This window comes from Pezoporus flaviventris, unplaced genomic scaffold (assembly GCF_033815535.1).
Source record: "Pezoporus flaviventris isolate CSIRO_AGI_PZ_B2104156 unplaced genomic scaffold, CSIRO_AGI_Pfla_v1 ptg000015l, whole genome shotgun sequence".
Classification (NCBI taxonomy): Eukaryota; Metazoa; Chordata; class Aves; order Psittaciformes; family Psittacidae; genus Pezoporus; species Pezoporus flaviventris.
Genome location: NW_026892563.1, coordinates 3,854,414 through 3,926,502, shown reverse-complemented (window position 1 = coordinate 3,926,502; position 72,089 = coordinate 3,854,414). Strand labels below are relative to the sequence as shown.

Sequence of the window (72,089 nt, the reverse complement as noted above, 5' to 3'; positions counted from 1 at the left end):
AAACGTTGCTTAAATTACTGTAAATCCTCATTTGATTAACTGCTGTGCTACAGGTACATACTTTTCTGTAATTGAACCCCAAAATGTTAGAATTTTTGCCTTCTGAAATCAGTTGTTTATAGGTGATACCTGTTTTTTAGTGGAAGTAAAATTAGACCATTATCCCCAGTAATGAATAGGAGGCACTAGGGAAAGTGCTGCCTTGCATGTTTCCATGTTCGGTCAGGTTGTGTAAGTATTTTTTTAGGAGAATAGTTGCCTACAAGGTTGTAGGAGAAACATCTTACGAATAATAAGCTCTTAAGTATATGGCAAGAGAAGAACAAAAGGAGATGAGTACAATCTGAAGGGGCAATAAAGGGGAGAGGTTTACGTCAGCACTACAAGCTGAACTACAAGTAAATGCAAAAGGACTAAAGTGAATGCTTACATCACCTCAAAGTGTCAAAATGTGTTTAGGGGGTCATATGTTTATTGACGGACTGAACACAGGGTCTTCTTTTCTTACAGTTTTGACCTGAAAAACAGCGTTTCTTGTCTCATTTTCCCAAATAGAGATGTATTGATACTGAGCAACTCATAGGATAGATTTTTAAAATGTAATATCTGTCATTAATAACAAGTATACCCTCTTTATTTTCAGTATATACTCTTAGGCTGAGTCATGCCAATATGCTACTTAAAGATAACTTCAGTGGAATCATCTTGTTCAACCAAGTTGAGACAAACACTGTTTAATGAAGAGCGAACAAGGACAAGAAAGAAGAAATACCTCTGTATTAACAGGGCATTTTAAATGGGATCTGGGGAAGCTGCTGACATAGGTTGTGGTCTCAGTAAAGAGGTCAAAATGACTGTGTAGTAGTGAGGTTTCTGATGTTCATTGTTTCACTTGAATCAGTCATAAGCTGATTCACTGCACCTAAGGCAAAAGCAGATATAGTGAAGTTAAGGACTATGAACAGCCCAAAATGTAACAGTTAAAAAAATGTATCTGGTTTGGAGCAGCACCTCTAATAGTCTTTTGGCTAATCATAAGGAAAAACCCCAACTTTCCCCTTTCTTTCATTTTTAAAAGTGTAAGTATACATAGAATTTTTATTAAAATTCAATAACTGTGGTATCACCTTTCCTTTATCAGCCAGGTTAATAAGAATCTGTGCATATTGAGGAACAATAACACTCTCGTCTGGTCAAAACCAAATTTTACATCTTCTGGGAGGAAGTAATCCTTATGTAAATATGCTGTTTGTACTGTCATTGGGAGTTTGCCGGTGTACTGAAGAAGCAAGTTTCCTAACTGATTGTCTGGAAGCAATTAATGCTTCCAGAATTATTAGTCATGCAAACACTAGTGTAAGGATCCTAATATATTGTAACCACAATGCTCCCAATTCAGATTCAGTGGCAAAACAATACTGTAAATTAGTATAAAGGATTCTTCTCTCAAAACAAAAATCATTTGTGTTGGTAGAAGAGTCGCTATATGTAACTCTAACCCAGGTACTGTTACTGCCACAGTATTGTCCAGGTGAGGTATCTTTTCACAGCCTGGCTCACAAAGATATGGCAGTTGTAGGTCATAGTAGACATAATAGTCATTACAGTTCATTAAAAAAATACCTAATAAAGAGCTGAGCTCCTTCCTGTTGAATCACAGAAGCATAAAATGGTTTGGGTTGGAAGAGACCTTAAAGATCATCTAGTTCCAACTCCCCTGCCATCTATTAGACTAGGTTGCTCAAAGTCCCGTCCAACCTGTCGTTGAACACTGCCAGGGATGGGGCAGAGATAGCTTCGCTGGGCAACCTGTGCCAGTGCCTCACCACCCTCACAGGGAAGAATCTTTTCCTTATACCTAATCTAAATCTCCTCTCTCTTTCCAAATGTGGGACAATGGCACTTGCAGTCTTCTGTGCAGAGGGAGGTAGTAAAGAGGAACCAAGAAGTGGTAAGAGCTTCTGGAAGTAGCTCCTGTATCAGCTTAAAACTGTCATTCTAGGAGGATCTTTAGGACTTTCACAGCCATTAAGGCAGAAAATGCCATCTTGTAACCCCTTCACACAGTTACTTGTGAAACAGTTTGATGGAACTAATAAACATCTGCTAGTCATTTAGACTGTAATGAGCAGCTCCAACCATGGGCATTAAGAATCATGTTCTCATGCATAATGGATGTTTGTCCTGCTGACCTTCTGTGGCTCACTACACAGAAAGAGGCTATGTCCAAAAGAAAGACTTCTGCCCATCTCCTTTCTCCATATTTGCATGCATTGGTTCAGCTTAGATGTGGTTGCAACTCAATTCATGTAATCAGTATGACTTACTTCAGTGTGCCTATTTAGATAAACAAAACATAGCTACAGAGTAGGAATTGCAGCAACGAATGAAAAAAACCATCTTATATGAATGTTGGACATTGCTAAGAAATTAGGTCTGAAGACCTGATGACCTTGACTTCTGCTCCTAACAGACTTTTTTTGGATCATGTTGGGTAATGAAACTCTCTATGTCTCTACTCCGATCTGCTAATGGGAATAAACTTCACTTTATCCTCCTGCTGTCTTATTTATTCAGATTATAAACTCTGGAAACAAAAGACTGCCACCTAAAATAATGAGTGTGTTCAGAACCCAGCTTGTAGGTGGAGCCTCTAAGCCTTGGCAGCCACAGTCATAAAGGGATTTAAATGACTGTGCCCACTGATTTCAATGGGAAGTATACCTGTGGGTCTTTGTCCCAGATAATATGAATACATAGGAGGTATCAGAATAAAATTGCAAAACTGTTTAAAGGATCGTGTTAGAAAGAAAAAAGAGATGGCAGAAAGAAAGACAGCAAAATCTCCTGAAAGGATAAAGAATTTAAAATAACAATATGCAAGTTTTTAAGATATGTACATTAAAGATCAAAGAGATCATGTAGTAATTTATATTAAAGGTTAAAAAGCTAGTAAAATGATTTCATTCATTTCTTGGCCTCTTTCTTTAGTGATGAAGAGCATGAGGATCTGTATTACTCTAGGATAAGAACATGATCTTCCAGCATATAAAGGGGGCTTACAGGAGGGCTGGAGTGAGGGACCTTTTACAAGGGGATGTAGGAATAGGAGAAAGGATAATGGCTTTAAATTGAAAGAGGTTAGATTTAGATTATATATAATGAAGAAAATATTTGCTACAAAGATGACAAAGTACTAGAACAGGTGGCCCAGAGAAGGCTGTCCCATCCCTGGCAGTGTTCAAGGCCAGGTTTGACAGGGCTTTGAGCAACCTGGTCCAGTGGAAGGTGTCCCTGCCCATGGCAGGAGGATTGGAACTAGATGATCTTTAAGGTCTCTTCCAACCCAAAACATCCTATGATTCTGTGCTCTAGGTCGTGGAATACAAGTGGAGCATTGGTATGAGGAGGCTTTCTCCTGCTGCTATGCTAGTTTTGGAGTGAAACCTAAGCCCAGATCATCATGTGCAGCAATTAAGATCTTGCCAAGTGGATTGATTATGTAGAAAATCTCAGGCTTCAAATTTGAGCTTGATGCTGAAAAGAATGGTGAAAAAGATAGCAGAGAATGTGGAATTTCTCTTTTAAAGGTTTGTGTCATTGATGTGACTGAACCAGCAATGGGCAGATCTACTCTGATAAAACAAAATTCCTCATAGCTAGAGAGGATCAGGCTGATCTTGCCCTGTATACTTTTCAGTGTCTGTGGCATCCATATTGCTCTGAATGGGGAAATAGGAGAGAGCAAGCACAACGGAAATACATTGCCACCTACTGTTCTCCTGTCTCACTGAATTGAGGAGGAGAGAATCAAATCTTTGACTACTTGTTTCTCATGCTTTGCTTTCATTCTGCTCCTCACTTGCTTCTAGGTAAGTGTTGTGGAGAAGGAAACAGCTGGAGGGAGCCTAGGTGCATGGTCTTCATCTCTTCTGCTACTACAGCACTATTCACAGTTCATTGCTGCAGCTGAAACCCAGTTCATGCCCAGAAAGGAAGGAGAGGAGCTGTTTCACTTCCTTGGGTATAGACTCCAGTTAAGTATAGACCAACATGTGAGGCCTTTTGAATGTGAAGATGATCATGTTATTTCTTGTGGGCTTTGGTCCCTAGTGCTCTGGGGAGGACAGGGAGACAATTTAACTTGTGTGTGATACTTTGACAGAGTTTAAATCAGAAACCTCAGGAGAGATGTACAGCTATTTTGCTGTCAACCAAGATTCTGCAAATTGATTTCTGTCCCTGTTTGATTCTTTCTAGCTGGATATTAGCTGTTTTTACTTACTGCCACTGACCTCACCTTTTGGCTAAAGGGTATTACTTTAAAAGGATTTCCTGACGATGAGAAGGCATAAATTTAACTTCAAACACTGTCAGAGAAAACTAGGAATACAGATCTCATCATCTTCCATGAGAATTTATATTTCAGTTTAAATCCTACAAGTCCCTCTCCTTTCATCACTGCAAGGCTAAATCTGAATTTTTGTTTGAAGAAAGCTGCCTGTGTTTTCAAAACCAGTGTAAAACCAGACAAAGAAACAGCTGTTGTGCTGTAGTAGTATTGGAAGCAAAAAGCTGTTCTCTCACTTCATTTAACACTGCTGATCAGCAAAGAGGGATTCTGATTACTATTTGAATTTATATCTCCCAAGAAATGTATTTAAATCAATGTTTTATTAAATGGTATTGAATGAAAAAAGAACCCCAAACCCAAACCAACAAGGGATTTTTGGGTTGTTCAACCATTCAGGGCTGGAAATCCTATTGAATCACTTCTGAAGTCAAACTGAAGGATTGTAGAAGCAAACCCTACACAGAAAGCAAGCAAAGCAGCTCATTTCTCAGGTGGCAATTCAGCACTGAATAATAGCATTATGTTAAAAATACAAGTAGTAAATTTGCCACTGTACTATCTTCAGGATCTACTTTCCATGATTATGGCAGATATCTATGTAGGTCTCTTTCTGAACTATTGGGAACTTATTGCTGTGCTGTACTGGTGTAGTGTGGCGAAGCTATGACTGACATGCATGGGATCTCTTGCTTAATTACTTTCATAAAGTATGGTAGAAAATGTCACATTTGCAGATAAAAGGTGAACATTCCTACCCATACAGGCAGAACCGGTTTTCTTCCTCCACATAAATATCACAGTTCCTTGGGAAACTGTCCTTTATTGATGTAACTGAAAATAGCCTTCCTAAACCTTTCAGTCAGAATGGTCTGATGTCAGATATATAAAAGTTATGGTGCCTTAATTATAATCTTTATTTAGTTTTTGGATGTATGAATTCAAATATGTCCTTTGCAAATCCTAGCAATTTTGGTGTAATCGGGAAAGATTACATGCAATTTCATTGTCACTGAAACTAACATGCACAAGCCTATGAAGCACAGACAAGACAGCATTCTGTTCTGTAGGAATAATAACCCACTGTCTGAAATTGATGTAAGATTCCTGTGATATGTTGGCCTGTCCAGTGGTGCCTCAGACAACATCAGTTTATCACATGCGACAGAGGTTCAAAATCTTCCTCACTTCATTTCATTCCATTTCTGATTGTATCAGATAAGGTTTTTGTAGCAGCAGGTCTACAGGGGTAGCTTCTGTGAGAAGGTGCTAGAAGCTTCTCTCATGCCAGCTGGCTTCAAGGCTTTGCTGGCCATTGCTGGCCAAGGTGAAGCACATCTGTGGTAGTTGTAGCACCTCTGTGAGAGCATATTTAAGAAGGGGAAAATGTTACTGCACAGGAGTAATTGCAGCCAGAGAGGGGAGTGAGAATATGTAAGAAACAACTCTGCACACACCCAGGTCAGTGCAGAAGAAGGGCAGGGGGTGCTGCAGGCTCTAGAGCAGAGATTCCTCTGCAGACCATGGTGCAGACCATGGTGAGGTAGGTTGTCCCCATGTGGCCCATGACAGTCCAGGATGGAGCAGACATCCACCTACAGACTGGGGAGGACCCCATGATGGGACATGGGGATGCCCAGAGGAGGCTGTGACCCTGTGGGAAGCCTGCGCCAGAGGAGGCTCCTAATAGGACCTGTGGTCCCATGGAGAGGAGCCTGCACTGAGGCAGGTTTGCTGCAGGACTTGTGACCTTGGGGGTGACCCACACTGGAGCAGTCTGTTCCTGAAAGACTGTGCCCCAAAGTGCCAAAGGAGATGACAACAGATTTTTCATTCCAAAATATTGTAACCTATACTTTTGTGTCTTCTGGTTTGCTCTGGCATTCTGCATAATTTTCTTGGGCACAAATCTTTCAAATGTCATTATGTACTTTTTTTGTGTGTGTGTGTGTGCAATGTTATGTGCAAAAATGTCTGAAAGTGATGCTGAAAATAGATATTGCAAGGGAATGATGCTGGAGTTCTTTTCCACCTGAGTAGAAGCACTTATTTGGTGAGACAAATGTAAGAATGGGACAGTCCAGTTTTGGTGTGGTAATAGGACTGAAATGTGATTCTTTCTCAATACAAATGAGCTACTAGTTGAAGAATGCAAGACAAAACGACTTCACTTCCCCATAGCTCAGACTTGCCATTCTCCAGAAATCTTTTAAGACCAATTTGGTAGAGAGGGTGTTTCTTTTAGTGACTTCAAAGCAAGTGCTATTGGATTCCTTTAAAGCCGTCAGTGGGTGGGTCTGCCTCACTGGATCACTCTACATGGTGAATACTGCACCAATACCAGTTCAGTGCTTCGCAGCCTATTCACATGCAAAGTGTAACTTTTAGTGCTGTTTAATTCCCCCAGTCAATAAAGGAACTTCTCCAGGTCTGTCCAAGTATATGCTTGTATGAAATACTTCAGTGGTTATAACTGTGTGGGAAAACTGACATTACTGTCCCTGTAAATCTAAACGAACTTATTTTCTAAACGTTTCATGCTGACATCGAATATGTGTATATTTTGGAAGACATTTTGGTGCAAATTCACAAATTTATTTGATGTAGACTCAAATCCACTTGAAAAGTTGATGGTGCTTATAGAAAAAATTGTCATCTTCACTAATTTTAAGTAAGTTCCTTATTTTCCTTTAAAATGTTCAAAAGGTGCTATCAACTGAACTCTTAACAGTTTTTACCTTTATTAAATTCTGTAAGAATATGTAAAAGGGGGATTTATTCAAACTACTTCCAATGAGTCTCTAGTTTATGATAAAACCTAGAATCATATAATTTGAGCTTCATCTACATTCTAAATGCTGTGAGCAATTGCTTTCCCATATTGCAAAACCTGCTGTCAAGACTGAAGAGGCTGCAGCAAAGAACCGTATAAGTGCTTAGGACTGTGAGAATATGAGTTATGAAGACAGATTACACAGACCTAGCTACAGGCCATAGTATATTAGACAGCACAGATAAATTGAGGCTAAGAGGGCATCTCGCAGTGGGATGAAATATACTGAAGGAATACTATAGATTGATACCTCTCTGTTGTTTAAGACTAGTTGCTTCAAAAATGTGAGGTCACACATACCATAAAGTTGACAAGTACACTTGGAAACTAGTAGACAGGCCATTGAAGTGGAAGATTTGTGTTCAAATAAGGGGAGACTATGTAGCAAACTACGCATCAGAATTAAATAAAAATTGTTTCAATAGGAATTTGGATTAAACAAACTGAAAAAGAGAAAGAAAAACATGGTTTCAGGTGAAGAAAGGTGAAAGCAACAGAACAAAAAATACCTAAACAGAACCCCTCTTTTATGAAAATATATTTACTTTCCCACTAATAGAGATCTCCCTTTCACCTTGCTTTGCAGTACTTGTACAGTTTCTGTTTAATTGTTTAATCAATTTAGATGTGTTTTCTGCTGTTAAAGCTTAGGGCTCTTGTAAATTATGTAGCACAACTCAAAAGGATTGTGGGTTACAAATTAAGTATTTTTATTTTTAATTTACTAGTATGCAGTAGTAGCATGTACAAACATCTTAGACACAAATTAAACTGTACCCTTTATCTGTCTACTAAGGTTAGGTTAGGTATCTGCAAGTAGAAGACTTCATCTTCCCCATTTGGTGTGTTAGAGAATTTAAAATTATAGTAATTTGTAGAAAAAGCTGATTCTATTATGTTGCAATATTTTTTTCTATATCCCACTGACACTGTTAAAATGAGCATTGAATCTTAACCTCCTGCTGTACCAATTTCTGTGTGGTTTCAAAAAGTTTCATCTCATCAGTAGTAGTCCTGGTGCTGAGCTAAAAGGCAGCTGCTTCTTACCAATACAGTGCAATTTCCTTTCTTGAAAGGTGTACAGCAATAGGAATGGCTTATGCTGTTTCTGTAACCACACTCTGCATTAGCAGGGTAAGAAATACCCCTGGTGTTATGTCTTACATGGTTCTTACCTCCTAGCATGGAAGCTGGGAGGTGCCAGCAAGAGGTGTACTTCAGTTTCTCCACTCCTAGTGTGGTAGGTTATAATGCATTAGCCAGTAGCTGGATGCCCACCCAGCTGCTCACTCACTCCGTCTGCTCAACAGGAGAAAGGGAGAAAATGAGCTGAAAACACTCATGGGTGGACCTAAAGACAGAGATTGCTTTCCAGTTACTATCATGGCCAAAACAGACTTGACCTGAGGAAAATTAATTTGATTTACTGGCAATTACAATAGATTAGGGTAGTGAGAAACAAATACAAAACTGAAAACACAACCTACTCCCTCCCCACCCTTTTCCAGGCTCAGTTTCATTTCTTTGTTCTCAATTTCTCCACCTCTTTTCCCTCCCCACCCTGAATAGTGCAGGAGGCTGGGGAACAGGGGTTACAGTCAATCTATGGCATTGGTATCTGCAGGGCTGTATGCCTCACTAGTTTTCCTGACTTGTCACACTGCTATGCAGCATTTTTCCCTTTCTTAAGCATTTTTTTCCCAGAGATGCTACCATCTGCAGGGCTCATCTGTGCCCTGCAGTGGGTCCATTGGAGCCATCTGGGACCTGCCACATCCAACATGGGACAGCCCCAATCATTTCTCACATACGCCACCCTTGCCAGCGCTGGGGGATCTGCACTCAGTACCCTGAGATATGTTAGATATATTAGTTTTTCCATAGTATCACTGAAAGAAAAGAATGGCCCATCTGTTTCCAGTCTGATGTAATCCAAAGGTTCAACAGCATTTCCATCTCCTGGATGTACTACCTGATAATGTACATGCAGTTGTGTTCCCACTGCCTTCATTTTTGTTGAGCAATCTTCAAATGTATTTTTGACAATTTCAACTTCTTTTATGCAGTCTATTTTCTGAGACAGTCCTTTACTTCCTTTAGGATTCAACCATAGTTGAAATTTGGATGTAAATTAACCTAAAAATAAATCCTTTTCTCTGTCAAAACAGTCTTTTAAAAAGTTAAATGATTCTTAAAGACTTTAGTTTTGAATACTCATTAAAGAAAACATTGCTTCTACTTTTCTCATTTCATTAGAGAGGTGACCCTCGTCGATCTGGCTTTTTTTAAAAAAATTAGTTGCTTAAGCACTGCCAGATATCTAATTAAGTTCCCCATTATTATAAATATTCTATCCTCAGATGGCTTCTTATATTAGTAAATAGTTCTCACAAGGTCATTGGTTCCACCTGGCACATAAACTTTTCCCCGTTTTTTGAAGCAGTAATAACAGGAAATGGAAGTATTACACTGCGCTCTTGCACTTTAATTGAAAATATAAAATCTATTTAAGTACCTTGAATAAAGCCATAGTGATCACACTGAACATGTGATCATCTGAACAGTATGATTGCACTGGAGAATAGTTCTGCTGACTGTTTACCTAAGACACATTGTTACAGCTGTCCCAAAATACGCCCATAAAGGAAAATATGTTTCCCACCTTTAAGAATGCAAACCTCAAGATACACTACCAAAAAAGTAGAATCTTTCATACTGATGTTATAAAGTCAAAGTTTGCCACTGGTCTTGTAATGCAACCTTCTTATCCTATCATATTCCATTAAGATGCTGTACCTGTGTTTTTCCAAGAAGCATTTCATTTCTTTTGGCTAAGCTTGGAGTGCAAAGCACAGCAGCTGTGCGCCAAAGATAGTAGAATTACAGGTTTGTGTTTTGCAAATATGGAAAAAGAAGTTCAGCCAAAGATATTTCTTTCCGTTACTTTAGAACTTGCTACTCTAGTAACAGGAGCAGCCACCCAGTTTCTATTCTGGGTTTTTTTTTTTTTTCTTTTCCCTAGGATATGTAAATACTGAACCAAATAGAGAGACTCTCTCTACATGCCCAGCATTCTCCTCATTTGTATATCCTCTAATATGAATATCAGTTCCATTGTTCATCTCTTGGTACTATATTAATACTTGCATTTCCACTTACATTTGCAACACCTTCATCTCAATGGCCAATCGTGTCTGAAGAGTAGCCTTTTTCCTGCCAAAAGTTGTAAATGAAGCAATCTCTGCTCCAGAAAAGTAATTGTCTTTTTTTTTTTTTTTCTGTTTCTACAAGTTTATTCTCTTTTGCTTGTATATAGGATGTGATTTGAGACCAAAAAAGAATATATAAGGATGATAGAGCTAGAAACAAATCATTAAAGCATTCGAGCAAATATGAAAAATATAGCTTGGGGAGTACCTCTTTTGAACTATCATCAAGCTTTTTAACAGGGGAGAGGGAGTGAGAAATGCTGAAAGTTTGTTTAGGAAAAATACTGCAAAGACAGCTTTCCAAATTATTCTTGTGTGACTGTGACAAATGGTAAGCTTTTTACTCTATTGCAATATGGAAATTTGCAATTGCATCAACATAGCATCTAGGGAAAATTACGTACCATGTCATCCATACGTGTCCACTATCAGTTCCTTGGATGGGTTGATATTTAGAGTTTTAAATATCGTCTGAATTTTCAAAGAAGGCATGACTCAAGCGTATAGGTTATGTATGAAACAGAATTCTCAAACTGTTGTTTTCTCAAATGTGTACATTTAGTATAAAAGGAAGGAGCCAAAATTCTCCAGCTTGGCTGCCTAAGAACATGCTGTGATTTCCAAAACTGTCTAATTTCAGCCTAGCTTTTTATGGTTCCCACTGAGTCTGAAGGTTTCTCTTCACTGCACTGGGATTTCTCTTCACTTTCCACCAGTGCTTTTCAAATTTGAATGTATTTTGTGTGAGGATGGAGAAAGAGAGAACTGGTGAATCCACAAGCGGCATTGCCTCCTACATGTAGAGAGTGAACTTTTTTGAGAGCTGGATGCCTCTGTGGCATTGAAAGGAAGGACTGAGCCTCATCAGGGATACTGTTGTGCCAGGAGAGCTGGGTAGTACCCCCTCCTTGGCCACACTAATGCGGGTGAAGATGAGGAGGATCTGTCTGAGTGCTGCAGCTCAGATAACCTCCTGCTCCCTATCTGGGATGTGAAGGCTCCTTCAATTCTATAAAACACCAGCTTTCTCCGTTCCAGATATTTATTTACACTCAAGCACATTGTACTGTCTCTGTGCTCTTTAGAAGACTCTGTCAGGAGAGAAAAGTACTCCAGACCTTCCCAGTAATTGAGAGCTAGTGAGTGTCTATGGCTTGACTAGCATTTTGACGTGCTTAATGGCCAAGAAGAGAACTTGTGGTAATGGGTCCCAAGCTAGGCATACATTTTTCAGCTGAGTACAGTCTGTGGAATGAAATCAAGCCTCTGTGTGAAAACTGATGATTTTTCCCTGAAGTGACAAACTTAAATGGAATACATCTGAGCAATGATGAGAGCTGTGACTGAAAATGTTGCTCAGTACCCTAAAATATAGGTCTTCTATGCAACAGATGACATGCCGCATGTGTTGTTTTCCCTATGAATTATGTAGTTACATGTATATTGAAGCTCTTCCTATAGCCTCTTCTGTAATTCTTGACTTTCTTCCAGTCAAGAGCCCAAGTCTCATTTGAGTCAGAATAACTTGTTTAAATGGAAAAAAGACTACATTTGTTTTGAATATGAACATAATTTTGGTTGTTCCCTGGTAAAATATTGTGGTTAAAAAACCCCAAAACAACAAACCAACCACAACCAGCAAAGCACCTACATTACAGTTTCCTTTGCAAAGCCTAAGGAGCCCCTGGCTGGAAGGCAGAATTTAGGATCCTGGTTTATAAATTGCTATGGCTAAGACAATAATACTTCATCCTCTGCTATCACATAACAGAGACAAATCAGATAACGCTGCTAAAAATCTCCTTTCTGCAGCTTAAAATGAGCGAAAAGCAGAAATTGGAATCCCAAAATCATTCTTAGTGGCAATATAAACTAGACAAGAACCTCCTACTAAGGTGAATATAATTGCATTTTGATTTCAAATGCTCCTAAATTTGCCGTTCCTAGAAAAATTAAACAATAGGTTTCACCTAAAGCTATTTTTAGGTCTACAGGTGTATTTTGGTGATGGTAGCGACTGCTGATACATCAAAGGTAATTTTTGATGGAGAGATACTGGGGGAGAGCACCAAGTTGTATATATTATCACATTTGATGATGAGCAGCTGTAAGCAGAAACTAACATAAATTAGATGTGTATCACATTTTTCTGCACCCTGGGGAAGTGCAGAACAAAGTCATGCAGTGATTACACTTCCACCAGCATGCCATTAACAACTCCAGATGGCAGCACTTTAACTGCAAACATTTCCAGGTGTAATGAGAAGGCTAAAAATAACTAAATAGCAAGGCATGACCCAGTGACAGTCTAATTTGTGAAAGAAATGAAGAGGCAACAGGACTGTTTAGGCGTGTGAGAGAAATGGCTTAAGCCATGAACAAATTCATGTAAATATAATCTTTTCTTAAGGAAGGGCATGTGCTCAATCTGTCTTTCTACGTAATTGATAATGAAGATGGAAAGTGTGTGCTCATTCATGTGCTAGCTTATATGTATAACCTTGTAGGAAACCACTAAGTACCTCTCAAAAGAAGATAACTTTATTCATTTAAGACATGCTGTCAACCTGATAGAAAAACAAAGGAATTTTTGTGTGTACCTTTCAGCAGTCTTGTTCTCTGGTTGATTGGTTATTTATTTTAAGGAAAGATACTGGAATTTCAATATATGCATGAAGAAGCAAGGATATTATCCTTGTTTTGCTTAGTGCCCACATAGTGCCTTTGGAATAATTATTATTCATTTAAGACTGAATTTTACAAGATTATTTTATCTACTCTGTCATTTAAGTGCCAATAATACTGTACCTGTGAGCATGAAGTGGATAGACTGCTGTTGGTTTTACATAAAAGAAGTGTTTTCCTGTCACATACATTTTATATCATGTTCAGAAAAGTTACCAAGGTCTAGAACAGAGGTGAGGGTGCAGAGTGCTTCCAGTGCAGAACTGAATGATATATGTAAAACTCTTTCAGTGAGAAACTGTTACCATTTATATGAAGTTTGGGTAAATCAAGCAGAAGTAACTGCTTCCCAGCTGTCCTTCACCAGTGGATGTGGCTGTATGGTGAAGAGCCCCTTTTGAGGAAGAAGTAGTATCTTGAAAACAGTCCTATTTTCTCTAATAGTCTGTAAGTTTCCAGTCTATTTTCTCACTTACGTAAACCTGTACAGACTCAGATGGACAGATTTCTTTTTACTGCAGCTGATAAAACTTGAAACTTGGGTGTCTTTAAATTGTCAGTGGTGACTTGAGTAGTATATTTCAGTTCAGAGCTGTTTGTTGTCTACAAGGAACATACTTGCACATTATAATGGAAATAATCTTGAATGTCTCTGGGAACAAACACAGGGAGAAGTTATCATTATTGCAGGAACACTGAAGGTGTTTCAGATGAGTCTGGTGAAACTACAGCTAGCTCCTGAACCGTGTATTGTCAGTTGCCCCCAGTATTTTCCCAAAAGCTGTGCTGCAGTCCTGTGTCTTGTGAATTTTTCCTTCATCATTTTGCTTACATTGCTTCTTGCTGTTGCTCTCGTCCCTTCCTCTAGCACATGTCCTAGAAGGAGGGTCACTCCTCTTCCCTTTCTAGGACTAGGACTAGACCTAAAGGATGTAATTTCCCTCCCCAGGCTGAAGGGATCAGTTCCCCCTGTTGCCTTCCTACCACCCTTGTCACCCCTTGAACTAGATGACAGGAAGGACAGCATGTTTATGATAAAATTACCAATATGTCTCATGGTCAGCATCTCCATGTTGGCTGAGAGAAGGAAGAGAAACGTGTCTATAAACAACCTGAGGTGTGTGAGATTAACTTTAGGGGACAATGGGGAACAGTCATTGTAAAACATTCAAAAGATGAGTTTAGCAGTTTACTTTCCTTGTTCATCTCTAGATCACAGGTTTCAAAATAGGCAGGCAGAAGGCATGTCATTCATGTTACCACCACTCCAAAAAGAATGAAAAAAAATCTCATTAAAAAGGTGGGTTTCTGTCCTGAACACTGGCATGGTAGGAAAGTGTCTTTTTCTGCTGGTAAAAACACCTTACACAAAAAAATCCAGTCTTGCAAGGCCTATATACATCCTCTGCCTGGGGCATGAGGATGTCATGAACTCTCTCTCATTTCTGCACAAAATTAGTAAAACCTTGCTAAATTATGCAAAGTTTTGGGCTTATGAGTCTTATGGTTCAGACTCAAAAGATAAATCAGGCAAACGCCAACACTTTGGCTGCTTATCCGAATTAGCCCTCATACCTTCTGAAATTTGTTCATGGCTCATTTTCCCAAGGAAGAAAGAGAAGTTAATGAGAAACTTACTTATATTAATCTCACTTGAAGCTTGACATATTTGGATAGTCAATATAATTTTAAAGATGCAATGGTTCAAGCACGCTGTTGTGATAGGCAAATATTTGTATATAATCATATCATTAGATTAAGGAGTTTATTATTCTAGTATGTTCTGCCTTTTGTGATGTAATAATTTTTTTAATATCCCAAAGCAAAATCAAAAACTATTAATTTTAAAGGTTCATTCTAGGAATGAATGTTCCAGTACCAGAAAACATCATTTGAGATTTATTTGTTGTAAATAACTTGTATCTTTACTGGATATTGAATATCTTCATCTCTGCAGAGATATTTCTATTTGGAGTTCCAGCCATGCCTGCCTTCCCTTTCAAAGTCACAAGCCTAAATATAGGAAGATGTTTACCATTTTCCATTTAGAAATTAGTATTCCAGTCCCTCTGCAATGCATATAAAATGCTCGTTATGCTGGAATTTCACTAAAGTAGAAACAATTGTACCAAGGGAAAAATTTCACTGAATCAGGTTTGAAGTGCATGCCACAGGGATAGGGGTGTCATCTTCTTTTCTTAGACACAGTCACTCTTCTTATATCAACACCAATTATGAGAAAAGGTTCAAAGCTTGCCTGAGAGTTTGTTCATATTCAAGCCTGCTGAGAAAAACCTGTTCCTTTCTCTCAGCAGACTTTCTTTTCACACTAGAACTCTCTTTCTTTTTCGAATCTATGTAAAATATACAGATATTATCTCTTTTTGGCCAAGGGCTTGGCAAAGACACAAGTTCTGATTAGTTCTGAATGTATTTTTGAGGTATCCCTCTGAAAATAGCTTTCTGTGTCTTTTCAATTAGGCTGTAGACTCTGGAGATTGTGCACTGCCATGCAAAATTTTGGATGGGTAACAAGTAGTTACTTGTGCACTTAATGTGCATAAGAATCCAGGGAAAAGCTCTTACATGAGATAACTTATCTCTAGAAAACATGGGAGTGGATTAAAAATTTGCTCTGAGTATCTGAGTAAGAACTAACATTGCTGGGACTACCTTAACCTCTAATCTCCCATCCTCACTGATAAAAGTGTTTAGGAGTACGTCTGCATTTAGGGCTGCTTTGATTCAGGTCACTTAAATTTACGGATTATAATGCGCAGCAGGTTACATTGAAGAGAAATAAGTCAAATTGTCAACACAGGCATGTATTTTCTGGCTGTACAATGGTAATCTGTTTCTGCAGGAAACCAAGTTTGTTTCTGTCACAGCACGAGTAGTCTCAATCAGTAGATTTGTTTCTTGATGACTTCAGTTAATCTCAGATGCTTTTTTTGTGCTACTTCACCTTGAGTTCAGCCTTTTAGGAAATTCCCAATAACCTTCTGGGATAAGGGCTAGCCCACATTAATTAACAGCTGCCTAATTTTGTGCATTGCTGTGAAACTGTGTGTCTGGGAACCTTCCTGGGAACCTCAGAAGGAGAGAAGCCTGTGAAAAACTATTGTGGTGCACTACTATGTTATAGTTGGGCGAAAGTATATGAAAAGTAGGGCACTTGAGTGTGGAAAACTTTTTTGTTTTTGCAAAATTCACTCAGACCTTTAGCAATCAGAAAAGGTTCTTAAAATAGTCATTTGTTTTGTTTCTAATTCGGTAGTTCTAATATAAAATGAGTGTAACTGTCCTGGGTTCAGCCTTAAACCACCACAGTAACAAACCAAACCAAACTGAAAAAGTGCTGTCCTCCTCCACTTCTGAATTCTGTACTGGTATCAATCTACATTATTCTACAGCTCTAGTGTTTGGCAGAATTACAAGGTGACACACCTATCTGCAAAATATGCCCACAGCTTTATAGCTTTTATATATATATATATATATATATAAAATATAGTATATTTTAGGAAAAAAAAAACACCCCACCCAATAAAACCCAAACAAAACCCCAAACCAAACCAACAAACCAACAACCAAACCCTGAATGCTCTGAATTTCCATTAGGTTTACAAGAAAAACATATTAGTTACTAGGGGGTTGAGAGGAAGAGTGAATTGAATGCAGTTCAGCTGTCTTCAAAAGAAGTTGGATAGACTGAACTTTTAACAGCAGAATACAAATTTCATTGAGGAATGGGAGAATATCTTCCCCCTTTTGTGTTGCTTGTAAATTCTCTTACTGCACATAGGGAAACACTGACTCCCTTGCTTGACACTATTACTGCATTAGATTTCATACTTACTAAAATGATTTCAAAGGACACAACGATAGGGGCTATGTTCAAGGTCCAGTAGAAGTCTGGCTGAAAAAATAAATGCAAAATTAACATTAAAGTTCCTTAAGACATCAGTGTTTTTTTGATTTTTTTCCTATTTTCTTCTTACTCCTTCTAAGACAGGAAACTCACTGGTTTCTTCAGAATCTGGCAGTTGGATAAATTTCTATCTTGTGATAGAGCCAACATGGCTCTCTCTGTAGATCCACTGCTGTTGCATCATGCCACTGCGGTGGACATTGTAATAACCTGCAGCAGAACTTAAGTCTGCAGCAATTCAATACCTTCACACTTCACAGGGAAACCAAGTTAAAAAGTAAACTTTGCAAACCTGAAGAAGCCAAGCCAGAGCCAGAACTGAACCTGTGCCAGAGAGCATGTACTACAGATGAGTGTTACCTGGCAATGAAGTTTGGATTTTGTAAAGGACTATGTGTGTGAAAGCTTGAAAATCTTGAGTTTAGACTTGCATGTAGGAAGGACAAAGTGTTTTCTTTCAAGCTCACAGAGCTTGAGGAGAGGTACAAGATGGATAAAAGAGACCCTCTGGATCAGAAGAGTAACAATTCAGACAGATTAGGGTCCAAAATACAGAAGTAATTTTGAAAAGCTCAACAAATCAGAAGATAATTGTCCCTAAAGGAACATGGTTCGTTATAATGCTAAAAGTCCCACCCCCTGAGATAAAAGACCCTAAACTCATCAAACATGCATAGTGAAATACACATACTGTGTCTTTAAACAGAAGCAAGAGACTGTGAGAGCCAATGACTATAGATACAGACTGTTACATGTACAAAAACACTGATTTTCACTATTTGAAATGGATAAAGTGGCTAGCTGGCAGACTGAAGGTATGCTAGCTTTGTGGAGTCACCACCTAGCACCCATCTCTGCACAGACATGAAATAAATATTTTGATTGTGTGTTAATTGTCTCTCTGCACACCAGGTGAAGAACCCTGATGTTGGGACAACATAGGGACCCATCCCTGGCAGTGTTCAAGGCCAGGTTGGATGGGGCTTTGAGCAACTGGTCTAGTGAAAGATGTCCCTGCCTGTGGGAGAGGAGTTGAACTAGATGAGCTTCAAAAGTCCCTTCCAAACAAACCATTCTGTGATTCTCTGGTTCTATGATTTTGGTTAGGGAGCTGGGCTTTGCTGCTGTGGTGCCAGGAAAAGGATATTCCTGGAGGTCTTAGGGGTGCTGCTCTTAAAGTCTCCTCTGCCTTTCTGCCCGCCCTTCCCCAGCACTAGCTGCTTTCCTATGCATGACTTCCTCATATTCAACAGCCAGCCCATAAGGCCGTGTGTTTTGCTGGCTGTAGCAATCTGCTGCCTCAGATACATTACACACTAGAAGCATTTTCCTCATGACTGAAGCTGGCCCTGTCATCAGCACAGTAGTTAGAAAGGAAGTCTGTGCAAAAGAGAAAACATTAAATCAGCCTTACTCAATACCTTACTCTTCAAAACAGCCCAAATGTTCACCAACAAATCTTATTTGGAGATACAGTTTCGCGTCAGTGAGCATCAAAGCAGCAAAAGCTCAACTGTGGAGAAAGCCAGATTATACTTTACTATCTAATCCTTGGCCTAAAGCTACATAAATAATCTCCTATGCTGTTGGGCCCTGGGGGCACCACCATGTTTGCCTGTCCCTGCCCAACCTTGTTGAGGCTCCCCGTCCGCTGCCTATATCTCAGGACCCCACATCAGCCCCCGGGGCCATCAGCTCCTGTTGTGGGAATGTGGGGAGGGACGTGGCGGGGAGCTGGTCTACAGCTACCCACAGCCCTGCCTGGTCATCAGCCCTGACAAGCCAGGCCCACGTGGGTTCACATCCCAGCCCAGCCTCAGCCCATTCCTGTCCCTGTCCTCAGAGAGGTGCCAGATGCTGAGGGCTGGGGCTGCCCTGATGCCCTCTGCTGCTCTGCTCCTGGCTGGGACAGGCACTGGCTAACAGCCCTGTGCCCCCAGCATAGAATCACAGAATGGTTGTGTTGGAAAGGACCTTAAGATCATCCAGTTCCAACCCCCCTGCCATGCGCAGGCACACCTCACACTAAACCATGTCACCCAAGGCCTCGTCCAACCTGGCCTTGAACACCGCCAGGGATGGAGCATTCACAACTTCCTTGGGCAACCCATTCCAGTGCCTCACCACCCTTACAGTAAAGAACTTCTTCCTTATACCTAACCTGAGCTTCCCCTGTTTAAGTTTAAACCCATTACCCCTTGTCCTATCACTACAGTCCCTAATGAAGAGTTCCTCTCCAGCATCCTTGTAGGCCCCTTTCAGATACTGGAAGGGAGCCACCTGCGGAGCCCCCAGTGTCCTGGCCTAGAGGGAGCCCCCGGTACCCATGTTTCCTGGGTTCAGCCTGGGGGAGAGGTGATGGCAGGTGTCTGCAAACAGGCAAAGACTGCAGTTGTCCTAGCTGATACACATTCAGGAAACTTATGGTGCTTCTGACCCACCAGGCTTCTGCTGCTGGACCTGGATGGTGCCCATGTCATCTTTTCTTGAAAATGCTGGGAGTTGTTTTTCAGCACAAATGCAAGCAATATAGAAACTAAGGCCAGTGCTCTTCCTCCATGTGTCCAGTGGTTGCTTTTTCATTCCTTACATATTTACTTCCACTGGGTTTTGGTTTCAGCCTGATGTTCCTCCCTTTAAACTGCTATGTTGCTTAGGGATTTCAGTATCAGTTTATCATTGTTTTGTCTGAATAAATCCATCTGAGAGCCACCACCTGTCAGGACATCTCCAAGGCAGGACTTCTCTTTCTAGGGTGGTCATTAAAGACGCCAAGATTTCTCTGTCAGGTTCTGCCTTGCATTTCTGGTGATCTGGCCATTGAGAAAAAACAAAAGAGGAACTTGCCCATTATATCTGCTAAGCAGTGCATCTCTCTGTTGAGATGTTTCTAGGGGTGTGTTTGTTTTGTCACAGTTTGTGCCTTCACAGAGCGATGGCGCAAATGGATGGTGCTTAAGGGTAACCAGACTGGATTGGAATGGAGTTACTGAGCTATAAAAAGCAGTAAAATGACATTGATTAAATTAACCTGAGGTGGGCTCTGTGCTGATGATGCAGTGCCAGCTTCAGCTTCCAAGGTAGCCTAAATGTAGCTGCATGGCACTGCAATGTGGCATGTATGCTTGGTTGTAGACACTACCAGAAGGAGTGGCCTGTGAAGGCAGTGACCCACAGCCCTGCAGGGAGGTGGTCAGTGGCAGTGGGTCTTCAAGAGTCTGCAGTACCTGCAGCATCAGATCCGTTGAAAGTGCATGGGGTTTCCCAGGTTAAGAAATACTACAGTCAGCACTAGTAGCAGCAGAAAGTGTATTTTCAGCTTTTGTATTACTATGGTTGTATGACCGTTGTGATCATTGAAGTTTATGATGAGATTTACAACTTCTCACAGTGTGACCTGAGGTACTGAGAATGGGAAATGCATGGTTTCTAGGTGTCAGAGAAGAGGTGTTAACCAAGCTGTATGCTTGGCAATATTTTACATCAGTGAGAAGAGAGATAAAATAAAAACAAAAAGAAAAAAAAAGCTGTCCATAGAATTCAAGAATCACAGAATGGTTTGGGTTGGAAAGGACCTTAAGATCATCTAGTTCCAACCCCCTGATATGATAATTGTTTATTTTAGTGGATGACATGTTATGAAAAGTTATACCAGCAATTGGTGGCTTACATAATTCAAGGTGCTTGTAAAACTTACAGGAAATCCTTGCTTTGAAACTATAACTGGTCACATTCCCTATTCAGAATATTTTGTGTGATAAATTTTGGCATTTTCTTCTAACATGTTATCTCCAATTATAATTTTTTCATCATTCAATGAGGACCATATTAATGTCTGCGCAGAATTATATTTATGATTATAAACAATGTAATATTATTGTTTTTATATATGATAAACATATATATATGTTTATATATGGTGTTCCTCTGGCTTTAGAACGAGCTAGTTGATGAAACGTATACAGTTCCCGTTTGCTCTGAAACGTCATTTCACTGGTACTTTTAAGGCCCTTCTTGTGTGCACGTGCCTTGAAATCACCTTGAGTAATTCAAATTCTGGCAGAGAACAGCCTCTGCATCAACGATAATTCACAGCTTTTCCAAGCTCTTAAGGACTGCAGGGCTATAGATAAGTAAATTCAATAAAGTGAAACTCTCAGCACTGCCTCCTTTAAGTAATGGAATCACCACTCAACTTCCCAAGTTTGACACTTCTAGTTTTTCAGGACTTTGTTGAATTATATTCCCCAATTCTGGAGGAAAAATCTCATAAGAGACAACCTGTGTCTCCTGACCACTTACTGACCCGAAGGGGATGTGAGTCAGGTCTGACCAGTGCCTGGCAGCAGGAAGACTCGAAGGAAAATTTTAGGAAGGATAGGAGCTGAGGAACAATAACAACGCCAAAAGAGCAGAAGCTCCTGCAAAATGCAGATTTAAATGCATAAATGTAGTTGATCTTATCTGTGGCTACCTAGCCTCATTCCTGTACAATAGCAAAAGGCCGAGATGGCAAAATAATCTTGAAATCAGAATTGTAGGTAGGAAGGGGAGCAGATGAAGTCTGTGAGAAAGAAAGGTGTGGTGTCCGGTGGGTAGCCTTAAGTGTAGGTTGTAAGTATTATAAAATTTCCTTCAAAATATAAAAAAAAAAAAAAAAAAATTATGTGTTGACACTGATTGATTTACTCCTGAGGCTTCTTGGGTTTACTTTGTGACCACTCCCCTGCTGCTTACACACACAGCCTGAAGGTTTGCTTTTGGTATTTTACCTCATGGTCATCTTTAAAAGATGCTCCATCAAAACAAGGTTTCATTATTTTCAGAAGTTTATGAAGCAAAGAATTGGAATAGTTTGGAACAGACAAAATATTCTATCACTCGGTTCAGTTATAAACCTGGAATATGTAAAATAATAATAGGGCATTGACCTTTACCACTTGAAAGAGCATCTACTATGCAAATCGGATTTTCTACCGGAGACAAAATTTTAAAACCAAATAAATATACCTCTGAGACCTCCTTGGGCAAATTCAAATAACCTCCTAGAATATAATTGTAGATGAAGCCACTGAACAGCAATCAATTGAAGATAATCACTGGCCATCTTAAAATTGCATCATTTATAGCAATCATTTGAGGAAATGTCAGCAAATAACTTTGCAGTTTCATTCTCATATATGTGTAAGTAAATGTTTTGCTACTGTTTATTTGCAGTTGCTGTTTGAAAGAATTTCTGCAGCTTCATATCAATTTGTTTGCTGTTGGAGTTTAAGAGGATCCCAAATGGGAGCAATTTATATCCAGCTAAAGTAAATTTTGTATTTCCTCAATGGTAAAAAGATTGAAAATCAATGAATTTAAATAGTTGTCAATATGCTTATTGATCTGAAGGTACCTTCCTTAGAGAGAAGCTTCATATGCACAATCATGTAATTTTAGATATACATATGTATGTTTGTATATAGTATTTTAGGGATATAACATTCATATTTGTTTAATGTTTTGTCCTATCTTGGTGAGATTTGATCTTAAATTTGGTTTTGATTCTGGTGTGATATAGCCAAGAATACATGGCTGGATACAGCAGAGTGGGGATATCTGAACAGCTTGGGTGTTGATCACATGAAGCTTGCTCGTGAGTAGGGGGGGATTTCTTTTCCCTCAAGCCTATTTTAAGGGACGGGTGCCCCACCACAGTTGAATTATAGTTCATGACATGGTGCCAGCTGGTCCTCTGTCTTAGCCCCTAGGAGATTACAGGAAGGTTATTGAGCTCCCATGCTGTGCAAAGTGTGCTGCTGTTTTGCACTCTGCCTCCCTGCAGCACTTCAGGGTATAACTGCATGTCCCTTGAACTCCTCCTCACAAGTGTTGATGGTTCATCGTATGTGTTGATTTTGCTTGGAGCCAAACTGAGACTGGCATCCAGATTTAACATGTTTTAGGTGACTCACTCTTTCAGAGAAGCAACTGTAGGGTATTCAGAAATACACAAAAATGGCAAGCCAATGACAAATGTTGTGGTGGTGACAACAGTTGCTAAATATGGTGCAGCACCTGGCAGGTGAATAGAGGTGGTGAGCCGATAACACTAAAATACTGGGGCATCTTCCCTCAACTCCTGGCATTGCTGGAAAAAAAAGATGTGTTTCTAGAACTTTATAGATAAATAATTACCCTGTTGCATTTGGGACATGATTCTGAATATGTATGTTGCTGTTGTTGCTTAAAGTATTTCAATCTTGATCTTAATTTTGATCTTGGGATCAGTCATATCCTTAAAGGTGAAGTATTCTTTTGTTTGAAGGCACTCTGAACTTCAGTAGAAATATACCAGCCACTGAAGTGGCCTTTCAGTGCATAAATTGCTGAAAGAAAAGGCCTTTGACATTTCTTTACGGTGTGAACTAGTGTGACCAACCTATCTGCATGCCACTTCTGTCATCTTTGCTAGGCTTCTGTTATTGAGAAGAATGGGACTAAAAGAGAGCACTGACCTTCCTCAGACAGATTAACAGGAGAACAAAGCTGAAATGCTTTATTTTTTTTCATTGTTAAGGTTCTGCTCTCCTAAGAGACCATCTGCTTAGGGGTTGATGGTATCTGTTAATGATACGCCCTGTGAATATTTCTGGCTTGGTACATGAGAAGATATTAAACCTTTCACTCTGCCAGGGACACCAGGTTAAGCAGGCTCCACTGGAATAAATCAGGAGACACGTAGCCTCTTTGCTATGCTTAGTGAGTAGCCCCAAGCTCCTACAAGTATCTTTCCCCCAAAATCTCTGGTTTATTGTGGATTTTCCTTTACTTGCAACATCTGTGTTTCAGACATGCTAAGTAGTCCCTTCCTGACAGATAAGGGTCTTGTTTTGGGAATGATGTATTGCAATAGAGGCTCCAACTGGGAGCCAGGGCAAACAATTTAAGCCTTGTTTTACACAGAATTTAAATAACAAAGATAGTGTTGTATAAGATTTGGTATCCAGGTAAGTACGCAGAGAGAAGAGTGGACAAGTTTTCCAATATAATCAGAAGGCTTCTGTGATGTGAGGGCTCTTGAAACAGTGATTTTATCTCCTTCAGTCCTGTCCTTCTCCTCCTTTCTCCCATAGCTGCTTTTCACAAGCCTTGAGCCAGGGGATACCCAGGAAAGCTGTTTCAAATAACCCACATGAAGCATTCATTTATAAACTGAAGCCTGAGTTTGTCAGTGTACAAAAATATAACTGGGTTAAAAAGCAGTTCAAGAGATTCATGGGAAGAAGGTGCCTGACAACCTATTAAACATGATGATGTACATGTAACCTTCTGTACTGATGGTCACCAAAACTGCCAGAAGTGAGGAAGGCACATGAGAGGGAAGCATGATTGTGTGCCTTCTCTGTCCTTAGACTCCCACCCAATATCTGCTAATGACTGTCCTCAGAAACAAGACATTGGTTTGGAAGTTCCTACTGATGCAAGCCAGAATGTGTAAGTTTTGTGGCAGTCTTCAGCAGAGGGCTCAGGAATGCAAGCAGCACTGAAAGTAAATAGTCCTTTCTCCCTTAGAAACTGTCTGTCTTTGAGGTTTGTGGGAAAAATGTTGGCTTTCCTTTGCTGTATTATTCCTATTTTGTAGATAGTATCTTACATCTTGGGTACTTGTCCTGGTGCTTTCCTGGATACAGATGGAATTTTTCATTGATATAGTGCCCACTGCATGACACAAAGGACTGAAGTTAATCTAAAGTAGGTAGCAAGAATATCTATTCAAGATTCTTATATTTCAGGGCTTGGTATTTAAGAGAGTAATAACAGCATATGTGTTGAGACTTACTGGTAAAGAGAAAATAATTTGGTGTAAACCTGTTTGGAAAGAAAGAATTGTATTGGAATTTTCATCTAATATGAACATAAACCTCAATGATTTACTAAACTATATACCTGCATATTTCTATAGATTTCTAAGACAGAACCTTGTACAGACTGTGTGAAATACTAGTACTATAACTGGGTTGAATCACTTGGTTTTACACTCTTTTCGTTTCTCAGTTCTTATTGCATAGCATCATCTCTTGAAATGGTGGCTTAAACAAAAGACAGACTTTTAAGCAAAGAGGGCTTTTCCCCCACACCCACACTAATACCTAAAAATACTCTTAAAATTATTCAGGAGTGAAGTTTTTTATACTGAAGCTCCTCAGATACATTGTGTTTTGCTGTTAGAGGAATAAGTCAGTTTTTCATATGCTCTTAAAACATTCAGTTTGTGAATATTGCTTTCATTTCTGCATTTGTGGAGTATTGTAAAAGCTGCCTGCTTGTGATTTGATCAATATAACTTGTCTTTAATGCTATGCTTTGTGGAGGCAGTATGTTTGATCATAAAAGCTGAAAGGCATACCCTATACAATATGTGAAAAGTCAAAAAATATAATAGGTAAATTCCTGCTAATTAAGTAGGTCATGACTGACCAAGAATCAGACGTGGTAATCTGTGATGGTACCATGAAAAATGCATTGTAATTAGGTACCACAGCTTGAACGTGAATCATCGATATTCAACAGATGTATGCCTCTTTGTTGGTTCCAAGTCTCAAACAGATTTTCACTGAAATGGAAAATCAAGTAATAACAGAAGAAAAAAAGGGGTAGGGGGAGAAATTGATACAGTGCTCCAATATTTCATTATTTAAGAAATAAATATTATTCATTATTCAAATCTTCTTTTACGAAAGACTAAAATGCTGGCATATACTTAATTTTAGAAAAGAATGTTTGACACGGAAAGATTTTTCCTGCAAAACTGCCTGTCTTTTTGTCTCTTCTGTATGGCAGAATTTATGGAATTATCTGAATGTATATGAAACTAATTCACCTCCAACCCACATACCTCCTGATGCTGCAGAAAACATGTCAAGAGTTACATATCTACTCTTCAGGGACTAGTGCTTGCAATAATGATCAGGAGCATTTTATGGGTACAATAAAATATGTCCGTATGTCCCATAGCTACTTCTGTGTTTCTTATCATTGTTGTAAAGCTGTGAAATTCCACAAAGGGGTAATATTGGGAATTCTATGAGCACCCATTTGTTCAAATGTTCATTTCAGTTGAAGCAATTCCTATCTCAAAAGTTTTCTTTCCCAGTCGTGATGTACAGGTTGGCACTAATAGTATATGTACAGTGTGCACTGTTGTACATCTAAATTAGCAGGTGGTGATCATCCTGCAGAGGTAGACAGAGAATGCACAAGACCCAACATCCACACTAACACCTTCTTAGAGGTACACTTCCAGATACTGAATGAATGCCCCTAAGCAGATGGAGCATACTCAGTGCATCCCAGTTGAGTTTCATCCCAAATGAAGGCAGTCTGTGAGCTCTGAGATTGCCCTGTAGTGAAAAGCAAAATGAAGTAAAGAGGAATGCTCAGGAGAGTCTCTTCAAAAGTGCACTCCTGACCCCAGCTAAAATACTAGCGGAGATGCATCTGCTGAAGCTGGGATTTTCAAACTGAAGAGAAGTAGTCACCCCAAGAGCTGTATTCAGACACCTTCTCAACAGTGATAGACTGCTGCATCGTTATTTGCTTGAGCTAGAACAGAAGGTCTGTAGTTTGAATTCTACAGCAGAATTCAAGGTTTTGGTTAAAATGCTTTTAGGTCTTTATATACCACTGAAGTGTAAGACCCAGTACAGTTTCATTAAACAAAATCTCTTCAGCTTCCAGTCCTATCCTGGAATTTTTAATAGTAAAGCTAGCTATCCTACCCTGCATTAGAGGTTTGAAGTGCTGGAGATAATGCTGCTCAAACCTAGAATTAATATGTTTTCTGAACATTTTTCCAGTCCAGGCATGGTGCTTGGAGAGGGCTTGCATTTCTCTTACTGTACGATTTTGCATAAGGTCAGGTGAGGTATATGCTCTGCTTGCAGGCTTTCACTGAAGTTAGAACCCTGGTTCTCTCATGTCCCTCAAGTTGAAAAGCTCATTTTCATTTCATTTCATTACTATAGCTCTCTAGCCTCCTGCTGGCTCAAGCCTTTCCTCTTCCAGTAAGAAATGTCATATGCACACAGTCATTTTACACATATCCTAGTTCAGACTTCATTATAATATATTATTAGTTATATTAAGCCTCTCATACGTAAGTCTTGAGCAGCTTATCTATCACTATGGTGTCAGAGTGAGCAGCTGGGAAAGTGTGTCAGTAATTTATCTCATCTGATTAATATCAAATATTAAAATTAGCTCAATTCATTCTTGCACTCACATTGTTTCATTAGCAACATATATTTCCTACCTCTTTCCTTAGTGAAATATTCTTGCTGCTACCTACTTTAATCAGAGAAATGAGTAACTAATCACTTATCTGTGCATTGTAATAGAAATTAGTAAAATGATCAGAGTTTGGGAGTTGCTGTTACACATGCGTTTAAATGATGCATAGTATTATAATAATGCTGATAGAAATCAGACATTCCCAGGCAAAAAAATACCAATTTGTGGTTAATCTGAATAAACTAAATGACAGCTATTGCATCATGGCTGTGTCATAAACTTTTATGAGTATTTTATTTTTAAGCCCTAAATCTTTCATAAGTGGCACAATTTTAAACACATGCTTGATTTTAAAACAATTTTAGATTCGGATTCTTTTTAGTATTATGGGCTTTTGTGCATGTAATTTTATTTTGAAACAGATTCTTGCTCAAAGGGGATCCCGGCTTCACAGCACTACAGGCTGACGTCTTTTCTGCATGGAATACCTGATTGTTTCAGTATTAAATTCTGAGTTCAGCAATCATAAAAGTCCATAGAAGGTCAATCTGAAAAAATAATATTATTTTAACTTTGATAGGACTTAGTTGTGTGTCTTTTATGTGGAACATTATTTTGAGATTGGTAGATCTTCAGAACAAGTTCTCATTTTGGCTCTGTACAATACCTGCACATACAATATGAAAGGCAGTCTATAGGGACTTCCTGTTTCTCAGCAGGGGTGTCTCAGCAATGTATGAGCAAAAAGCTTCAATATTCTAGATGCCCTACCTCGTAGGTGATGCATTTCACTCCTTTCACCTCTACAGTGCACTTGGGGAAAGAGCCTCTCCTGAACTGGTTCAGTGGGCTTCATCCTTAAGGTTTTGATGCACATCTGCTCCACTGCTGGGAAGCAGCTTCTGGAGGAAACTTCTTGCCTCTTGGCAGTATGATCAGGCCTCATTGCACCCCGCAAGATAGCTCTTTTTTCAGAAGTTGGTGAATTTTGTATCTCTTCCTAAACTATGCAGTTAAAAGATAAAACAGCTGTACCAATGAAAGCCTGTCAATATAAGTCTTATTTGTATTTTTCCTTTTCCTAACAAGTCTTGGCTAGTTCCAGAATTGCTTCTGGTTGGTGAGTAAGAGGGAAGGGGCAAAGAGCCCTGCTACAGATTTTCTTTCCCTGAGTTACGTAACATTTTCCTCTTCCCTCTCTGAGGCAGTGATCACTTACTCCTGAATGCAACAACTATAAATGGTGGCTTTAATGTGAATCCCATAGATCTGGAAAAAAATAATCCAGTAATATGTCTGAGACCAGGGAGACAGGTATTTCCCAGGTGATTAAACATATTCTTTACATGAAGGTCCTTTTTCATATCATTCCTTAATTTCCCTTTTAGTTTTCAGCAGACCTGAATTAAAATAAGATGACTCTACCTACATCTTCCATCACGGGTGTCTGTCAGCTTCTGTTGGCTGTCTTGGTAGGTACGCTATATTTTAATAATTGAGTTGGTGATACACCCCAAATAATTTGCTTGGTAAAAATACTGAATATGCTACTGAGATTCAGCTGAAGAGATCTAAGCACACTTAGAGGCTGTCCACAGTAAAGGTGAAATTCTAAGTACACAGTATAGAAACTTAGCCGTTTGTATCATTTGCAATTAACTTTTGTAAACTGTTACATGTCTGGGTGTGAATAATAGCACTGCAAATATTTGCATGTTTCCTTTTACATGATTGGCAAAACGTAGCCTGGGAAGCACACATCCGACTTTGTTTCAGGTAGTTTTGTGGAGGAACCTCCTTTGTACTCTGAACAAAAATACCCCTGTGGAAAGAAAAGAGGGAGGGACCAGGTGGGCCTTGGGAGATGAACACTTAGCTCTCATCATAACAGCACATGGCCTGGGCATTTCACTGAGGTCCCTTTGAAAGACTGAACTATGGAATTAGATCAGAAAAAGCTTTACTTGATGGTATAATTCACTTCCCTGCCATGCAGGAGAGAAGGTGCAATGTTGTATCTCAATCAGCATTAGCTGTGTGCCGCAGGATCAGAGTCCCAGTCACAAGGCAGGCAGTAGCATCCCATTCTATGAGGTTTTGGACAGGCATAAATGAAGAATCTGATGGCTCTTCCACAGCTGATGACTTAGGCTATAGAGCTATTTCTTGCTTTGCTTTTCTTTTCTCAGGGAAACACTACATCATGTATTATGTAAACATCAAGGATACTGTCTTGCCTGTGCTGTTTAGTAAATTGCTTAGTTCTTCTTGGTAGAATATAGATGTCAACATGAATATTGAAAATGTCCAAGGATGTCACAAGACCTTGTACAGAGGGGAGAGATGGCATGCTATTAATGATCCTTTCTTCCACAAGCAAATTCCAGTCATGTTATATGAAGGTGGGACAGAAATAAAAAATGGCCCTTCATTAAAAGCAGCCCTGTCTGCTGTACCTCTGGAATAGTAGACTTATTTAAATAACATCATGAATTTTTGGGGAAAGAAGAACCTGGAAATGCAGTTATTATTTCTACTGTAGTGTGGAAAGGGCTTTGCTGCTGTGAATAATATCAGCCATGTTGATGGGTAGACCTAAATTAAAAGCGAAAGAGTTGTTCATTCATAGCAAAAATCCATCTTAATGTGAAGATAAGGGAGTCTGAGGATTTTTTTATTTCTATTTTTGCTTTCAGGCCTACTATATATTATTCAAGGACTTTTTAAAGTTGGAAAACTTGGTAAAAAGATCACAAATAATCAAAGTTTTAAATTATTTCTTTGAATTCATTTTTGAATTCTCCTCTTCTACTAGGCAATTACAAACTCAGTGGGGGATTTTTCTTGGTGCAAAGTGATGCCTAAAAGAACATAGTGATTTTTTCCTTAACTTTCTTTTTGCATATACTGATCAACAGTTATCAAAGTGTTCCTTTGCTGTAACATCTGGGCTCCTTATGTATTCAGAATTAGGAAATATCCTTGGCATTTGAGATACCAAATGCTAGCCATTGACAGCTTATTTGAAAGGGCAGGGCTTGGTGGTGAGCGTGGATCAGTGGAACAAAGTGGTGTTCTGAGCTACTCAGTTTGCTGTGGATGATTTCATGGCTTCAGGGACTCCTGTGGTAGTGTTCAGTGCTCTTCTGTGCCTCACATATGGTTCACTGAAGTACTACATCTTTGGAATCCCTTCCTGTCCACAGGAATGGACCATGAGTTCTCTTTTATATATGTAAATGAATATGTGTGTGTTCAGTGCTCCTGATAGTTTTAGTTTGCTTTCACTGGTGTCCTTTACTGAGGAGGGGAATGTGAATTTTGAACCTATTTTGAACTTTATGTGTTGTTAACTTACTCAAGAAGCTGGACCATTTAAAATCTTTTGGTTTTCATTGTTATGGGTCCTTGAAGCCAGAAGTCTTCGCACCAGCATGTTGAGAATGTCAGAAGGAATCTGTCCTTTAGTCCTTCCCCTGGATGAATAGCTATGCTGTTCAGGAAAATGCAATCTGAAATCTGTCTAGAGAAATGAAAAAGTAAACAAGTAGGAGCTTTATTTTTAAAGAGGAATGGCACTTGGAACTCTTAAGGACCTGCAACAAGAAACAGAAATAAGGTTAATATTATAAAGTGGTAAGATTTGCCTCAGCATTCAACTAAAAAAAAAAAACAAAACAAATTGATAATAAATGTAATCCTAACACATCAAGAAGAACAAATACTCTGGGCTTAGTTGTAGCTGGGTTGTGTTCAGGAGTAGCCTCTAAACTTTGAACTAGAATGTCATTTATCAATACCAAGCTCGTGCAAATAAGATCATGTTTTTCTCTTAAGAAAAATTACCTAGTGCCTTATGGCTGTGAGGTACATGTATTTAGTCTTCCCATCTAACTATTTTAGGTAGAACAAGGCCAGTATTTCTAATGGGCAGAAACATTTCATGACAGCTTCTTAATCTATATGATATAATTTCAGACAATTAGAGAGCTGGTCAAAGGAAAAAGATTGATATTATGATGGTTTTTTTGAAGGTTATACAACTATTTTTGCCCCATACTGGGACAAAGTCACAGCCTTATAATTCTGTTATGTGAAAATGTTTGAATCAAAATGTCAGTTTTCAAACTGAGAAGGGAAGTGTTTTGATTTCATTTTCTCTTACTTGCTTTCCTTCTGAAATTGGCATGAACCCTCTTTTAAATGTCATTGAAATGAAAGCTTCTTTGCAAACCATATTAGACTTCACAAAATATAGTCTTATTTTAATCTACATGGCTATTTGTCTGTTAAGTAAAACCAGTAAATTCTCTAATCACTCTTTACAGTTTCTGATTTGTGACTAGGTTTTGGTCTTTTCTTCCTGAAGTTTCAAAACCCAAGTCCTCCATACTTTGGGAGCAACACAAACACACAATGAAATCATAGTCTCATTGCAGTCAGTGACAAAGCTATGCTTCATTGGATCACAAATTTCAGCAGTAGTGGTATCATAAAGGACATTAAATCTTCGGTCCATTGTTTGTACTTGATTAATGTCCTGAACTCATCCTGCAGATTATTTTACCTTACCTTCTTTTATAGTATCGCAGCTCAATAAGACCTTCTTTATTTTTTAGTAATAAACTTCTTCCCAGTGTGCCAAGCTGAAACTTCCTGCTTTTTAAACTACCTCTGGGAAGAACCTCTATGTAAGTTAAAAACTTGATTTATCGCTCCTTGCAGTATCATTACTGGAAGAGGAACTTTTTCAGGTACTGTGCCTATGACTGAGGTGGAAAAGAGTGAGCATGACAAGTAACAGGCATGAGCATGACAACAAAACTCATGATCTGGAGCAATTCAGTAGCATATAAAAGCAAGAAAAGAATAATACCTGTGTGTCAGCTCTGCCTTGCACCTCTGGCTTTGTCCTTTCTAGTTCCACTGATTTCAGAAAGTACTCCTCTGAGCATGTGGAGGGGTTACTCAATTGTTTCAAACTGAAGATATGGGAAACCATTTTAATTATGAAGACATGTAATTTTAATGCTGTTTCTTTTGCTTATATATTTCTGCTTGGTTATTGTTTTCCTAGCTTCAAATAATACCTTTAATTGGATGAAATTGTTACTCTGGCCAGGTGTACATGTGACATATTTTTATGTGTCAGTGGTACGCTGAAGATACATAGAAAAGCACCCAAGGTTGGGCAAATTTTCCTAGCTAGACTGTTTTCAGTAGGCTTCAGATTTTTGTCATAGAAGACTGAGAAACATTTTGCATATGTTCCTGTCCTTCCATCAGAAGTATTGTTTTAAAGGACAGGCATTGTCTTCCCAATAATTTCTTCACTCTGTTGCTCTTTACCTGCATGCTATGGCCCTCCATTGACTGTACTAAAAAATAGTCAACCTCTTTTCCTAATATCTACCTCAAAATACTCAGAGAAACTACTGTTTTTTGTTTTTTTTTGCAGCAAAATTCTTCTTTTAACATGCAAGGATTAAGCTTTGTAAAGTTAAATCAGATTTTTTTATTGATATTCATTATTTTAAGATTAATAATTAACAATATTATTAATATTGATATTAACTATAAGATGCATTATTAATAAATATTGGCATATTTATTGTGACTGTGGATATTGTCATGCCGCTGATGAGCACGTATAATACATTTGAATCAGACCACCCCCTTTGCAACACTCAGAGAAAAGAGGCCAGTGTCTGAAAACCAGGGTTACCCACCCAGCAGCACCACAGTTTATAAAGTGTGTCCAGCCTGCAGTGGTGGGCAGCAAGCATATTATGCTGAGGCTGTGTGTGTGACCTGCTTTTCATTATAAGCAGCAGCAGTACTTTAAAGCTACCTCAGATTTGCTCATGATACAGCCCCAAAACTAATGACTGTAAAGTAGTCGTACCCCTAGTGACATTCTGGTCAGAAAGGTGTAAAAATATGTGAGGAACTGCAATCCTAATACCTACACAATGTAGGTTAGTAAACTCCAGGTTAACACCTATCCTACACACCTTCAGTGCCAATACCTGTACCAACACTTCTGTGGGGAGTAAATTATCAAGTCTTTATTCTGTTTTCATTTGGTCCTTACTGGAGCCTTTAAAGCTTTGCTTAACTGTAAGGGTGGGGTAAAGGCAGTCTCAGCTCTCCCTGTTTCTAACCAAGCACTTCTTTCTTTATCCATCAGTGCAAAAACTCAGCTTATTAGGAAGGTCTCTCTTGCAGCAGTGTCTGAATGTACAAATTTGCTCACAATCACAGCTGGAGTGGCTTATACTGGAGACAGGTCATGCTGGGATCTTTCACTTTGGCACCAATTAAATTCTTCTATAAAAGCAGAGGAGGAAATATGAGTTTGCGGTTTAAAGTCAATAGAAGCTGCAGAGCACAGAGCAACTTGTCTTTTTGTATGCTGTTCTTTGTAGATACAATATTATTAAAAAGTCAAATTCATGCCTAGCCCTCGGGCTTAGTTGCCTATCTGTACTGTCAAAACTGTCCAACTAAGAGAAAACCATCTGAAAATAGGGCCTAAGAATATTTTGAAGTGTTATTAGGATAAACTGTGGCACATCTTTAGAATGATGAAACTGGAACCTCCCAATATGTGCTGTTTTAAAATAGTAAAATGAGATGTACTTCATGGGCTTTTTAAACCTTGCTGCTTAAGGTAACTCAGAGAACATACTGGATCTCAATGAGCCTTGGCATAATGACCCTTGAAACTTTAAAAAAATGTTGGAAATACGAAGGTACAGAAATGCTAATGAGGCGGCGGTGAACTTGTTTAAGAATTTTGCTATTCAAGGACATACATTTTCTTAAGGCTTTCATAGCATGTCCTGAAACTGTGATTATAAAACATGACATTGTAATCAGTATGGACTCAGAACAGCTAATCTGTTAAAATTTTTACTCAGTTAATAGATGCTGAAGCCTGGTTTATCATTTCCCTTCCTTTCAGACAGAAGCACAGATAAAATTTGCTTGCTTTAACTGTGGTTTTGCTTTGAATTCTTCGCCTCATTCTAAACCTCAGTAAAAGGTGAAAATTTAGTTGAAGCTCAAGACAAGAACCATGCAAATTCAGATCTAAAATAAATGCTTAAGGTTTTTTTCATGATTGACAATTTGTAATATTGTACTGGATCATGCTAGTTACCACGTCGTTTTTTACAGCAAAATGGAAAACTAGAACTATTTAAATAGCTTGACAACCAAATTAGTGACCAGTTTCAGATTAAGGGAAGAAATTTGACTATTCATATGAATGTTTCAGAGAAATTGGCCTTGTTTGCTTTTTACAGTTAGCAAATGTTGCTTCAAGAGAAAGTACAGGCAGTGCCATACATAGTCGAGTGGCATTTTGGCTGGATTAGATTTTGGTTAGTTCAGACTTTTTCTGCGAAAGAATATGAATGTGAAGTGTGAGCTCACATGTGTGATATTTACACCACCTGAATTTAGAATTAGTGGATATTTGCTCTAGAAGTAGTTCCCAATGGAGAATTGACAGAATGGTATATGACTCATTTGATCAATCACAGCTAGCCAATACAACTAAACAATAAATATTGAACACTTCATAGGATAGCTTGTGATGCATCTGGGGATAACCTTTCTCCAAGATAATTGTGTTGTATAATTGTTTTGGATCATTATCTGAATAATGAACATATTTAGAGAAACTGTGGTCTTCTCTTACTGTATAATGAACATAAAATTACTAATTAATATAGTAATCTATCGGTTTTGGTCAGTGAGTCACTTATTTTAAATTACAGTAGAGGAAAAGAATGCTAATTCCCTTTTTGAATTAAACTGCCATAGCAAATTCAGTGCGCAAGCACTTACATTTGAACCCAGCATGACCTGTTTTCTGTTTTTTTTACCTTTAATTTTCCATGGAGGAGTTCCAAGCAAATGGGCAGTTGTGCTTTATGGTTAAATAGCAGTATGATCTCTGCAGTAATGTCAGCTTTACAGAGGCATGTGCTCAGCAGAGGTCCAGACTTTGTGCTTCGTCTCTCCTTTGTGTGAGGATTTTGATTTTGCAGTAATTGTTTTGGAATTAGATTGTGCTGTGGAATGAGTCATCTCCACACACCATAGACCATGGGCATCTTTGCAGCTTCTTTTCTCAAATAATAGCCTCGCTGTTTGCCTTTTTTAGCTTGTTCTGATCATTGCTGTGGGGTGACAAGAGGTAAAGTAGCTGTGTGGTGCTGCTGCTGTTGGTACCCTGGAGAAGCAGAGGAGGAGGAAAAGTTAGAAGCCCTTGTTCTCAGACATGTACCAAGGTCTCTCCAAAGCTCTGCCCAGTTCAGTTTACTGGGTTAAAATTGAAGTCAGTGGAAACTCAGCTGAGTAAAAATAAGGACAGGAAAAAGCTGCAGGGTTGACTTGGAAAAAGCCGTAAAGTTCAGACTAAAATCTTTCTCTGCCATGTGTAAAAATGAATGTACAAGAGGTATGAAGGAAAGTAGCTGGGCAACTGTCCTGGTTTTGCATAGCTGAAAAGACATGCTGTCTATCTAATTCTCCAATTTACTAGCAGCGGGGAGACTTCTCTGCTGTGGTTCAGCTTACGCAGATCCATTTGCTGGCATTACGAAGCCTGCTGATGCATAGTTTATACAGTCAACACCAGTCAACACCACTTGTTTCATTTGAAATAAAATAGCACTGTTCGTCAGCCAGGAAGAGTAAAGCCTGAATCACATATTTACAGGAACCTTTTCTGTGGCTCTTTAAAGTTTAAAAAAAAAAGTGAAGAGGCTGGAGAGGGTCCAGAGAAGAGCTGCGAAGATGATCAGAGGACTGGGAAGCCTGCCATATGACGAAAGGCTGAGAGAGCTAGGCTTTTTCAGCCTCGAGAAAAGGCAACTGAGGGGTGACCTTATCACCAAGTCCCAGCATTTAAAGGACAGCTACAAAGAAGGTTGTAAATCCAGCCAGGCTGCAGTTGTGCTCACTTCTTCCCACCTTCATGGTTTCTCCTTTCCTTTGTGTAACATGGAATGGAAGACCCTTCCCAGCTCTCACAAGCTGCCTAGGGCTGACATCCCTTTGCTGTTCATTGTTTCCATCTGCAGAAGCTCCTAGCACTGCAACAGCTGAAGGCTCACTGAAATCTTGTCGTGGAGTGCAGGGAGCAAGATACATCCTGCCTTGTATCAGGATGATGGGAGATGGGATCTTCTGCCTTCCCCCTTGCTCTGTGCCAGGGATAATACCTGCCTGGCACAAAAGTGACTGATGCTGAAAGAAGTAGCACCCTTTGGCAGCTACCTCCGGCATGAAACATGCAGTGCTGCTGTTTCACGAGCGCAGTGATGGGGTTTGTCCCCTAACAGTGTCACTGAGGTTCCCTATTGCTCTGCGGCACAGTGGTACACCACCTTGCACTGTAAAGTCACCACATGACTCTAGTCACCAGTGACCCAGCTAACAGCTGGAAATTACATGTACCTAGAGATTTGGCATGTTTGTTGGTAAGTGTTTCCTGGCTTAGTTCAAAAAATAAGAAAAGGCAATCTTCTGGCACTGTTTATGCTGACGCATTAAATAAAACCATTTTTTTCCCAGTAATACAAGTAACTAAATTACTATTGCCACATATTTATTTACTGTTCTTTATACTCTTTGAACCACTAAATTTTTCCAGAAGAAAAAGGTTTTAACAGAGAAGGTAATCTAAGCACCGAGAGAAATAATTATGTTCTTCTGTGCTACTCTTAAGCTAAGCAGGTTCTAATTGTGTTTGGTTCTTTTAAATTTGTAATGTATGGAGAGTATTGATTCCTTCTTTTTGTAGGCATATATTTGTATGTGGGTATTGTTATACTTACCCAGTAGAAGTTTAGTTGTTAACAAGCTAAATCGTGGAAGTTTAATACATTTACAATTTAATTCAGTTAATATGCGCACAGAGTCCCTTGTGCTTTGATCCCTACTGTTATCATCCATTTCTAATAGCAGGGCAGTTGACTGAGCTATTGGTGAATGATAGGCACAGTGGGACTGTATGAGGATTTATATATATAAAAATCCCTATTCTAGTTGCTGGCTCAGTTCTTAACAGGGTTGTTATACACCTCAGAAACTGAGTTTTTGAACCAATGGAGGCCTGTTAATGCTTGAGCCTCAGAAAAGAGTTGAGGCAATGGAGGCCTGTTAATGCTTGAGCCTCAGAAAAGAGTTGAGGAAGCACAACTACCAGAATGGAAATCAAGAGAGTAAAGTATCAAAACCTTTTCTAGTGCGTATTTTAGAGGAAGGTGTGAGTATTCAGGGATGTGAAGGAGAAATGCTGAAAGAAAGGAGACATATCCATTGTAATACCTATTTAAAAATATCTATCGTTCACATAATATAACTATGGAACTATAACCGAAGTACACTATCCTCTGTAATAATGCTTTAGACATTGCTCCAAGGTACTGAGGAAAACATGGAAAATTATTGGATGGACTAGAGATCAGTGTTCTGGCCTTTCTCCTGAAAATGGAGGGCTCCCTGTGAGCAACCACACATCCACACCCAGGCATCTCACTTCTGAGAGGGCTTCAGACCCAAACTGAGGGAGGAAGCCAGATGAGCTTTTCTAGAGCTTCTTCCAATGACACCTCAGAGAAAACTTGCTGTATGAGCAGAAGATAAACTAACATGTATGAATTCCAGCTTTGTGTTATGGATTCTGAGGAGTATCCTATATGGCTGTGTGATGACTCGATAGCTCTTTTCAGAGGGAGGCAGTGCCTCTGGAAATGCTACAGTGACCATTAAAGGCTGTTGGTTACTGAAAGGGCTGAGAGGCTTTGACAAAAGTGTTTTTCTTCAAGTTCCAGAGAACTGGCACTGAATTCACAAAGATGAGAGCTCCCTTCTTCTTCCCCTGAGGAAGACAAATCATGTGCTTGACCCTTCTCCTCCTTGCAAACTATACACAGAAAAATAATTGGATTGACAATGTGGTATTCCTTCTTTCGTGTGCTGATAGGATAATGGGAAACCCTCAGAAGCATTCTGATAACATTCAGTAAAGCTAATTTAATAGTCATTGAATTCTTGAAAGTTCTCATTAGGATGCTAAACGCAAGCATCTGTGTAATATGGGCATGATCAGCTGTACAGTGGAGCATGGGGAACTGATACTGAAGCTGCCTGTTCTTCATACAAGCAAGACTGTATTTATTTCATTTCTTAGTGATTTAATGCAAATATATTTGAAAGGGTTGGACTGGGGGAAAGAAGAGGGAAAGAAAAAATATTCTTATTGGGTTTTTTTCCCAGAAATCTAACAGTGTATTTGCAGCTGTATATATTCTCAGTCATACACTAGGCCTGATCAAAAGGTATTGTACTCCCTCTAGCTTAAATTCAGCTGCTTTATGTTGTGCTGCTGGTATTGTTCCAGTTCATCATATGCTTAGATGACTCATAGTGCATGCATTGTGGTAGTTAACATAATATGTTTTCCTCTTTTTAAATTAGTCTGCAGTGTATGATGTGAAGTACAATTCACAATTAGCATTTCAGCACTATTAAATCCAGCTTGAAGTGTTTTGATGGAAACAGCAATCTGTTTTATTCTTCAGATTTCCCTAAACAAAGCAAGTGCATCAATAGCTAATGGTGTATATTATATGGTATTAACTGGTGTCTTTCAAACACAATAATATTTAAGAATTACTCTTTCATAAGCCACTAGCAGTCAGAGAATCCAGTCTCACCTCTTCCAACAGTATTGAATTATAGTGCATTTGATTTGCTTTTGGTTTATCCCCATCACTTATGTCTGGATATGCTTTGTCATAACCTACAACAATCAGGCAACAGAAAGCTGAGTGGACTGACTGATATGGTGCAGCACTGTTTTTGCGAATGAGATAGTCAGAGTGGTTGTCATGTCCATTTTGATTGTGAAACCATTCCTTGTTTGGCATTCGAAGTGATGATCTCTGACAAGGCCTTAGGGCAGAAGAAACACCAGCTGCAAATGCTGAAGAGAAAGTTGATGGCATATGTACACATTTTAAATGGACGCAAACTGTGTTGAAAAAATAAGGCATGGCTCTGAAAAATGCTACAAGTAGAAGGAATGGAGGAGGCACATGGGATAGAAAAACAAAAGAAAAAATGATGTAGAGGAAGGGTCAGGTGAAACAGTGAGGAAGAGGAAAGAGCTATAATCTGACTGACCATTCCTCAACAGCCATATGAAAGTCAGATGGGAGGGATACTGAGGAGTCATCACATGAGGGACAGAGGTTAGCAGGACGTTGCTTTCCCTCATTAGCACCACCATGTGTAGTGACGTTAATGTGACAATGTGTCTGAACCGTAGTGCTGGCAGGGCTGACAGATGATCACACATCTAAGATGGAGATAAACAGTATGCCTGATGACTTGTGAAAATTTTGGACTCACCAAGCTTATGTGAATCTTCTAGAAGAACTTGCAAAGTGTTGAATCCAAGTATATACTTTTGTCATCTGCTGAACAAAAATATGGGGCATAACAAGCAGACTGCAAGCTATTCATTTGAGCTGTGTCTGCTGCCTGGACTGGGGGTTCTTTGCTCCAAACCAAGCTCTCTCTACCTATGATATTTCTTATGGTTTCAATCAAACAGTTCAGTCAAACAATGCTTAAAACTGTGCTGATGGAGTTTCTGTCACTCTCCGGAAACTGTCCTACTAGCTTAACCAATGCTGAAAACTTCTCACAGCCCTTTGCAGCAATCTAAACCCTTAGTATTTCATCTGATTCATAGAGAACATGTTTACTTTTGTACCTTGCAAGCATTCTTCTCCAGATGAAACAGTTTTACTCCTTTCAATTTTCATTCATAGATCAATTATCTGATTTTATTCAGCATTATACTCTGAGTTCTTTTTTGCAAGTCTACATCTTCGTTGAAAGGTGATACCCAAGACCTGACATATCAGTCCTGCTGAGGATCCATGGCTGGTGAAAAAAGTGGGAAAGAGGATTATTTCATACTTTTCCAGATTATATTCCTGTTTGCATATCCCAGTTTAATGAACATTAATTCCCACAGCAGTAGGCCATTGCTGAGCCATTTTTTGTTTGCATCCCCTGCATCTTTTCCAGCATGGCTGCTGCCATGCCTGATTGTTTCCCATGTTGTATTTGCGTACACTAATCTAGAGCTAGAATTTACAGTTATTGAACTGCATTTTTCCAGACCATTTCTCCAGTTTGTCAAGAACATCTTGCATTTTAATGTCTGCCAGTGTTTGCAGTCCTACACATCCTGCTGTCATCTGTCAAAGCATAAGCTTAGTTACAACACTTGGATTACCAAGAAAGTGTTGAATATGCAGGGCCCCAGTAGTATTGACTAATCAGGAAACTTACTCAGAATCTAATTCACTTGCTCTGATACATCTCCGAAACAGACAAGCAGTGAATAGGCCAAACCAAAGTGGAGAAAGAGAAGATTCACTTTTCATCCTAGCTGAACCAATAATGTAATTGCATGCAAACAACATTGTAAGAAAGGGAAGGAGAAAAGAAGAAAGTTGAAATTATTGTCTAAGTGGCAGGATGTAGTTTAGCTTTCCAGTAGTTTTAGCAGCGAAAAGATCTTGTGACTCCATCCTGTCTTTTCTTAATTTGCTTTTAATTTTGTCCTTGTAATTCCTTTTGACCATAATGTTCCATGTTTCTTATCAAGCACTTCAGTCAGAAGGAATTGGCAGAGTTGCGGATTCTATAACAAAATCTGTTTCCTAGCACTAACTTTAAACTAAGCCCTGAATAGGGTCTTCAGATCTTCAAGTCATGGAATCATAGGTTTGGGTTGGAAGGGACCTTAAAGATCATCTAGTTCCAGCTGCCCTGCCAAGGACAGGGATAACTTCAGGACTAGATCAGGTTGCCCAAAGTCCCACCAACCTGGCCTTGAACACTGCTAGGGATGGGGCAGCCACAGTTTCACTGAGCACCCTATGCCAGCGCCTCATCACCCTCACAATAAATAATTTCTTCCTAATATATAATCTAAACCTACCCTCTTTTTGTTTCAAGCCATTCCCCGTTGTCCTATCCCTACATGCCCTTGTAAAAAGTCCTGCTCCACCTTGCATATAGGTCCCCTTTAGCCACTGGAAGCTGCTGCAAGGTCTATCCCGAGCCTTCTCCAGGCTGAACAAGGCCAACTCTCTCAGCCTGTCTCCGCAGGGGAGGCGCTCCAGCCTTCTGATCATTTTTGTGGCCCTCCTCTGCCCTCACTGCAACAGGTCCGCATCCCTCTTGTGTTGGTGGCACCAGAGCTGAATGAAGTGCTCCTGTGGGGGTTTCACAAGAGTGGAGGAGAGGAGGAGAATCACCTCCCTCAATCTTCTGGTCACACTCCTTTTGATGATGCCCAGGACATGGTTGGCTTTCTGGGCTGTGAGGGCACATTGTCGGGTCATGGTTGAGTTGTTTTGTCAACCAACACCCCCAAGTCCCTTTCCTCAGGGCTGCTTTCCATGTAGTCTCTTCCCAGCCTGTATCTGTGTTTAGGATTGCCCCAAACCATGTGCAGGACCTTGCACTTGACCTTGTTGAACTTCATGAGGTTCTCAGTGGCCCACGTCTCAGTCATGTCAAGGTTCCTCTGGATGGCATCCTTTCCCTTTAGTGTGTTGACAGCACCACACAGCTTGGCAAACTTGCTGAGGGTGCACTCAATCCCACTGTCTATGTAACGAACAAAGATATTAAATAGCACCACTCCCAGTACTGACCCCTGATGAACACCACTCATCACTGTTCTCCACTTGGATATTGAGCTGCTAACCACAGCTCTTAGTGCAACCATCCAGCCAATTCTGTATCCACCGAGTGGTCTGTGATCACGAGTGTCTTTGCATATTAGCAACTTGCATTTCTGCAAAGTACATTTTTTTACGTCCTGCAACCAGGTAAATGCAATAAGAGGGCTCATTTCATCCATATATGAGATTTACTTGGAGGCAGAATCCAGTCAAAAGACAACATGAGACATGAATTGCCACAATTAGTATGACAATTAAAACCCTACGATGACTCACACATAAAGTATCAAAAGCAGCTACCACAGCCTTGAAGCAGAGGAAAGATCACATTGCTCAGAAAGCAGTTAATAAATTAAAATTGATGGCATTGCCTGGAAGAGCTTGGTGGTATACTAAGTGGTATATGAATAAAGAATGAATGTTCTTTATCTGCATTGTGTGCAATGTCTTTTGCACACAATGCACACAATTTATCTGCAATCTGTGCAACAGATCAAACTATGCTGCAGTTCAGAATGTCTTTGAGGTATATAGGCTCCCTAACTCTTCCCCTACTTGATTTTGCTTCAGATCCAACCCCTTCAGAGGATTCTTATAGTTTGTTTAATGTACTATGGATGCTTTTCTGTTAAGGGATAAAACCTGTGCCTAGCTCCCTGTGAAATGAGGAACCTTCAAGGATCTAAAGAAAGAATTTGCCCTTTGTGTTCCATGATTGTACAGTCTGATACAATGACAGGCATATAAAATTTCTTAGTTTAAAAAATAATTGTTTGTTATTAGTAATAAATAATATCAATTTACTAATTAGGATGAGGAAGTTCTATGTCTTAAAAAATAGAAATATGTCAACAAATTTAAAAGCAACCAACCAGCAAACTTGTGATACTGTTCTAGTCATCTTGTCCTTCCACCCTTATTATTCATCTGGTAATGTTCCTTGAAGCTTTTCTTTTTTGTCCCTCTCCTGCAGAGTCAGTCTTTTGGGCAGGAACTCTCTAAAGTACTCTGAGCCTTCAAAAAATGAGGTGCTTTAGTCCATGCTAATGATTTGGCCTCCATCTCAGTGCAGAGAGTCTCACCTCTGCAGGGCAATGAAAAGGCATATTAGATTAATGAATTGCTGCCTGGAGGTGCCTGTGGCTTCCCCATCCCCTTCTCCAGGTTAGGAGAGACTGAATCTGTCCTTGCTGCATGCCTCTGATCACCTCACCCTGCAAGTTGTTCACCTTTCTCTGTTCAGTATTTCTCAGCATTCATGCTTAGCTGATTCTAAGATCCAGAGCTTGAGATCCAAAGGCTTTTCACTTTTAAAGGCTGTCAAATGATTGCATTATCCTCATGCTGAAAAACAGGGGTGGGAAACCCCAGAGAGATTATACACCTCAGACTGCAAAATGATATATGCATATCTGATGATTATATGTGTATATAGTAACAGCATAGTAAACATTATATACAAAGTAAAAATAGAAAGGCTAAAGTATAAAATGGATTCCCTGAGCTCTGAGCTTGCATTTCATTTGGGGCATTAATTTTCTAGAATTATCTGAGCTGATACTTACACTGTCATTTGCAAAATGGCTTTGCTATTACAGTAATTTCAGTGAAGAGAGACATTAGTCTGTCTCATAATCTGCATGGTCTCTGTGTGTGAGCATTACAGAGCACATAGGTGAATATGAGAGCTATTAAATATTCATTCTGATATAAATCAAATAAAAATTAAAATCTGAAGTGAGTGTTTCTTTGCCTGAGCACTCCAGGTCTCAGGGGCTGAGTGCCTCTTCTTGTGTTGTCTTGTGCTGGAACCTGGTGTAGGAAAACTCTCTCGCAGCTTAACATTCTTTCGCCTACTGACCTGTAGGCATCAAACATGCTTTATATCTGTCCTCCAAAGCAGCAAGATTGTCAGGGTTTGTCCCACAGCTGGTAAAGAAAAATTTGCTCATAGCAAATCTTTTGGAGCTAACCCCTTTTTCTTCTCAGCTGCTTCAGAAACCCCAAGTCCATTCTCCTTGGCTTCCACATCTGTGATCTCCTTTATCATGATATTAAATAGCATATTGTCTGACCTCTGTTACTGCTCTAAGCAATGTTTTATGGCAGTCTGTGGTATGGCCATTTCCTTTGTTTCACTGGATTGCAATTTTTAATATTGGGTGGGTAAGTGCACATAATACAGTGCATAATAAATCATCTAATTTTGAGATTTATCAGCTTCATCACTCATTTGTTTTACTTATTCTTAGTGTTTGGACTAATTCTGCATGGATGAATAAAGGTTAAGTGGATAGTCTTTCTTTTTCAAGCCATTGCTTTCTTTAATCTCTTGCTGAAAGTGATATTTTTTCTCTTGTTTTGCTGTTGATACAAAACTGAGCATAACCAGGGACTCTGCAGATTTTTAGTTCCCCAAACTGCTTTCTGTATAAAGACCAATCTGCAAGACATTCAGTATCTTGACTGTTTTTTCTTCCTGTTTTGTCTGTTTCATAATGGTCACACCTGAAGTCTTGGTGCACACTCTTGACTTTTCCTTCCCGTAATGTACTGCTGCAATAGCCTCTGACTAAAAGCATCTCTTTTGTTCACCTTATGGCATATTTGTGTGACTCTTCCTTCATTGCTTCCACTTCTTGATGACTTCTTGAGTGCACTCATTGCCTTCCTCTATCTGTTACCCTTGACATTTACTGCTCTTCATTTTGTAATATTATCTGCTTATTGGGTTTTCACATTAATCACAGTAATCACAGAATGGTCGAGGCTGGAAGGGACCACCAGAGGTCGTCTAGTCCAGCCTCCCTGCTCAAGCAGGGTCACCTAGAGCACATTGGTCAGGGCTGTGCTCAGATGGTTCTTGAATATCTCCAGGGAAGGAGATTCCACAAACCCCCTGGGAAACCTATTCCAGTGCTTGGTCACCCTCACACTTAAGAAGTTCTTCTTCATGTTCAGAAGGAGCTTTCTGTGGTTCAGTTTACGCCCATTGCCTCTCATTCTGTTGCCTGGCACCACCAGATATGCCAGGTTAATTTACATGCAGATAAGAGGGCTGTCATAATAAATACATGTCTAAATTTTAATGTAGAATTATATAGTGTAGTATTTATTATAACTTAATATACTAATAAATGAATATATGCATACATTTAAAAATTAATTATAAATTAATTACATACTTGCTCCAAGATAATTAATTACAAAGAGATTTAACTTGGGTTGCTCTTCCAATCTCTTCTTTCTCAAGATACTGCCAATGATTCTGATTACTGAGGAACTGTGACAAAAGTAAAACAAATCACTACAATTATTGCTAAAAACATATTCAGAAAAGCAGATAGAATATAGTAATTTCTTTTAGACTAACTTACTTTCACTGCAGGGTATTAACATAGCCTAAAGTTGATGCTTTACTTTCCCTGTCTCCCTGTGCAGTTAAAGACTAGAGATAGGCTCCTGTAGAGCTTTATTCAGAGCTTCACCTGGAGTCATCTTTTCCAAAGCCATTGAGGGAACCCAACTACTACACAAATAGCTCTTGCGTCTGGAGTTTACTACTGGATGGTATATATACTATGATTTTGCCTCTTGTACTAATTATCATTCATCTGGGTGCTGAAGAAGCTGACAGAGCTGTATTCTTCTTGCTCTTCTTTTTTCTGCATCTTAAATGTATTTGGCCTTCTTTCACCATCCTCCTAATTTCTCAAAGATACCTGCTAACAAGGCTTTCAGACATCAGCATCCCACTTAAAAATCCAGCAATAACATCCATAGAGGTCACATGATTAAAAATTATCTTGCTTACGCAGGTGACCTCCCATAAGCTCCTTTTTAAACCTGACCCCTTAGCCTTACATTGCTAAGTAACATTATGATCTAGCCAAGGACTACTTCTGTCTGCATGTAAGCCCTGTCGTAGGAGTTAGCAAAGCAATCTATGGCATTTCTGGTGGGGAAGAATGTCAGCACTAGCCAGCACCTGCTTTTAGGACAGAGAAAGAACAAAATGAATGGCAGAGGGAAGTGTGTTTCAAAAGAGAGGGAAGACTTTGCTGAACCTCAAGCAGGAGACACTGCTTAAAAACAAGGGGAAAGGAAGACTACGAGAAAATGCTGTTAGGGATGAAAGAAAGCTGGCATGAATTAAGAGGAAGGTAAGCAAGCAGGATAAAGGGAACCCCGTGAAGAAGCAGCTCTGCTGAGGGGCCATGCCAAAAGCCAAAATCAGTGCAGCTTTAGCAATGGCACTTTGGTAACAGGGGAGAGAAATACAACCAGACATTAGCCAGGAGAGTGTCCAGAGGCACATAAAACTTTCACTGGATAAGTGTACTGTGAGTAAAAATATAAAGAAGAAAATTTGCACTAATAGCTCACACATTCTCTCAGAAAAACTGAACTTTTCTCAGATCAGCACTGCCAGCTTAGCTAAGCTACTTACAGCACTTGCATGTAGTGCCTGAACCTGTCAATAAGAGACATTATTAATTTTGTGTGCAGAGGTCATGTAAAAAGTAACATAGTTTCTCCATAATGTAGTTCCCCATCTGTAAAGCTACTGCCTCTGCTTCATTAAAGGCAAAGAAGCAATAAATTGACAAGTACAAAGCAGATGATTTAACGGCAAAATCATGCTCAGTTCTGGATCAGAAAAAATGCACGTAAAACAGGGAAGCAGTTAACCACTGTCTTTTATGATAAACATGTAAGTATCTTCCAAAACAAATTTGAAAAGGGAACAGGACAATCCAAAATATCAGTAAGAAATTAACAACACTCTGCTTTATCCAGTCACAGGCTCTGCTCCCCTATTTACCTCATAACTAGTAAGACTTTTTCCCCTTCTTTACTCTTGCTAATTGTCGGGGTTTAAAGGACACTGAAGAGCACAGGATGAGTTCATTAGAATTGCAAAGTATCACTGCTTACCATTTGCAGCAGGGTACCATTCATCTCTGTTGCCACACCATACTGTGAGGTGGCACCAAAAAACAGACACTGCAATCAAGGGCTAGGGAATACTAATCATCCTGCATCAGACTGAAACCCATGCAGGATTCAAGGTCCACTGTGGTTAAGAACATCTGTTCATGGCCATAAATGAGTCCCAAAAGTGAACTGGGGTGGGCTTTGTGATTTTGACATGGCCAGCTTCTTTCTGTTGGCTTACAAGACCTGGGTCAAATTCCTGGCCATTTCTTTTGACCCCTTGTGTCTACATAACCACCTTTTCTGTTCCCTTCTTTCAATGAAGGACACAGCAACCTCTCTTCAGACTATTTGAATACCAGGATGCCACCCACAGTAAGTCATGAACATGACCATCGCTTTCTTTGCTTTGCCGCTGATTGGTGAAATAACAATATAAATTACAACTACAGTGCTGACCTCAGCATAGCAGTCCATGCATACCATTGCATAGCTTAGCTAAAGGAAGCTGTCGAGCCAGTTGCACAGATTCACCATAAAATCATGTCCAGACTGCCACTTGAGTTTTTGCCACCTCAGAAATGTCTGCCTTTCCCTGAAGTTTACTTAAAAAATGTTTATAGTTTACTGTCTTCCACATTAACACCACACATTCCTTTCCATCCAGTAGCAGAAAGGAAGCAGAACTGGAAAAGGTACTCTGTCAGCGCTACACTATGGTGCTAAAACATGACTGGAGAAGTAACTATGAGGCTGCCGGATCAGAAAGTGAGTATTAAATTACTTTGCATTTCCTATAAGTCTGTAGTCCTCCAGTCAATAGCATGCCTGCAGTTAATTGCGACAAAAGTAAGATGTATTTTAGGAAGCAGCCATAAAGAGGTAGGCAGGATTATCTAATGACATATACGTATTTTACCAAACATGTTACTTGTTGAGCTAATTAGTTACCTTGTAAATGGAAAGGTCAACCCTGCATCATATTTGCATCTCATCTTTCTGAGTCAAATTTCCTGGGTGGTAGGTGGAAAGAAATAAATTCTGCTGAAGTTGTGAAGAGCAGACAGGAACACTTTGGCAGGCAGAGAAAAATGAGAAAAAAAGCTGTTTAGGGCTGATCTGAATCTGAGAACATGCAACACGTCCGTCAGGAAGATACCTACCCCGTGTCCACCAGCTCCACATACACAATTTCTTTTGAATGGCTCTGCAGCCATGCAATACGTTGAACCTGTCAGTCACATTTTTGAATGCTCCTGCTACCCTTTACTAATCCACATATGCAAGCACACACCCAAGGCTCATGAAACTGCTCCACTGCACCAAGGTCATAGTTTTGACCCCAAATTGCCATTCTCTAGAGAAGATTTTCCTGACATCCTACACTACTGTGTGCACACTCCAGCTATGTGCATATTTCCCCCAATTTCCACATCTGGAGACACACAATCCAGCACAGTACAACTATTCCACACCTGCAGCTAAACAATTTTGAGGCTTTCAGAGCCTTGTAGATCTACAGCAGCCTGGATCCCTTCTCTTTTCCAATAACCGTGTCATTTACATATATTTAAAGTACGTAAACTTGACACAAAAACAAATGCTTGAAAGGTATTGACAAAGCCATTATAAAGAGTTTAAAGCAGCAGCAGCAGCAGTAGCTTTCTTGGGAAATATCAAATGAAACAAACAGAACATTTCAGGGCAATCAGCAGATTAACTGGGAACCTTTGGATTTTTTTTCTTTTTTTTAATGAAACAGATGGTTTTTTGCTTCAGCCTGTAAACATCCTATGCCAGGAGAGGATCTTCAGAGGCTCTTTGTCCTTGCTAAAGGGCTTTACTTAATGGGGTGTTACATGAAAAAGCATATCTGTCTTTCAGGAAAATATGATCTGCAGACTCACTGAAACAGTGGCAACAACTAGAGGAAAAGAAAACCATGACATCAAATATGTCCTGGCTAATACAGTTTTAAATGTATATTAAGTCACTCTGCCAGGACTGAAAACTCTGGCATTATGGGTCTCCTAACAACCTATGTACACTAAGTAGGAAGCAGAGGAACCCAGTTCCCTTCAGGAAGAGGCAACATCTTTCAGGCAGTGTATCCTGCTGTCAAACACTTGAATCTTGCTTTCAGAAGCTGCCCAAGCCAGCTTTGAGCTCACCCTCCAACTGAACTCCCCACTGCAGGGCAGCCACAGCAGCGCAGGGCTTGGCACACATCCGCTGCCCATGGGCTGACCCTCTGCAGCAGTTCAACTGTGAATGATATACGAGCTGGGAATTTAAAACTAATACAGGTGTGTTGCAAAGAATTGCATCATACCTTAAAGGACATATGATTTGAAATATCTGAATTATAATTAGGACAGATTATTTCCTTTGTGAGCCAGGATAAGAATTTTGCACCCCATTTTGCCAGTTTATATATGAGAAGAGCAAAAGATTGCTTGAAATGCAATATAGACAAAGTTTGGCTGATTATTTGTATTTTGAGACCCTTTATTCCCCATGTTTAAATGAAAGCTGTAAATTTCTGATGTACTTAACGAAGACTTTTTTTTTTTTTTTTAATTTCTGGTGCATATACAAGCTTCTGGCCTGGAAGTACTGAGAATCACCTAGTCCATTAGAAATTAACACATATTCAAATATAGGCCTCAAAAGAAGACACCCCCCCCCCCTACATCTTCCATCAGGCAGGTTTTTCCTGAATCCAAATAGCAATGAATATGGCACTCATGTTCACATTCATCTACTCATGGTAACATCTAAGGACTGCTTAGTTCTGACATTGAGTCACACATCCTACCTGTCAGAAGGGATAATTACTCCTCTGTGTTACCTTAACTGAATTATCTCAAAAGCAAAAGATGAAATGTCCTGGGTTTACTCATAACACTCTCACAAGAGAGATTTATGGGGTAGCAGTAAAAATTTAAGTCTCTTTCTCATATGATCCTAGCTAAAAGCTCTCCCTCCTCTCATCTGATTTCAACTTGCTTCAAGAGTATCTGTCTTATACGTAAATGTAGAAAAAACTTTAAGAGTTATCAAAAACCCCAATATGCACAAAACCCCCCAGTATGTATAATTGTGGAATTAATCTGAATGAGTTTTGGTTTTTGGAGGGAAAACATCCTGTGTCAGTTTTAGCATTTTTTGAGCAATGTGGAAATTCCCAGTGTTCACCTTAAGGGCCCAAGTGCCTTTGAACCCAAATTGCCAATGGCTGAACAGTGGTACAGAATTATTCTTAAAATAAATGATCCCTTAATCGAAATTGGATGACTAACAAGCATAAAATTACAGCTCTAATACCACATATAATCGTTTATCTCATTGCAAAGAGGCATACATCATTTGCATTGTATTCCTGTAGTGTTTTATATCCACTTTACCATAATCTAAATGAGCATGCACAGCACAGACAAATGGAGATTCTAGCCCGTCTTACGCATTTGCCTGGGGAACATGATTTTGTTTGTTGTGGGTGCTTTAAAAAATTGTGATGTATAAATAAACATGTTAAAACATTTTTTAAGGTTTAATAAATGTTTTTAACTGTTTAAACTGTTTTAACTGTTTAAACGTTTTTAACAGTTTTAACTGTTAAAGACTGTTTTAACTGTTTTAACTGTTAAAGACAGTTCAGTGGGCACGCACACTGCCTGAGCAGTTAAAATTGAGAGATAAATTTTTCAGAAAGAAGGGAATTTTTTTAAATTTTTTTCTTTTTAAATCGGACAGCAATTTTAATAAAGTATATTTGAAACTTATATGACTTATGGAATAAATTCACTAAAGAGAATTTAAACCTGTGGATATATCAGCTCAGCATGTGGGTATTGCCAACCACATTTACAGACCAAAATAGTTATTATTTTCTTCTGTCCATTTCTCATTATCTGGGATTTGCTTAACAGTCCAAGCCAGAAACAGCTTTAAACAACCTTAAAAACTTATAAAAATGGCAAGCACCGAAGTATGCATTTCTTTCCTTGAAATTACTTCTGCACAAATGCTGTAAGAAGTTTTCGCTTCTCCGTCTGCAACACCCCTCCTATGCCTGAAACCACTGCAGCTGTGAAGTTCAATAATGCATAGTCCTTTAGGGAGAGCAAGTATGACTTCACGTGACACTATTTGCAAGAGCTGATTCCCAGCTCCCATGTAGGACTTCACGTCTTTTTCTGACCTTGCAGATCTGGCACTTAAAACTCTGGCATTTGTATGAGAGAAGCTGGTTATTTTTAGAGAGCTTTATGTCTTCTTTCCTCTTCATGGAGAAAACTCAGCACAACTGATCTTGCAGTAGAGAAGCATGAGATGCTTTACAAGCAGAAAGACACACATGCTAAAATATGTAGTAAAATTCTCTTGTATATTCTTAAGATCATTTATCTGTAACATACGTGGCATGAAGATGAAAATATGACATGATCTAAAAGTTTTATTGTTCCTTCACTTGGACTGACATGCATTACACACTGCTTGATTCACCATTTGTGCAACATACTTTTCTGATTCTGTCCACAATCTAAAGCTACAATCCAAAAAACTAAGATCAGTACAAGCTTGACAGAGATTAACCTCAAAATTAAACTACAGCTACATTAAAGAACTGTCAATTTCTACCTTACGGTATTTGTCCAAAGAATGGGAACATAACAGAGATGCTAGGAGGATGAATTGAAGATGTCCCTGCTCATTCCCCAGTGGTTGGACTAGATGAACTTTAAAGATCCTTTCCAACCCAAACAATGGGCAAGTAACTAGGTGGATGGATGATGGTAGAGCAGTAGATGGTTTTTTCTTGATTTCAGTAAGGCATTTGATACTGTCTCCCACAGCATCCTCATAGATAAGCTAAGGAAGCGTGGGCTTGATGATCAGGTAGTGAGGCGGATCAAGAATGGTTGGAAGGAAGAAGGCAGAGAGTTGTGGTCAATGGGGCAGAATCTAGCTGGAGGTCTGTGACTAGTGGAGTCCCTCAGGGGTCGGTGCTGGGACCAGTGCTGTTTAATTTTCATCAGTGACCTGGATGAGGGAACTGAATGTACCCTCAGCAAGTTTGCTGATGATACTAAACTGGGAGGAGTGGCTGACACACCAGAGGGCTGTGTTGCCATTCAGCGAGACCTGGACAGGCTGGAGAGTTGGGCGCAGAGGAACTTGATGAAATTCAACAAGGGCAAGTGTAGAGTCTTCCATCTGGGGAAGAACAACCCCATGTACCAGTACAGGTTGGGGGCTGACCTGCTGGACAGCAGTGAAGGGGAAAGGGACCTGGGGGTCCTGGTGGATAGGAGGATGACCATGAGCCAGCAATGTGCCCTTGTGGCCAAGAAGGCCAATGGCATCCTAGGGTGCATTAGAAAGGGTGTGGGTAGTAGGTCAAGAGAGGTTCTCCTCCCCCTCTACTCTGCCCTGGTGAGACCGCATCTGGAATATTGTGTCCAGTTCTGGGCCCCTCAGTTCAAGAAGGACAGGGACCTGCTGGAGAGAGTCCAGCGCAGGGCAACTAAGATGATTAAGGGAATGGAACATCTCTCTTATGAGGAGAGGCTGAGGGAGCTGGGACTCTTTAGCTTGGAGAAGAGGAGACTGAGGGGTGACCTCATCAATGTTTACAAATATGTAAAGGGTGAGTGTCAGGATGATGGAGCTGGGTTTTTTTCAGTGATGTCCAGTGATAGGACAAGGGGCAATGGGTGCAAACTGGAGCATAGGAGGTTCCATGTGAACATCAGGAAAAATTTCTTTACTGTGAGAGTGACAGAGCACTGGAACAGGTTGCCCAGGGGGGTTGTGGAGTCTCCTACGTTGGAGATATTCAAGGCCCGCCTGGACAAGTTCCTGTGTGATGTACTCTAGGTTACCCTGCTCTTGCAGGGGGGTTGGACTAGATGATCTTTTGAGGTCCCTTCCAACCCTTAGGATTCTGTGATTCTATTATTCTGTGATCCTATGAATGAGCCTCAGCAAAATAAAACAGATAGCTGGCTACTCTGCACAGCTCATTAAAACCTTTAGAGCTCAGCACAGTGTAATCCATCTTTTGCCATCAATCCATCTTGTATTTATTTAGCGCTTATGAGAATAAATACGTACAAATATTACAGGTAGCTATACAATATGTTTATATGTAGAAATTAAGTATTCTATTTTATCAAACTGAGTAAGCATTGAGCAGATGTTTTATTACCTGCATGTCCAGCTCTTATTATTGATTGACATTCAGTGTTCTGCTGCTGGGGGTGGGGTCAATTGCATTCCTCTACTACTTTAAATAAAATGAAGCAGTCATTCTTTCCTTACAGCATAGCACTAAAGCCATTATTTTGTCTTTACACAAGCAGATTTTGCATTCATTAATTCTTTTTTTTTTTTTTCAAAATCAGCTCTTTCCAGTAACCTTCCTCTTGTATACCAGAATGATGTTCAGCTTTGACCACTAGTTCTGCCTCATTGGCTTCATCTCCTCTTATAAAGCATTTCCATTTAGGTTACATGCTTTCTTTCTTTCTCCTAAATTAACCTAAAACTCATTTCAGCAGCCCTGCATGTTTACCTATCTCAGCCTAGCTTTTTAGAGTAATCTATTTTGTGCATGTCTCCATATGACATAGTTTCAAGAAGCTCTTGTGTCCAGGCAAAATATGTCGTTTAGTTTCCTTTTCACTAGCTATCAGGGCTGTTCACACAGAAATTGTGCTCATTCATCAAGTTTGTTAGCCTGGTCTTTAAACAGTAGCAATTGTTCTTTCCATGTTACGCATTCCATCGACTTCTCTGTTCAACAGTCTCCCCATAATACAGAAACACCACTACCCACTCTTTGTCTTTTGATGTTTCCCTAGCTGGGAAAGGTGTGGAAAAAAAGTCATTCTAAATTCTTTTCTTACTTTACCTTTATGATTCCTCTGGAATTTGGGAATGTTATTCATCTAGATCATGTGCCTTGTCAAACTTTAATGGTTCCATATACCTAACTGTGTGCTCTGGCATAATCATAAAGCCTTCAATATCTTCTATGGGAAAATATATTCTCGTCTTCCAGATGTGACCTTCAGATTATTTTCAGAAATGCCTATACTATGGAAGAGAAAACACAATGAGTTCTCTGAAATAAATTCTTTTCTAAAAATAGCTCTCATTCATGTTGCTTTATGGCCTTGCAAGCTAGATTTGACAGGTAAATCTGTACATATTACAAGCTTTTAAAAGCATTTCTTTTTACAATATTAATGTCATTAATTAGTATTATTATTGCCAACACTAAAGTCTAAATTTTTCATATCAGCAATTTATCATCAATATCTTTATCTTTCCTTGCAGCTAGAGCTCTCCCTCTTTCTTGTGAAGCATTTTCTTCGTAAGTTGTTTTATCAAACTTGAGGTAAACTCTGGGTTATCTGGTCCAACCCATCTAGCTTACATTTGACATTTACATACTCTTCACATATGTAAGCCTATACTTTCATAGCTCTTACCTTCTGCAACAGACCGCTGTACAGAATGAAACCATCTGTAGCCATCCATAATGACACATACAGAAAGGGGGAGATGCTAAATTTGCTTCACGCTACCAGACTTGTGCCTGTGATATTGGGTGTTATAAGACAGAGGCAACAGTTTGCAGGCCCAGGAGCACATCTGAGCAATGCTGCTAGTGGGGCAGAGCAATGGAGTAACATAAATGCCCTGCTCAGACCATTTATTCATGTAGTGCAACTGACAGCTGTGGAACTCTACCGTAGACAGAGCTTGAAGATACTGCCAGAGCCAATGTATAGATGTGTGATATTACACACAGGAGAAAACCTCAACATTTCAATTCAGATTTTTTCCATGCTGCCCAGGTACCTGTCTGGTGCTCCCCAACATAGGTTACAGACTCTTGAGAGATCTTGTGTTACTAGTTCTGTGTCATTTGCCTAAATATTCCCTAACAAATGTTTTCTGCTTCCTCAGAAAAAGAGAAAGTGGATGTATATATGTATCTGTGTGGGACATGGGGAGTGGAGAGACTAACTATGCTATCAACAATAATTAGATACTGTCCAAATACCCAAGAAGGCAGTCACTATTGTAAAAGTCTTACAACATGACATAGCACGGCACAAGGCAAGCATATGACTATATAAATTAAAATACAAGCCATTTATATATTTATATGTATGCTAGATAACTATCTTTACATGGTTTTCTCCAAAGTTAGATCGTTATCTGAGTAGTAGCAGGTCCATGTTTAAGACTGCTGCAATGTAAACTTGTTCTTTCCGTTTTTCAGTAAATCAGTTTGCACTGGTCGTACTTGCACCCCTCATCAGCTAATGCTTTCACCTTCCTTGTGTGCCTTTTACTGCTATTGTGCCTTTCATCTACCGTACAATTCCCTTTCATGTACTGTCATCCTCACCTTTTTCCGTAGTAAAGAATTTCACTTTATTGTTTCTATATTTCAAGCTTGCAGTTCTCCCCACTTGCTTTTTCCAATTACCTCTTAAAAGCTTTTTCACAACGAGGTAATTAATTAAATTATTTTGATTAATTTCTAAAATTTTGTAGAGGAAATGCATAATGCAGAAGTTTGCATTATATTTTTTAGTTATGTAATTTAGGTAATTTGGAGCTTTTTTGCATTTCTTGGGACAGCAATAATGAAGCAAGCTTGCCTCTGTAGCATAGCTGGCTGGGCAAACTGTTTCTGAAAGGAGATTCCTTAATATCAGTTTCTGCTTCAATAACAGTTGCCATACATTTTCCAGTGCCTATGTAATAAAAAATAATTAAATTGTCCTTGAAGCATAGACTAGAGTCTTCCATACCCATGGAAGTAGCCTAACCACCACACTGCAAAATCAGACTTAATCTTACTCCTACTCCCTAGCTCACTGAATCTTTAAATCTTCTATAAATGAAATCTATGTATACAGTCTTTAACTGTATATATACAATCTACCATATCTTCTGGGTCAGAGTCTGAAAGTGCTTATCCTCCCCAGCAGCCTGTATACTGAGGAACTTTCCAGGTCAGACTGAGCTTGTACTAGCAGAAAAAAAGGAATGAAACGAGATGTCCTCTTGAAAAGGAGCTGAGGAGGAGGTGAGAGGAATCACCACCTACTTCTCCTCTGGTTCCCTTTCAAAAGAAAATATTGATTTTTGTTCTATCTGTTTTTCTGTGAAGAAGAGGATTAAGTGCCTACTTTCATAGTCATAAATCATGCGTGGAGAGAAATGCACAGTTAAGAACCTAAGCTCTGAAAGGGTGGGGATTTAAAACATGAGTAAGTCCTCAGGGCTTTGCTATTGCTACCTCAGATGGCTCACTGCTTAGTGTTGTGCATACCCTTATGAATCACACAATCTTTCTTTTACATTGTTAGGAATCCTACAACTTCAACTCAACAGATTCTGCCATGACCAAAGCTTAAATATCTGTAAGTTATAAATAACACTTATTTACTTCTTTTACACGTAGCACTGTATGCCTTTGATCATCCAGACACATGAAATTTTTCAGCACCTGGAACAGATTGTGAAATACATGCAGGTATATTCATACCTGCATTGTCAGGCAACATATTAATGTAGTGTATTGAAATCCCTAATGTACCAAAGGCCACCAAACTTGGTAGGTGCTGACACCACTGATGTGTGCCTTACCTTATTATTCTTGTGCCTTCCCATCTCATATACCTTACTATCATAAGCCATGCCTCGACCTGTTCTGTCTTTTGTGGCCTTGCTATAGCTCTGAAATTCTCTTCTGCTCATCCACTGATCCCTTCACCTAATGCTAGTTGCATTACCCTAGTGATGTAGCAGGTGAAAGGACAGGGGAAAGGAGCAGGGCAGAGCTGCTGGATGCACAGAGATAGTTGAAAGTTGCAGGTCCTGCAAGTAGAACATATTGCACAAGGTCTGTATTTCGAAAGAAGTGGAGGAACGAGGAAGGTTTCAAGGTTCTTGGCATCCTTATGCTGCAACTTGCAATATGATTTAGAGGTCTCTTTCTCCTCTCCCTAGCCAGGTGCACCATCAGTTCCACGGTCAGTAAGACAGAGATGGTAACTCTCCTCCTTTCACTGCCCTGCAAAACCCCAGAGAAGTTTTGTCCCAAGGCCCTAGTAGTTTTTCAACACATGCTGCTTTCATTGTATCAGCACAATGAAAGATTCAAATGGTACGACCAACTCGGAGTGCAAACAAGCACTCCCATCATGTGATTCCTCATTTATATGCCAAGTAGCTTAGCTTTATGCAAAAAGTTGAGAGGCTGAAGCTTAATGAAGCCCTAATGCTAAAACTAAAGACAATAAAGCATTCAGCTGATGGAAATAAAAATAGGATATATTTTAAGAGGATGCATATATATTTAATCAAATTTTGCCTGTCATTAAATTGTCTCAAAATGATAGGAATTACTTAGATTTATGAAGTTAGTACTTCTTTCAAATCTTTCAAATGCACAGTTTAAATAAAGACACACTGAGTAAAGAAATGCCAAAACTGCAGCTGTACTTTGTTCTCTGGGAAAAAAAGGAAAGAAGGCTAAATGACAAAATAATGAGAGAAAATGGGTGCCTAACAGAAAGAGAAACTGTCAGCTCGGGCTGTCCTCATACACTGAAAAAGTCAGTAACACTTCGGGCTGGCCATTGGTCATGAAACATCTCTGATGAAACCACAGATCTCTGAACTTTGACAAACTGTGCTAAGAAAGTTATGGAGTGTTCACGTCCATTTCCTGCAAACTTTTATTTGCATTTTTCATTTGCTAAAAAGGCAATTTTAGCTCTTAAAACAGGCATTATAAGTGAAACCCAGAACTGTGACCTGGAAAGATCATATAAATGGGATTTTTCTGTCATCTCTTTATGCTTTTGATTATTCTTGACATTGTATAATGTTAAGTTATAAATAGGAAGCATTTTGAAAATGTCATAATATCCTGAGTCTAATAAGAGAATACCAGAGATGAAAAATATTCTTAAGAAATCACGCATACATGGCAAACTCAAGATGCCAATTAAACTGGACTTCACTGCAAGGGAACTTTTTCACAAAAAAAATGTGAATTGTGAGCTCAAGCTGGAAGCTACAATGAAATGTAAACATTCCTTTTTGACAGAATGATGCTGCTTTAATAACAACAACCACAAAAGCTGAGGACTTATGGCATTACCGCATAGAACAGTGATGCTTTTTTGCCCTTTCAAGTGGATCTAATTCAGATTATGTCCCCCAGCTAACCCAAACATTCAAAGTCCTTGTACTTGTTCCTTCATCAGAACGTGAGGGTTTTTTTTTTTGAATATTCTAGCTGAATTGATTTCTTCTTCTCTCTCCTTTGTACCCCATGTATATTCTTCCCATCTATTTCTAGTTTTCCCGTGTCTAAGCTCTGCACAGGTAAAAGGACTGGTACTGCTGAAACCATGACAAGCTTCTCAGATTCTCATCAAATAAACCAAAATATCTGCTAAAAATCAAAATGAATTAATTATTTTCTGTGCTTGAACCTAAAGCAAAGAACAATTTTCACTTTAATTTGTACTGATACCTTTGCTAACAGTATAAGTAACTACAAATTCACCCCAGATTATATTTAGCCCCTAGCACATGCCTGAGCGTATTTCATAGCCTCATCATCCCTTCCCTCTGCATCATCCCTCCAGGAGGTCCTGGAGGCTGCCACTGGTAACTTCTCTAGAGTCAGAAACCTCAGCTCCGAGGCTCCCTTTTCAGGTAATGGGAAAATAAGTGTTCCTCCAGAAATGGATTCAGAACGCCTGCATTATATTCCTCCTTTTAATATTCTTTCAAAAGAACTTCACCGGCAATAATTTTGTTAAGTTATAATATTTCTTGTCTCACTAGAATTGTTTTTGACAAGTAATGAAGCCTAACTGACATTATAATAAAACTACAGCAATAAAATGGTATGTGCTGATGTAACTCGGGTGAAAAATTTCAATGAGTGATCTGTGAGATCAATAAAAATTAGAGTCTTATAGTAACTAAAATGGTTTGGAAGCATGTCAGATATGAATATGTGAAGCAGAAAAAAACACATGTAGGTAAGGCTATTTCTGCCACACCTTTACCCAAAGTGACATTTCTTCCCATTATACATTCCCATTCAAACAGTCCCTGGTTTAGACAAACAAGGCAACCAGTGATAACCCAATGAAAAATAACTCTTCTCACTCTAGAAACTCACCTTCTTGATTTACAATGAAGTGAGGCTGAGACTTTGAGTAATTACAGGTGGCTGCTCAGAAAAGAAAATAGTAGCAAACAGTAACTTGGATCAGTGTAATCTGACAGTCAGAGCTGCAGAAGGGCAAGATCTGTCACACTGCCACTGCCCCATAGTGGAATTATTGTCCACAGTAATAAGACAATGGGGATTTTCAAAACTCAATAGCTAAGAAAACAGAGTATTTTTTCACCTGATCCAAGCAAAAATATTTGGCTGTAATTGCATGACTGAAGAAAGAACACCCTTTGAAGTTAAGAGTTAACTGTCTACTAAAAATCGTCTTCTAAGATAGTTCATTTTTCTTCCAATGTCTCCTGTCTGTCCCACGTGCACACAAATTCTCCTCATTTCTGTTTTTTTTCACTTGAATGTAAAACCAGAAATTTCTCCCTCCTTTCAATCAAGATTACAGTTGATATTATTGTAATACAGCTCTTATGTGATGAACTTCTAATTTTTTGCAATGAATAAAAATTTGAACTTAGCCTGAGCTCAGCATTTTCTGAATTACTGAAAAGAATGCAGGACTTTCCTTTTCACTTTTAAGCTGTGAATTATGGGCCATCTAATTCCCTGCCAGCAACTGAAGGTCTTATATTATAAACAGTGAATTATCTTTTTACTTTTGTCAGATATATAAAAAATAAAAGAAGTCAACTTTTGGAGATACCAAAAACTTATCATAATCACTAAGAAGTCTATATAAATTGACATCTGTTGTTTGTTTTTTTTTTTTTTTTTTTTGCTTTTGTCAGCTTTTAAATGAACATTTCCTGGCCTTGATCACATTAATACAGTTAAAAGATGGTTGTGTTGGACTTGCTTCCATACACATGTACCAAACTTTTACATTAGCACTAACTGCACTCATCAGAAGTTATGGGAAAATTGTGTATACCTACTTACAGAGGTGAATTCCCAAAATGTCCAAATCCTTAAATTCATGCAAAGTTCACTTTAATTTTTTAGACAAAACCAAATAAATGTCCTTTCATGATCCATATTACTTCTGAATGCTTTAACTGCACCCAAAGTGACATTCCTCTTTCAGAGAGTTTTAGCATCTGTAACAAGTAATATTTGTAGCAAGTGAAAAGTAGGTCTTGAGAAAATCAAGCTGACATTTAGAGAGCTACATTTGGTGCAACTCAAATTCACTGCAGCTGCAGTATAAATAATCTGAGCACTGCCAAAGATGAGCTACTTATGTCTGTATACACACAGAACAATTTAAACTTCTTCACATTTATTTTCAAATAAAGGATAGTTTTATGGCTGATCAGTGCAGTGCGCATGATCTCAAGCGTGACAAAGCCATGAAATCTGAAGGAACTTGCATCACAAAGAGCCCCAAACCACACTGATTTCTTCAAAACTACTCCAGAGACCTCTCCACTGAATCCAGCTGTAATGGCGGAATTCGGTGTAATTCCCACTTAATTACGTTGAAATGCGTTTGCAGATAAAATTTTTAAAAAGGTAGAGGTTCAGGGCTCTCTACAGCACTTTATGTTTTTGATAGTGCTGGATAGAGGGGTCTGGAGGAATGCAGGCAAAGAGGTGGCTGGAATTTTTGGACCAACAATTACTACATAAAATATCTTTGTGCTACCTTTTCACCAGATACTGCACAGCAGCATATCTGTACTGATCGTGATAAGGAAGCATGGGGCACAAAAGCCCATAGGTGCTCAGTTCCTCTGCAAGTTCGGAAGGATTATGGCCTGCATGGCAAACACCCCAGCCATGGCACAGGAGCCACGTCACTCACAGGGACTAGGGGCTTCACCCAGTTGCTTTGGCTCAGTGAGACATGGAATGGAGGGAAATGAGACATTAAGGACTCAGTTGAGCCAAGCCAGCTTTAGATTTTCATGGTTAGGATTTAAGGAGGGATCTCATCTAAAGCTTTCCTTTTTGAACTCAGGTTTTTACTATCTGAAAGTCGATTTTTACAAGAAGTTTATGAAGCATGAACAGCAGGGAGATAATGATGTGCTGATTCTTTTTAAAATGGCATTGGGTACATTGGTGCTTGCCTTCTCCACATTTCAGTGTTGTCTCACAAGCACCTGCAAGTACGGGCTGCAGTAAACTGGAAAAGCAATAGGCTGTAGAATAATAATGGCAGAAATAAAAACAGAGAACTCTGCTGACAATCCTTTATTCAGATGTGGTCTCTCACCATAAGAATCACAGCTCCTGTTTCCAAGCTTAAAAATTATATGATTCAGATGGTATTTTGAAGTTTCTTTGTCCCTCTTTCTTTTCTTTTGCACACCAATTCTTTAACCCTTAGAGTTGCCTTGTCATTTTAATGCCACGTGAATAACATCCATGTTGCTGTAATGTATTCAGTTTCATTGTCAGCTATTCTTAATTTTTAAAGAAAAGCTGGACATGCTTGGAAAAGTTCCAGAGTTAACAAAAAACCCAAAACAACAAAACCCAACCAACCAAACCCAAAGAGATGTGTGTTAGTGGCAAAGAGCATTTAGCATTTTCTTAAAATCTGCATTTTTAAATTAACTCCCTTCAAAATCTTTGACTCATCTCATGAAGGAATAGAAAGTCTCTGTCAGCTTTATGATACTAACCACGCACCCAAAGAACACTTTAATCCATATCCAGGGTGATCTCGATAGAAACAGAGTCGGATTTTAAAATGTTCATTGCAACCATTTCATGAACTGTTTTACTTTCCAAGATAAATGACTTAATCACCTAGTAACATCATAGGTTTTGCAGGAATGCCATCTAAATCCAAGCTCCTGTAAACTCTGTAAATTTATATTTGAAGCTACAATTAAGAGTAATGCCTGATAGATTGAAGAAAAAGTATATGAAGTTATGTTACCCAAATGCCCTTAACCTTGCCCTGCAGAGATGATAGTTACAGTTGGTATAACAGAGATGATAAATACAGTTATTAAAATAACTGCATTTAAATATCCTATCCTATTAGGATCAAAAAAAAGTGTTTCTCCTTTTTTGTGTCCTACAGAGAAGAGAAAAAATTTCCAAAGTATTGTACTTGTGCATTCCTTCTGCTCGCTCAGAACAACAGCTGCACATACCTGTGGGCATAATTTTGCAGGTTGGACATTAACCAATATATCTGTCAGTCAGGGAGACATATAAATGATTTAAGTTGCACCTGTAATCGAATGTGCCTACAAAGTGGGGGCCAAAAAAACCCAGGCTGCAATTAAGAAATCTATCCCTCCTGGCACACCTCATGTGACTCTGATTTCTCATGCTATATGAAAATCTTGACCCTAGTGCACTATTCTGAATTTGAAGGGGCTGTTCATCACTGACAACATCAGGGAAGTCAGAATCAGGCCCAGAGAGTCTCAGATCATCAGACGGGTTCTACAAATGCGATGGCCTCCCCAGCCTCATTCCTAACATTGCTGCACCTTTTGTCAAGGCAGTTTCTTTGGCAAATGAGATTCATTCTTAATGTCTGATTTCTCAAAAGCAACAAAGCAGCCAACATCAAGGTGTAGCTGACTTCCCATGGACTGTCCCCAAGTTTTATGATTTCTCACAATAAAGCCAAGGCATGGACCAGTATGAGGGGTCAATTTAATGCAAGTGCCTTGTTCTCAGCATTGTCTGAACTGTAAGGAGGAGGGTATCGCAACCAGTATGTACTTACTGGCACAAATGCAAGTCTGCATCTGTCTGAACTGACGGAAGGAACACCCTGTGACTCCTTGAGGATGGTTACACGCCTCTATAGCGTAAGAAGCAGAATATCATCTCCTCCACCTGGAAATGAAGGAGCTGATCCTGTATGAGGTTGGTCCATCAGATTTGCTCCTCTTCTGACAGGGCTGCAGAACCCAACATTAATCTTGTTCACAAGAACATGGACTGAAATATGTACAGTGGAGAGAGAGATCAACTGTGTAATTTGCTGTGCTTTTTTGCTGTTTGTTTGATTGTTTATGGGACAGTTGTTTCCTCATTCTGGTTCTACACATTCGAGAAAATATGTAGTGGTTTGAATTGTCTACAGCTTTGCAACATCTTGAAACAACGCATTCAACTGCTACAACTTGAGCCAAAGGGAGGCAAAAAGAGACTGACAGTACATGGTGCTCATTCTATTTAAGATAGAGACTGGCAGATATACATATGATTGAAGAAAAGGCTCCTGAGTTGTTCTGCCTTGCTAGTCTTAGAAAATGTCAAACGGTGGTGTGGTTTAAACCCAGCCAGACAGCTTGTTCACTCACTCCCAGTGAGTGGTGCCGGGCTGGAAACAGTCGAGGCCCCCCCACCCCCTCCACCCCAGGGGCTCTCCCCTTCCCTGCTCCCAGAGGGATAGGGAGGAGAATCAAAAGAGTGCAACTCCTACAGGTTGAGACAAGAACAGTCCAGCAACCAATGTACAACACAAATCACCACCGCTACCACCAGCGACATCAGTGATAAGAGAAAATAACAAGGGAAGAGAATACAATACCATCTGCCAAGAAACGAGTCCCACCCAGAAGCCCGTGTCCTTCTGGGTGACTCCCAGTTACCCCCCACCCCGGGCATGACATGCTGCGGTATGGAATACCTCTTTGGCTAGCCTGGGTCAGGTGTCCTGTCTCTGCTTCCTCACAGCTTCCCCTCCTCCCTGGCAGAGCACGAGACTCACAAAGTCCTTGGTCAGTGTAAACATTACTTAGCAACAACTGAAAACATCGGTGTTATCATCACTGTTCCCAGGCTGAAGTCAAAACACAGCGCTGCACCAGCTACCAAGAAGGAGAAAAACTGACTGCTACTGCTAAACCCAGAACAAACGGGTTGATTTCTGCTGCAGTATGCTAAGTAACATAATCAGTGGAGCCCTCTTCTTGTCATACTCTTAAGTGTGCTAAAATCTTCTCTTATTCACGTGTGAGATGTGTATCTATGAGGTATAGGAAATACTATAACCCATATTTTAAAGGTGTCCACAGGCCACACTTTAAAGGGGGCATAATCTTTAATGCTGGGGGTAGAGAATAACTTGCTCAAAGTAGAAAATTTTGTCTGCATCAAAGTCACAGCTGCAAATCGTACTCTCTCTGCACATTACCTACCTGTAGATAGGACAGAAAAGGAAGGGAACTTCTACAGTCCTGACACAAGCAAGGCACATGAACTATCTAAATAAGCACATCTTCTAATACAACATGGTTTGTGAGGAGCTGGGCACACATTAGCTGAGCTTCTACATCCTTATCAGTCATTCCTAACCAACTTTCTTATCATAACTATTTCATATTGCTTCTGGTTGCTGCAACATTATGGCCCACAGGCAAGCAACTTGAATTTTTTAGCTCATAATTTTATGTATTTCTGTTTTATTGTTTCATTTTAAATCTCCATTAAAATGAGAACAAGGGGGAGGAAGGGAGGATAGTGGGAAATGAGCCCTTCACATGCTTATTCACCAAGCAGTTTTCTTAGGTTCTTAGAGGTCTAATTATGATATGAAAACATGATTTCCAACTTTGCAGATGATACTAAATTGGAAGAGAATAAAAACAAATGAGGAATAATTAGGTGGTGCAGCCAGATATAAAAGAATTTAGATCATTTTCTATTTCAGGAATAATAGATGGCAGATGCAGGGCTGTGCAGATAAATTCAGGATAATTAGCCTCACAGTGTGGCATAAAATGTGGGACCCTGTTTAAAAAGATGAGAGGCTACAACACAGTGAGTGCAGTAAATCCTGAACTTCAAAGTTCAAAATTTACTTCTAAGGTTCTCTTACCTATATGACTTGCTAGTGACCTCAGTGGCCATCTGGCCTCTGGGAAAGGAAATGCTGCATGTTATTGTCTGAGAAGGACCGTTTCCTCCACAGTTATTAATTTTGTTCCCAATATTGGACCACAGGCTGGACCTGGTCTGTAGGATGTCTCTACCCAAGCCAGTGTCTTTCTCCAGAGGCAAAAAGAAAGTGGAGAATACACCAAGGAAACATCAGCTTTTGTTTGCTTTGCTCAAGTGCTCCTGAGGAAGAGGCACCTGCCCCTGCTGCAGCAGAGACAGACTGCTTGGCTAGAAATTGCTCTAGGTTGATCAGGAGCAGCCATTTTTTAATATCCTTTCATTATGTTATGTCCCTTGATGTGCTCAAGTCTGAAGCTAGGAGGTCTTTCAACAGTTGAGTAGGGAAGGTTCTAGGAGAGCTGTCAGTTGAAACAATGTGGAAAGATACCTTGCTGGTTTTATAACGTTGCTTCATGAACCATGACAGATTATATACAGAGATAGGAAGGATAGCAAGGGATATCACCCTAAGAGATCACCATGGTTTCCTATTCTGCTATGAACTACTTTCTGCTCTATGCTGCATGCTTCTCTGCTCTTGACTGAACCACAACTTGTCAAAAATGCACTCCCTCTTCTGCATGTATCAGCACATTAATTTTCAGCTACGTGATTCAAGAAGTTCTTCTATATCGACCCAAGAAAAATTATGGGGTTTTTATTCACAGCAGATGTGGGCAAGAGCCTTTTTTTTTGTTGAAGAGGTGATGTTTTGTTTGGGAAACTATTTATTTTATTGAGAGTTTTCTGTTCACACGGAAGGTGGGAGGAAGAAGGGAAATGTACAAATGCATGAGGGAATTAAGGTCACTGCTGGTGAATCAGTACAGCAAGGGATTACCAACTACAGAATATCTTCAGTCAAAGCAAAATTAAACAGAACTCTCTGAAATAATGAGGCAAATTATCCCATGAAATTTGAAAAAGTATTAGGCTGATCTGTTTGCCTATCTAGAGATGCCTTTGTAGGGGTGAAGATTTACCTTCATAGGTCTTCTTATGTTAAACTTTTAGCTTGTTTAACAGGAACAAAAGCATGAAAAACACTGCCTTGTTAAGGGGTTTATGCATTTGTTTCTAGCCATGTTTTCCATGGAATAGGTCTGAATTATTAACCATCTTTCAAAGTATGAAAATGAAAGGAGCTTCAAATCTTCCAAATGCAATGAATCACGTTTCAGCATTTCAGCATTGAACGCCTGTGTAATTTATGGCAGACTGCACATAATTTCTGTGTATGCCTATACTTAGCGTGGGTAGCTCATTTCACATTTGAAATTCAATTCTGCTAGCTGACTAATTGATTCGTTTTCATAAACACCCTAAAACTTGTAATAAGAACAATGCTTTGCTGTAAGATACTGTTTGGAGGCTGTACCAAAATTAACTATGAATATTTACTTTCAATAAAAGCCAGTGGGACCAACAGCAAATAATGAAAACAGAGTGATTTATCATTTCTTTTCACAATCACTATTGTTCTGTGAGATTCAGAAAAATTTCAAACCTTTTAAATCATCTGCTTAAAATACCAGTACTTTTATTCAATCACAGTTTCCTCTTGTCCACCTCCTTCGTCCCTCTCCCTTCCAACAGCTCTCCCTCTGCTGGCATCCCTCCAGTCCATCTTCCTGGGATATGAGGCACTGATCAAGCTTCAGACACAAGCTTTGATAGCCACCACATCCATGATCCTTCCCCAGAAGAGTTGAATTAGGGTGTTTTCAGGGAGGGTGACACATGGTGTGTTTCCAGTAACAAAGTAAAGCCAGAAACCTCAAACACATATTTTGAAGTCAAGTCGCACTGGTTTCCAGTGCAGTGACCTGGTTTAAAACACACAAGCTAAGACTGTGCCACTGTCCTTGGGAAGTGCTGCTGAGGACTGCAGTTCAGTTCCCACAAGTCCCAGTGGGCCTAGTTGTACAGTTGCTTTATCAGTTGCATTCCCTGATCTCAGGCAAAAGTGTCCTTCCTGGGAGCAAATATCCCTCTGTCTGACACAGAGAATATTGGGAAGTATGTACCACAGGAAAATGAAGCTGAACATATTCCAAGCTGTGTGACAGAGGTACAGCCATGTGGATGACAAGAAACCTCACAGCAAAAACGGCAGAGACTTTGCACTCATCCTTCCCCGTCCTTCCTTTCTTCATTCCTGCATACAGAATGAGGTGAAAAAAAAGTACCAGATCTATCATGGGCAAAGAAACTATATTAAGGGACAAATATGACTGGGAGGGTGGTCTAAACAGATGACTGACAGGTAAGTATTAGAGCATCTCTTTCAGAACAAAATTGATGGATCTAGGACAAAATAATTTTTAGATGGCTCATATGCTGACAGCAGTGTGCGAAACATTCATTTCAAGAAGCTGGAGCCCAGTTCGTTAATACAATGAAGCAGATGCTTTTGACACGTTTGCATTTCAGAATAGCAACAGGACACATGGGTTTAAGGTTAAGCATGGGGGTGATTTGTTAGCCCATTGCAACTTTGGCATGGCCGGGCTTGGAAAGCAGCACCTGGACTGGTGCTCTCTGGGCTTTGGAGAGTGTGGTCCAGCCTTGTCATATCATTCTTCTGCCCAGCTGCAATACAGCAGCTCTCCCTCCTGCTTGGTCACTAGTCTGCAGCGCTGACATCTGGCATTTGGGGAAACAGGTAAGATAGGTCTCAAGTAGGCTTAGGATCAAAGTTATTCATTAATAAATCCCATCAGTTTTAGATTAACAGGATTTTAAATATATTCAGAGGTAATTTAAAAGCTGTGACTATCATTGAGCTCTCTCTGTCCCAGACCTCTTTAACACAGTTTAGGGACGAGAATGCCCCCCTCTCAAACGCACCAGCCTCCCGCTGTTCTTAGCTCTGTGCCATTGCCATGCTGTTTTACCCCCAGATGAGGGAGGAATAGGCAGCAGAGCCAGACCTGCCCTCCAAAAGGGCTCTGTAGCCTGTGGTATCCACAGGGAAAACCTACCACAGACAATTCCCCATCAGATTTATCACCTCTGCATAACGAGAGTCCTGACTTTTTGATTTGGGAACCTGTCACTAGACAGGAAACCTGTCACTAGAAATCACAGCTACTGGAAGCCGCTCCATGCGGTCTAGGAAGCAAAAGCACTGTGAACTCGCACTGCAGCCAGAGTGTTGCTCCCGGCAGTGCCATGCCCGTGTGGCCGCTACTACCATTAAACATTTAGATTGTGTCAGGAGCCACAGGCCAGCTGCCCAGGGCCTCATGCTTGGCACCAGGGACCTGTGGCCTTGGCACAGCAGCAGACACCAGACACCACACTTCCTCTCAGGAAAAACCTGTCTGTGCCCTCCTCTAACCTTAACTGTGTTCTTCTCCTTCTTTTCTGCAGAAGAAATGCAGTTTGAGCTATTTTTTGTCTCCGCAAGAGTTTTCTGGCCCAAGAATTATTCCTGACATTTAATTCAAGTTTATTTTTTTTAGGGATAGAATCCTATGTCCTTAATAATTATTTTTTTTTTGGGGGGGGGGGTATTGTTGAGAAAAGCATCTATGTATAAATAAAAGTAAAAACTATTAAAAGGTTAAAACCAGCCTGACTTCCTCTGCAGACTTTTCAATCCTACAGGATTTAGCAAAAATAGAGTGAAGTACTTACTTACATCTTCATAAAGCATTTAGCCAAGCACTTCATCAAAGGTTAAAGTGCAGAAACATGAAATAAGTGAAAAGTTGTCTCACTGGCTGCAAGTTGACCAAAGAGAGGAAGTGAATTTTAAGAGGAGAAGAATTTATAAGGGGTTGTGATAGAGATCAGCAGTAGATCTTCAGCCTCTCAATATTATATTAATAATGGCACCAAAAGTAAGTTTCTGCTGTCTTCTCCTTATAGTAAATTCTGCCAAACAATAAATAAAGAACCATACAGTCAGAAACAGAAAAAAGTAAAATATTTAGGCAGTACAGTACTGATAAATAGCAATACAGGTGAAGAAAGAGAGAAAAAAGAAAGGCATCACTATTTAATGAAAAATTGCAGCAGAATTACAAGGAAAATACTTCCAGAAAAAAATGTCTAAAGCCAATTTGGCTCAAGATGCATCTCCAGTAAATAAGACAAGCTGAATTGACTTAGAATTAGGCTCAGCTCTCAGAAAACCATTTCTTAGGTGTATATATATGAGGCATCATAGAATCACAGAATTGTTTGAGTTTAAAGGGACCTTAAAAATCATCCAGTTCCAGCCTCCCGGCCATGGGCACGGACACCTTCCACTAGATCAGGTTGTTCAAAGCCGCATCCAACCTGGCCTTGAACACTGCCAGGGATGGGGCAGCCACAGCTTTTCTGCTCAACCTGTGCCAGTGCCTCAGCACCCTCACAGTGCAGAATTTCTTCCTAATGTTTCATCTAAATCTCTGCTCTTTCATTTTAAAGCCATTGCCCCTTGTAAAAAAGTCCCATGTAAAAAGTCCCTCTCCAGATTTCTTGTAGGCCCCCATCAATCATATATAATCTAGATTAAGTTGAATTCAGTACTTTGGTGAAGAGTGAAAGCATATGTATAGGTGTGTGTAGACACATTTAAACAGTACAAAGTGCATCTAATCTTCAGTGCCCTACTGGGCGGTGTCTGCAGTTTGCCCCAAACAATGTTCCCAAGTGGTTTCCACTCATTAATTTCATAATCATCATAGAGTGCTCTGATTTATCAGTATGAGGTCCACTATGCATCTAGGAAAGGCGAACAAGTTGTGACCACCACCAGCATCATTAGAGAGATCTCAGTAGAGATTGCATCAGTAGAAAGGTAACCAAACATCACCATTGCTGGCTGAAGTATATAAATTGAGTTTTCAAATTTTTAAAAAGTTCTCCATTTTTTCCCTCAAGTCCTATAGTTTGCTACACAGCCTGCAGATGTGTGAAAGCAGGCAAATCTGTGCTTTCCTCTAACCAAAGGGTTCAGCTGGCCTTCCATTTGCTGCCTCTCTGCCAATGACCCAGTAAAGTCTTCAATGAAGAATACTATTTTAAAATACTTTTTCATTTCTTTAAGAAAAAAAAAACAAAACACAAACAAAAAATAAACATTATAGATTTTGTTTTTACATTGTGTTTTCTTTGCATGTGCCTTTCAAATGCTCCCTATGGTGCCTTGTCTCTAACTAGACACTTGCAATTTTAGCATATAAAGTTCCTGAGAAGTAAAATAGTTAGTGTAAGTATAAATGTAATAAATATGCCCTTTCCCAGGATGCTGGTTCTTTCCTTGTCAGATCCCAACACTATATAGAGGAATCTCTGCAGCTTTTTTGTTTTATGGGTTGCTAAAACTTCCATGTGACCACTGAGGACATGACCAAAGGATCTGGAGAACCTCACAGACAAGATGCCTGATGAATACTAGGCTAAGGATAATATTAACAGAAGAGAAAATCTATGCTACTTCATCAAAAGAAAAATGCCATCCTGTGCTCCTGAATGGTAAAATATGCAAGTGGTACCACTGAGTCAACAAGTACTGGAGTGGTTAAATCTTTGCACTGAATCGATTAATTTCTCCATTGCTAAAGGAATCTAAGCAAAAAGTCATGAAATATCTTTCTGGGAATGGGTTTTAATGGTGCAGGATATAAAGAAGGCTGTGTTTTTGTTTTTCAAAGACTGCCTCATTCCTTGTTCTTTGCAGTCAAGTCATAGCTATTTTATCCCATGAAATAAGATTTGTGTCAGAACAATGGCAGATTTTTTGAAATCTGTGATACAGGACCTATATTAAATGTCTAGGCATGAAAACAGAGCAAGAAAAGAAATGTCATTCATTAAAGATAGCAACTGTTTAACAAAATACATAATGGGATAATAACCATAAGGAATATCTCCACAATAAATGTTCGAAATGAAAGGCTTTTGATTGCTTTTGCTTCTGAAAATCATGTTTATCTGTGGAAAAATAATTCTCTTTGAAGACCAGCCTATCCTTTAGCAAGCATTATTTTCCTGTCAATCAACACCTTGCACAGCCGTGCAATTGCAGTGTGGCCGGAGTTCTCTGGATACTTCATTACCAATGGCTTCCAGCTATCCCAGTTCCACTCTGTTTTTAAAAACTCTTTTTTCATAACTGAAGATATTAATGAGAAAAAAATCATGGGGTAATGTCTCCCCAGATAGCTTCACAAAAAACCAACACCAGGAGGGATATAATAAAAAAAACAAAGCAAAAGCTGAAGATAAATATTCTTTTTTCAGTTTGCACATTCATTTTGCAGGCAACAGTCTAAGAACATTTATGCTAAAAGCAGTGGGAAAGAGCCTGGAGAGATTAAGTGACTTCCTCTTAATAGATGGTGTTTTGTAAAGGTAAACATTAACAAAGTCTTTAATACCTCTATGCTTTATAATGAGGGTTTTCAATTTGTCTAGCTAAAAACAAATTCCAAAGCAACTAAACCTTGAGTTCCACTAAACTGTGGATTCTGGTGGAAATGGGCAAGATGTTTTCAATACAAACAATTCATAATTGTGCCAGGAGAGTGGAGGTGCAGAAGGCACAGGCTCTGACACAGTGATTTGAATGGCAGCACTAGGCTCCCAGTGTGTAAAACGACAATAGTTTTGGAAAGTAGCAAAGAAAACAAAAGCTATTAAAGGTCTTTTGGTTCGGAGCTTACAACACAAGACTGTCCTTTAAAAGAGTTTTCTTAATCCTTTCTCAAACCTAAGTTTACATCTTTCCCATGAAGGGTCTATAATTTTTCCTTTATTAGATTCATGGTCATTTGTATTCATCGCATTTGACTGATATCTGACTTTCTATTATTTCAAGTAAACTCCAAAAACAGAGAAGAGGTATAGTGGGTTTGATGTCAGCTATTTTTCTGAACAGAACTATATTCCTACTCTCCACTGAAAGTCTTGAATACTTTATTACAACCAAGACTTACATAAAAAAGAAGATGTAAATTTCAA

General features: G+C 39.4%; 2 long non-coding RNA genes across 2 annotated transcripts; both read right to left on the bottom strand.

Annotated features, from left to right (window-relative positions):
- Positions 1 to 13,258: 13,258 nt before the first annotated feature.
- Positions 13,259 to 19,693, bottom strand: LOC133269807 (uncharacterized). The gene is made up of 3 exons (XR_009743552.1): positions 19,600 to 19,693; positions 16,938 to 16,997; positions 13,259 to 13,730 (listed from the first exon to the last, which is right to left on the bottom strand). It is a non-coding gene; the product is annotated as an uncharacterized LOC133269807 (long non-coding RNA).
- Positions 19,694 to 40,741: 21,048 nt separating this feature from the next.
- LOC133269246 (uncharacterized) lies at positions 40,742 to 59,970 on the bottom strand. Its single transcript, XR_009743386.1, has 3 exons — positions 59,259 to 59,970; positions 53,937 to 54,121; positions 40,742 to 43,423 (listed from the first exon to the last, which is right to left on the bottom strand). It is a non-coding gene; the product is annotated as an uncharacterized LOC133269246 (long non-coding RNA).
- Between the last annotated feature and the right edge of the window lie 12,119 nt (positions 59,971 to 72,089).